The 72,089-nt window shown below is 37.7% G+C and overlaps 4 long non-coding RNA genes across 6 annotated transcripts; 3 read left to right on the forward strand and 1 right to left on the reverse strand.

Moving 5' to 3' along the window:
• Positions 1-15,856: 15,856 nt before the first annotated feature.
• Positions 15,857-22,390, reverse strand: LOC126609893 (uncharacterized). 2 transcript variants are annotated; one of them, XR_007618315.1, is made up of 3 exons: positions 22,048-22,390; positions 20,156-20,288; positions 15,857-15,924 (listed from the first exon to the last, which is right to left on the reverse strand). It is a non-coding gene; the product is annotated as an uncharacterized LOC126609893 (long non-coding RNA). The 2 variants fall into 2 exon arrangements; XR_007618316.1 differs by lacking the exon at positions 15,857-15,924 and adding an exon at positions 18,263-19,791.
• A 16,644-nt stretch (positions 22,391-39,034) lies between these two features.
• LOC126609891 (uncharacterized) lies at positions 39,035-40,724 on the forward strand. Its single transcript, XR_007618312.1, has 3 exons — positions 39,035-39,313; positions 40,126-40,199; positions 40,559-40,724. It is a non-coding gene; the product is annotated as an uncharacterized LOC126609891 (long non-coding RNA).
• Positions 40,725-42,088: 1,364 nt separating this feature from the next.
• On the forward strand, positions 42,089-42,596 carry LOC126609894 (uncharacterized). The gene is made up of 2 exons (XR_007618317.1): positions 42,089-42,167; positions 42,330-42,596. It is a non-coding gene; the product is annotated as an uncharacterized LOC126609894 (long non-coding RNA).
• A 1,537-nt stretch (positions 42,597-44,133) lies between these two features.
• LOC126609892 (uncharacterized) lies at positions 44,134-46,380 on the forward strand. Of its 2 annotated transcripts, XR_007618314.1 has the most exons (4): positions 44,134-44,192; positions 44,797-44,968; positions 45,340-45,645; positions 46,111-46,380. It is a non-coding gene; the product is annotated as an uncharacterized LOC126609892 (long non-coding RNA). The 2 variants fall into 2 exon arrangements; XR_007618313.1 differs by lacking the exon at positions 44,134-44,192 and having other exon boundaries at positions 44,673-44,968; positions 45,340-45,405.
• Positions 46,381-72,089: the final 25,709 nt, after the last annotated feature.

Consider the following 72,089-nt stretch of genomic DNA (forward strand, 5'->3'; position numbering starts at 1 on the left):
CCCATCTCATTTCCTTCACTAGATGGCTGCCACATCACCTTTCCTTCCCTAGTTTATACCCTCTCATCCCTCAGCTCTGTTTTCTCTCTCCTTCCCTTTCTTTGCAAGTGTAGAGAAACCAGGCCCTTACCCTCATCATTCCAACGAGCACACAACACCAAGAACATGAACTTGTCATCGCCCTTAACCCATGATCAACATCATCGAGCCAGATCTCGACACGGCACAGGAGCTTTGCCATTGTTCATCATCACTTTCATGGAGCTCTGGCAAGCTCGGTTTTCTAACTTGGGTTGTTTTTCCTTCCATTAGACCTTAGTGATGTTTTGGTTCTACTAAAAATCTTGAGAGTGTGTCTTGGTAGTGTTTAGGTGTAGTTACAAATCGGGGGAATGTTCCCCAGAAATTTTGGAAAGAAGGAACTGTGGTCGTTGAGCCACTTTCAAATCACTTTTTCGGCTGGCTCCGATCGTGTTTTGACCTCATGATGGTATGACCCTGTTCCCCTCATTACGAGCTTCAAATACATAGGTAGAACACTGAAAATGGTTAGGTAGCGAGCTAGAAATTAGCTATGAATGTTAGCATGAAATTTCCCAAATTTATGGGAAACTAGGATCCGTTGTCATTTGGCCACTTTCAGGCATTTTTTTTTCGGCCAACACCGACCTTAACTTGGCCCTAATTTGGGATTTTGTTCCCTACATTTCTAACTTCAAAATGGCTTTTGAATCATTGATTTTGGTAGAGAATCAAGCTCGATAGGAGCTCTGGAAGTTGGACAAAAAACTTGCAAAATTGCAAGACCTCGCAAGGAAGGTGAGTACGTATGTACTTGCAGGCACGTGGACACGTGGAGTGGTCGGCGCATGCGGCGCGTGGCTGGCAGTGTAGCCACCTTGTGGCGGCAACACTGGGAGGAACCCGAGGTCCCTCCTTAGGTTTCTCGATGTGTCGGACCCAAATCCGCCCTCTGTTTTCTGAAATTCGACCGTTTTAAAGTAGTTTCTTTTCTAGGTGAAACGCATCGCAAGGATCTTTGAAGCCCGCAAGGTGGTCTCAACTTGATGACATGATCTGTGAGTGGGTCTTTCTTTATATATATATATATATATGTTGGTTTTCATATATACATTCATTAATGAATTTCCTACGTGATTGCCATAATTAAATTAACGTTTGTAAGAAATGACTGATTGTTGGGAAATGATGAAATAATCTTATGGGATGTATAAGTAAGCTTACTATAAAGGGATGCCTTAATCTTATTTTTGGTCATGATTAATATGTTATTGACTAGAATTGTTGAATGACTGTGGCATGATTATATTTATGTTATCTTCGCTTGCTGTACCGGTGTTAGTACACACTTGGGCCAAGGTCATTATTTCACGTGTATGTGCACATTGCACCGTACGCTTACTTTGGATCCATTATAGGTGCCAGTTCTGTCGTACAGGTTGCAATAGGCAACTCCAACTCATATGTGCTTCGTATAGCGCTAGTCTTCACGTGATTGTAGTACTAGAGTGTATATCATTATTACACCAGTCTTGTTCATGTTAGAATACCTCTGCATCAGCATCTGTCGATGAGCATTCGATGTGATATGTTTATTTAGGCAAAAATATGGGATTACAGATGTCATGTACTTGTTTATGAAAGTTGTGATGTATGGCATCCTTGAAATATTGCTAGTTATGATAAGCATTTTTATACTATACGTAGTATGTATATTTTGGAAACTATACTTGTTTTACGGTGAAGGGGTTATAACGTTTTCAAAAGTTTTTTATTAAAACTTTATTTTCTGGTCCACTCACCTTTCTTTTGCACCCTTCTAGGTTTTAGCAGTTCATCTTTTGTATCGATGAGGATTCTTGTCAAATCTTGGTGTAGACGATTACCCCTGACGGTATAATTCTCACCCTATCTTGCATCCGGGGAGCACCAAATTATATCGCATTATCTGTCCGTTCTATTACTGGTTAGGAATGAAGCGAGATGTGGTAGATTATGTGAGTAGATGCATTATATGTCAATAGCTGAAGGCCGAGAGACAAATACCTGGGGGACTAATGCAAAATCTTTCGATACCAACATGGAAATGGGAAGACATCAGCATGGATTTTGTGTATGGTTTTCTGAGGACACAGTCGAGATTGGATGACATTTGGGTAATTGTGGATTGACTCACTAAGACCGCTCACTTCTTGCCTGTTCGACAAACCTATTCATTGGAAAAGTTGTCGCATTTGTTCATCGATAATATTATTAGACTTCATGGTGTACCAGTATCCATTGTTTCAGATAGAGATCCCAGGTTTTGGAAAGCTTTTAATACTGCCATAGGTACTCAATTGCTATTTAGCACCGCCTACTATCCACAGACCGATGGTCAGTCTGAGTGGACAATTCAGACATTGGAGGACATGTTGAGAATGTCTGTTCTCCAGTGGAAGGGTAGTTGGGATAGCTATCTGTCGTTGGTTGAGTTCGCATACAGTAACAGCTATCATTTGAATATTGGTATGGCACCTTATGAGGCTTTGTATGGGAAGGTGTGTCGGATGCCGTTGTGTTGGGCATAGGTCGGCAAACGAGTATTAGTGGGACTAGAGATTATGGACACTACTAATGCGAACATCCAGCTGATTAAAAGAAACCTAAAGGTAATGCAAGATCGACAGAAAAGCATCGGGGACAAAGATTCCAGGGATCGTGAGTATAAGGTTGGTGACTTTGTATTCTTAAAGTTGTCTCCCTGGAAGGGTGTGGTTCGTTTTGGTAAGCGAGGAAAGCTAAATCCTTGATACATTGGTCCCTATCAGATTACTGAGAGAATTGGTGCAGTTGCCTACAGATTGGAGCTACCACCAGAGTTGTCGCTGATTCACAACGTTTTCCATGTTTCTATGCTTCAGAAATGTGTACCAGATCCCTCTCATATCATTCAGTTAGAGTCGCCGGAAGTGAATCAGGATGCTAGCTATGTCGAAGAACCAGTGGCTATCCTTGATCGACAGGATAAAATGTTGAGAAACAAAGTTATTTTGTTGGTGAAGGTGTTGTGGAGGAACCACTTTGTTGAGGAAGTGACATGGGAAACGGAGGATTTGATGTGGAGTCAGTATCCGTTTTTATTTGGTTAAGGTTGTAAATTTTGGGGAAGAAATTTTTATATAAGGGGTAGATAGTTACACCCATCCCCACTTATAAATGTAATTCTGTAATTCTCCCCAAATATTATTAAATCTATCAATTTGGATCCTATTCCTTTACCCAATCAAGATCTGAAAATGGGATTCTTTTCATCCTCAAACTGCCACGTGGCAGCACCCCAGCACTCCCTCACGTTTCTCTCTCTCTCTCTCCCTTACCCGTGACCCCATTTACTCTCTTCTTCTTTCAGCCCCTTTTCTCTCGAAAATCTCTTATCTCTCTCCCTCTTTTGCACCGTGAGTACACACACACACACACACCCAGCTGCACCACTTACAAGAAAGACATCATCATCATCAAACCTCATTTTTCTCCATTTCTGCCGTCGCTACGAGGAACAGCGGAACCCAGAAAGTTCCGGCAAGATTTTCTTATTTTTTCGGTTAGGTAAGCCTCGAGTTTCTCTCTATTCTCTTTAGATTGATGCATGGATAAGATTTATTGAGTGTTATCTCATTATTTCCAAGGTCTTAGAGAAAAATCGACTTGGGGGAAGACACACCCAGCTTCGTCGAGGCCGTGGGTGTCGAGGAACTTTCCGAACACCTCCGACCGTTTCACGGCAAACAGAAGGTATAAAAACACTCATCTCGTCTTGTGCTTCATTTTGATACCTAGATCGGGGTCTATGATGTTCATTTGCAGTCGGTCGGAGCTGTAGAAGCTCCGACGTTCTTCTCCGATTGCACCAGGCCTTTCAGGCCGTTTCCAAGACTCTCAGGCCTTAGGCCCGTGGTGAACCCAACCTAAAACCATTTTCCTTTTGGTTTTTAATTTATTTTTCTTAAACTCAAAGGCCCTTGGGCCATTTTATTCAGGGCCTTAAGCCCGTGCATTCTAGAACCCAAAAACCCTTATCTGGGCCAGGCATTAAGCCTGGACCCGTGCGTTTAGAACCCAGAGACTTAAAGCCTTAGGGCCAATTAGAACTTGGGCTTTCAACCCCCTTCCCCAAACCCAATTTCCTAAACCTATTAACCCTAAATCTAAACCCAAACCTTTAGAGCCTAATCGGCTCAACCCTAAAGCCCTAAACCCGGTCCAACCCTAAGCCCAGACCCGTTTGACCCAGTCTGACTATTGACTTGGTCAACATTGACCGTTGACCCGGTCAACGTTGATCGTTGACTTTGAATTTCGGGTTGACTTTTCTATTTTTGTCCGGGACCTCTCCTAGGCTAATTTCGACGTCCTGGACCTGTTTTTGAAGTCCGTTTTCCCAAATTCAATTGTTTGACTAAATGGATCCTTTATGTGAATATGTGCAATTATGAGCAGCGATTATGTTATTCCTTTTTCATACAGCTTTGCACCAAATATGTACAGTGAGTGGTCCCCTTCTAAAAATGTATGTTTTGATGGTTGGAATGCATACATGAAAAGTATGATTTAATGATTATGTTCTATGAAACACTTTGAGATAACATGTTTACTGAGGCTAGATTAAATTATTACTATTTTTCCTATAACCCATGTTCTTATATAATATCCGATGGATGACGATATGATATTTAGAACATGTTTCAAACACCTCTCTATAGTATAGATGATGGATGACTTTATACTATGAAATTGTTTTTCAATATATGTATGTTCAATGGTTTTGTACTTACCCAGTGGTCCTTTCCGCTACGGGACGTAGGGATAGATTCTGATCCATCTCGGGCGACGGTTTGGTGTTGGCATAGGGCCTGGAATGTGTTTCTTCTGGCTATTTAGCACAAGGATAGGGAGCCGACATGGTGCCTAAAGTGTATTTTCCTCTGACTGTCTGCTTAGAGATGGGGAGTCGGCATGGGGCCTAGGGGTTATTGGACAATTCACTAGTGATTATTATATATAAAAGTTATGATTTGAGACATTGCACAACATGCTAGGTTTCAGAAAACCTATGTTTATCATTATATATGTGTTTTCATAAAACCTAGGGGATAATATGTGATAATTGTTTATATATATATATCAACTTGGTCCACTCACGTTTGTTTTGCGCCCCATTCAGGACCTTATAACGAGGAATACGATCTAAGCTACGATGAATTTCCCTACCAGTGATTTCATGTTATATCTTCTCTACTTTGGCACCTATTGTAATAGCATTTCTCTATCTTAAATTCCGTTTGTACTTTGTATTAGATGTATGCTCTGAATATTATGTGTGTTATCATAATTTTATTAATTAGCTGTTGAACTTTAGTATTGTGTTATTAGTCCCTATTGCTTGTTTTAGCATATTTCTTAGCTTTTGCTTAAATTAAATGGCTTTCGTCACTCTTTGGGTGTCGGCCAGCACATGACCATCCCAATGTCCCAAGGACATCGGGATCGGGGCGTGGCATCGGTTGTAACCGACATAATGTTCATGTCAGTTTAAAGAAATATTTTCAAAGCTGGTGTCGGTTGTAGCCAAAATAGGTTTTAATTTTTTAAAATATTTTGAAAACAGTGTTGGTTTTAGGCGACGAGTGGTGGATACCCTCCCCTTGTTTTCTCTTCTCATGAGGCATCTGTTGATTAGACACAATCTTAATGTTATACATATCGAGAAGAATATATGTGATAATGTGGTGGGAACACATGTTGTACTTAATGGAAGTATAAATAAACTTTAAGTGTTAGTGAATCTATCGTTTTGATGGGATACGCATCATACGAAACTAATTTCAACGATACAACCATCAAACTTGTTTGTATATGCTTTGAGATCGCATACGCCAAAAATCGTAAAAAACAAACATTCATAGATCAAGTAACGGGACAAAATTTTTCAACAGTTATAAACAAAAAATCATGATTTAACGGTTATTTTAACTCCGATTTTGATGATTTTTATAGCTGCACTCCTTGACCCTATATGAATACAATGAATGAATTTGATCTTCAATTTAAAATATTTACACTAGTGGATACCACAAAATCTTATGATATACTTAACGAAAGTATAAATAAACTCTAAGTGTTAGTGAATCTATTGTTTTGATGGGATACGCATTCTACGAAACTAATTTCAACAATCCAACCATCAAACTTGTTTGTATATGCTTTGAGATCACATACGTCAAAAATCGCAAAAAACAAACTTTCAGAGATCAAGTAACGGGACCAAACTTTTCGACGATTGATGGGGTGCGCATTCTACGAAACTAGTTTCAATGATCCAACCGTTAAATATTTTTGTATATACTTCGAGATCGCGTACGCCAAAAATTGCAAAAAACAAACATTCAAAGATCAAGTAATGGGACAAAACTTTTCGACGGTTATAAACGAAAAATCACGATTTAACGGTTATTTTAACTCCGATTTTGATGATTTTTTTACAGCTACACTCATTGACCCTATATGAATACAATGAATGAACTTAATCTTCAATGTAAAATATTTACACTGGTGGATACCACAAAATGTTATGTTATACTTAATGAAAGTACGAATAAACTCTTAAGCGTTAGTGAATCTATTGTTTTGATGGGATATGCATTCTACGAAACTAGTTTCAACGATCTAACCGTCAAATATGTTTGTATATACTTCAAGATTGCATATGCCAAAAATTGCAAAAAACAAACATTCAGAGATCAAGTAACGAGACAAAACTTTTCAACGATTATAAAACGAAAACTCACGATTTAACGGTTATTTTAACTTTGATTTTGATTATTTTTTATAGCTACACTCCTTGACCCTATATGAATACAATGAATGAATTCGATCTTCAATTTAAAATATTTACATTAGTGGATACCACAAAATCTTATGTTATACTTAATGAAAGTATGAATAAACTCCGAAGTGTTAGTGAATCTATTGTTTTGATGGGATACACATTCTACGAAACTAGTTTCAACGATTCAACCGTCAAGCATGTTTGTATATACTTCGAGATCGTATTTGCCAAAAATTGCAAAAAACAAACATTCAGAGATTAAGTAACGGGACAAAACTTTTCGACGGTTATAAAACGAAAAATCACGATTTAACTGTTATTTTAACTTTGATTTTGATTATTTTTTATAGCTACACTCCTTGACCCTATATGAATACAATGAATGAATTCGATGTTCAATTTAAAATATTTACACTAGTGGATACCACAAAATCGATATTTTATAATAAAATTATATTTATGAATGAATTCGATCTTCAATTTAAAACTGATATTAATTATTATATATATATATATTAAGTATTAATTAGACTATGTTTCAATTAGTATGTGATGATATTTTATAATAAAATTATATTTATGTTTTTTGTTACGTATTTTATTCAAGTTAAATTTTATTTATTAAAATCTTAAAGTGTTATATGACATAATTTGAAATGGATGGATAAACATTAGACGGGAAATGGATGGATAATTTGTGAAATGGATGAATAAACATTAGGCGGGAAATGGATGGATAATTTGAAATATTAGGTGGGAAATTTCTTGCATGTTTTGCAGAGGAAATGTATTCTCAGACCTAGTGTCGGTTTTAACCGATGTTATCATCTTTTAATTCTACGCAAGTTTCATTAAACCGATGCGACATGAATTTCAAAAAGTGTGTCAGAAGTTGGTGTCGGTTAGGACCGACACCAACATTAATTTAAACCGACACCATATTTTCAATAAAGAGTGTTAGAAAGTTGACTGGTTCATTTAACTCGACGTGAATATCAGTAAAGTGTGTCAGGTTGGCATCGGTTAAAACCGACACCATTTACATTTAATTCGACGTCAGTCAATCAATATCGGTTTAAACTGACGCCAACTAAGTACCCATATTTAAACCCTTTTCTTTCCCATTTCATCTGTACTTTCATTTCTCCCCCAATTTTAGTCCTTCTTCTTCTCCTTCCCCATTTCTTCCGTGCGTCCCTTTCTTCCTCCTTTTATGTTTTTCCTCTTCTCCTTCCCAATTTTTTATGGATCACCATTTTGAAGATCAACATTATGAGGAACTCCAATTCGAAGAGGAAGAGCTCGAAGGTGGTTCATTTTTAAATTATTATGATTATTAATTTTAGTTTCTATTTTGTATTCTAACTAGTTTTATGCTTAAATTGAAAATTTATTTTTGTTTCTTGGTTTTTAATTGTTTTTTTTTGTATTTATAAGGATCAACTCAATGGAGATGCGGACCCTTAATTCCGAATTGGAAAGAACAACCTTGTTCGTTTGATTCGTCTGGAAAATACATTAGTGATAATTCTAGTGCTTTTTGTTAACATTTAGCGGCAGAGGCTAGAGATTACAGAAATATTCCGATGGTGGCATATTGGAATAAAGAAAAAACAAAGGTAAACATTTCATGATTTCTTTTATTATACCTTGAAATTTGTCTAATAAATTCTTTTATTTTTCAGGAGATTGCCGAAAAAAATAAGCATAATCGGCAGTTGAAAACTATGAACCACACGACCGGTTCAAAATCTTTTGCAAGAGTTCGAAAAGAATTTGTATATTTTAAATTTAATATATAGTTGGTAGAAATTTTATTTTTAATATGAAGTTTGCTTAAAATTGTTTGTTTTTTTCATTGACATATGGTGGGATTTTTTTTTTATAATTATTATTAATTAAAAACGGAAAAAGATTTTTTTGTATTATTAATATATTTGGTGTCGCTTATGAACGACAACATAATAAGTATTTTATCTATCCATATGTTATGTAATGTCTTTTAAAACCGACAGTAGTTTGAGTATTTTAATTGTTTAACTGTTACGTGATGTCGGTTAGGACCGACAATAGGTTTGATATTTTAATTCTTTAATTGTTGCTTGACGTCGCTTAGAACCACCATCATGTCAGAACTTAACGTTACTTCTAACTGACGTAATGTTGGACGTCGCTTATAAGTGACGCTATTGTTCTTTTTTATTTTATATTACTTTGCTTCTTGGTTGCGGATTAAGGGGACTAATTGACGTCAATACCCTTTTGGTGATGATAGCAATAGTGTCGCTTCACCTATCCGACATTGTATGACTTTATGTCGAATTTTTACCAAAAATTCGACAGTAATTGAGTTTTATTGTTGGTCTTTACACCGCCAGTGATAGCCTCTTTTGTAGTAGTGTTCACCCAAGTTTTCACAGTGCTCACAAAGAAGAAAGATATTGTAGGCACCCATTCCTTAAATGGACACTTTAATTCTCTCTCATAGCACATCATCAATTTTCTCAAACCACAACTCAACTTCTTCACCAGAACCTTCTCCCTTCAAATCAACTGCTCCCTGATTCCGGCCAATTTTAACCAGAGTTATATTAGTAACCCTTCTATTTGTTGAGTCAAGGAACTTGATTGGACATAGGTTTGATAATGAAAACATGAAAGGATTTAGCAAAATATATAGCATGCAATAAATAGGAATCCCTACCAAACTGACACACCCCGACCCCATGTTATGTAGGCACCATAATCAAGAAACTTGATTTGACATAGCTCTAACAATGAAAACATGAAGGGATTTAGAAAAACATATAGCACCGAAATGTGCAATAAACATGAATCCCCAACCTTAGGCTCTGTTACCAAACTGACAAACCCCAACCCCTATGTCAAGTAGGCACCGAAATTGAGGCGTACTAGCCATCTAATCGTCTTGAAGTTGACATCTAGCCGCCTCTATTTTCCTGTTCATTGTATCTATTAATATTTTCTTTTCTACTAAATTATTTTTGCTCTTTTTATTTGTACATACGAAGAAATAAGACCATTTTTTCAAAGACCTCTGGAAATACAGACTATTAAGGATCACATCCTGCACATATTCTACATTATAGCCTACATATCGAGCCATTGAAGCGGCTCGTCAAGCTACAATCGAACAATTCCATGTGCTGTGAGCCTAAGAAATAGTAAGATATGCATAACTAAGAGACCCATTCCATTTAACGCGAGATAGAATGGGTGGGCAATCTTTGGACCAAAATCAAGCAAGAGATGGTGTTTGGGCAGGAATATCGCTGGTGGGCGTTCCTGGCTCGAGCACACAGCTCCCCGCGGAGTTGGCACTTTGGTTGACTGTCGGGTTCTTGCTTTGTTCGTCAGGCTGCAAGAAGAGGACAAAGTTAATTCTGAAAGGTGCCTTTGTCGGGCCTTAAGCATAGGCTGTGAAGCTCGCAATCAAAAACCAACTTAAGTGCTGAGGCGTGCCACTACCATATCAGTATGGCAGATGTAAAATGAGTAGATTTAAGTCGATTACTTGCACCCCAAGTTACTCTGACTTTTCATTATCAAAGGATTATCGTGGATGGGTTAAGTCCACATTAGATTCTTTTGTTCATCTTGTATGGTGAAAGGGAAGAGGTTCAGATTTAATCAAGGCACTAAGTGGATTCACTCTTAAGATAGTAAAACCATTTAACTAAAACCAGATATAAGAGAAAGCTGAACTTTGGATCATTAAAAGACCAAAAATGATTTGAATACATACTAGGGAATTCATTACAACACCAGATCTATTAACCAAAAGATAAAACAAAGGGAATTGGGCAAGATTGAACCTTATCGGGCAAGGCTGGACCTTTCGCCGTTTATTTTCTTTGCAACTACAGGGATCTGAGGGTTTTAATAGAGTATGGATGACAAATAAATAAGAGAATTGATACTACTGGTGAGCAGCAGAGCTATTAAACTAGACAGAAGATGGCTTTTGTGAGAGGGCTGATCCTGAAAAGGATTGAGGTTGGGGGCTGACTATAGCTTCGTATGCAAATCTGGCTTGAGCAGAGTTTGTGTAATTGTTTGTTTGATTGGTTGAGTGTCCTTGTCTTTGGGCCCTCTTCCTCCTTTTATAAGCGAGTTAGCCCAACTGCTTGCAGCTTGGTTCCTACCCGAAAACAACTGAGGGGTAGTGACTCATTAGCAATTTACGTACTTTGCCATTGAGAAAGTGTTTTTGGGCTAAGAGTAGGTTGATTTCCATCAAGTGTCACTTCTATGTAGGCCACTTACTCCAACTTGCTCTTGCATTAATGTGGAATCATCATTCTGCCTTAGGCTGGGTGAATGGGTTTGATGCTGGGTTTTCGGGCAGAGTCATGCTTTTTGGGCTTCTTTTCGGGCTTCTCTTCCTTCAACCCAAAGTTCAAATATTAACCCAAACAAATGGAATACCAGAAAGAGAAAGTGTACCCAGTAAAAAGCAATTTTTGGCAAGTATAAGTATCACTCGCGATCCTAACATAGATTGCATTTGCTAACACACAACAAATGAAAATTAAGTAAATTGCACACGGAAATTAGTTATGTGATGTATCATTACCTTAAAAAATAGTCCGCATTTCCAAAGGTTGTTTATCTCAATTATGGATAACCACGTATCATTCTCATACCTTAAAAAATAAGTATCCATTTGAAGTGAGGGAAGTTATGAATGAAAATTGATACACTGTTGTTCACGTTTGGGAAGAATAACCTTCCTTGGTGATCTCGTACCTGGTTGCTTAGGTATGAGCTATGATATAACTAATTCCAATGTAGGATTCACTGACTTGTTTATTTCTTATGTGTTAATAAACACAATATACCTGAACAATATGATGATATCCTTGCCAATTACCGAAGACCTCATATTTACAACTAGAATGAAATATCAATATATTGTATTGCTATTTGCAATACATATTTATATTTTTGAATATAAAAACTTTTTTAGGATGACCAACCCCTAAATGAATTCATAATCCCCTGGGTGTTCATTGGCCCCCGCCCTGGAAGTATGACATGTCTTGCTTAAGACAAATTATGTCAGTTTTTTAAGCGATCTATTTCTCAGTGATCTGGATCTTTAAAAATATGAGCTATTTGTATTAAACTGTTCACACCAGCACCAGCAGATTCAAAATCTGGTTGCGCCCATATATATGAAACAAAATAAAACAAAGAGATCACACATTATTTGAACATTGTTTAATTATCTTTCCTATTCACCATTTCTTAATCATGTTCGCATCACCAAATTCAATGGGTGGTACAGCCAGTGAAACCATGTAGAAAAAGTCATCTCCTCCAACATAAAAAAAGCTAACTTAGTTTTCTTGTATCCAACTATACTTCGACGTACCTTTGCCTCTAATGTCAAAAATACACTATCACCTCATGTGGTACCCAGGGAGGAAGGAAGATTAGTCTGTTATCAATATGTAGTGGGATACCTCCTATATTCAACAAAGCTAGAAATTCGATTAAGAAATCTGTACTAAAAGAGGTAGAAATTCTGTGGAATCCAAAGGTCTGCCTGGCAATCTGGTGCCCTAGCTTAAAAGACAGTTTAGCAAGCTCCGTCGTAATCATGGAACCCACAATTTTATCTTCTTGAAGGATCTTAATATCTTATCAAAATCTTGTAGAAATTGAATCATGGAATAAAAAATAGAGAGAAAAATCCTCATCTTGCTAATTGAAATACGTATTGCAAAGTGAATTTTGAATTTTCCAACTGGATCCAGAAACAAGCACTTTCTACAGTGTCCCATAGCTGTACTAACAATTTCCATTAGCCTTGGCTGACACAGCCATCATAACAATGGAGCCTCTCCCCTAACGATGAGTGCAGGCATGTAGTATACTATGCCTTCTTGAGGTTTGCCTTGTAATCCTTCCATCTATCATTCAACTTCATCTCACAAACCCGCTGAATGTTCGACTCCAATTCTAGTGTTATTGCATCTGTCCAATCAAGAGTCCCTTGCCCATGTAGATATATATATATATATATATATATATATATATATATATATATATATGATGTTGTTAATTATGCACCATCATTTAATATATGAAATATGAATCTATACAGTTACTTTTTGATAACCCTCCAGTAGGTTTCAAATATTTTTCTAATAGTAACAATTAAAATGATAGGAGACAAAGTTAAAAGAAACCTCATTGCACATCACCAATCTGCATGGATGCTGCCTTTTAGTGGTGCATAATGTGTTGTGGACCCTATTGTAATTGTCTATGGAGCCTCTTATGACGTAATTGATGCGTCTCATTTCAAATATATCACAATGAACCGCAATTTATTCTAGTGGTACTTTCTGAGTGACCAACTGCAAAATAATTGACATGACCAATGAAGAGTTAAACTTTTGTATGGATAACAGCAGTTAAGGTCAAAGTAGGTTTGGAATGAATTAATCATACTTAAAAACTTATGGCTTCAACCCTGCTTGTTGAGTAAGTAAATAAAAGGCCATGTGATGGCATTTTGTGGGTTTTTTTTTAATTCAAGGGTTAACTAAAAGACAATGAAATAACTAGCTATATATATAGGAAAACCAACCAACCATTAATGCCTCTTCTGTTGATTTACATTAATTGGAAAATATGATGCTTCTTGAGATAGCATTCCTAAGAACCTGGAAAATCTAGCAACAGTATGAGGAGGCTCTACCGGCTGCCCTTTCTCTTTAAATTTCATCAGCTCCTTTGTACCATTGGGTGCCCATCGTGGCCTATTTATTCCCCTAGGAGTCTGCGCTCTACGGGTCATAAGTTGATGTTCATCCACGACACCTTCGACATTATTTGGAACCGGGAAATGCTATATGTGGTCATGTTCCATCAAGTTGAATGCCGGTGGTTGAGTTTCAATGCCTTTGTCAATCGACATTGATGCAACTGAGTTACTGTTGCTGATCCACAGTACCTTCGTAATTACCTTTCATGTAAACACAACACAAGTGTGTTAAATTAACATTTGTAAACAAAAGCATTTCAATTTAACACCTTAATTAATTTTCTAGTAAGAAGAGAAAAACATACCTCCTGAAATGGCTTCAATGTAACCTCTGTGCCCTCAAGATTTCTTCTTGGAGTTGACGGCTTGATGCAATTAAATAAGTAAAGTGAATTAAATGAATCCAAACATGTTTCCTATTTGAGAGTAGCATCTTCAAATTTTTGCAGATACTTAAGGTGAGTGGGAAGTCCTCCCGCCTAGTAATCCCTAGTAAAACCATTATTTAATTCAAATACACTTATGGAGGTCAGCAGGTAGCCACATAAAATGGCTAGGTGTTGGTATTACCAAATAAAATAATTGGCAACCCATTAAATAATTGATCAGTCTGTGAGGTGGCAGATTTGGAATTCATGGTTGATGAGATTGGCATATGCATTGTGTGGTCAAAGTTCAGTGCTTTTGTAAGGAGAATCCTGGGACTATTAATTGTTAACACCCTAATTAAATGTTAATCCACTAAGTGGGTGTGAACTTACAAGTGCCCTGCCCTCCATCTCAATTATAAATATCAACCTTTAAGAGGTTTTTGGACTTACATCAGTTTCAAATACTCTCAAATTCATACCTAATCACCAATGGCCCCTTTATTCCCAAACGCTCGCAGATAGTTATTTTGTAACACAAGTGAACCCCTTGTTCCTGCAGTGGATCATGAAGTGCTTGGTCCCATGATGCTTGCCCCAACAAAAAACACACCCAAGAAAACCTTGTCCTTGTGCTCACTGCCAATCATGAAGATCCTGATTTTTGGCGTTACTTAGAGGCTAACTTTCACGTTGAATTCAAGTACGAGCAAAACCCCACACTGGAGTCAGGTACCAATCAGCAGTTCAAATCCCCTGCAAAGACAACTGCTACTTGGGGTAAATGGAACGAGTTTTCGCATGGCTCTAACATGCCTGTTTACCCTCCTCAATCACCTAATCCCTTGATCAATATTTACTATCCTCATTATGATGAGGCAACAAAAAATGTGATCTTGAAAGATGAGCACTTTCCATCTGATCTTCCAGGTTTCGGTGTGAACGTGATTCCACCCTGGTCCAACGAAATCGGCTACGTGAAGCATGGTAGCAGTGGAAAGCAACCTTGCATCAGTGGTGATACTGACAAATTAATGATCCATCAGTGGTGACACAATGAAAATAATATCATCTTTTTTCCCAGGTGATTCATACCGCTTTGATCCTATTGAGATTTGCAATGATGTACACTTCGATTCTGATTCTGATTGTACCAGTACTGCGAGGACTCGTCATCCTCAAAAAAGTTACAAAGCTGTTAAGGAGTGTGCTGTGTGCCAATATGTGGGTCAAGAACATTGTGATTGGATGAATCATGCTACAGGTCAAGCAAAACAGGAAGTCATCCCCATTCAAATTCAGAATGCAAAATCACCATCCGATGACGCTTATGGTAAGAAGAGTTGAACCTATCTGCGAATGGATGTTATATTATGGTATTAGTATTCACATATGTCCTGTGCAGGCAAGATATCAACCTTTAAAAAACAAATCTCTACTCTTTTGCTTTATGTAAACATTCCTGCTCAGTTTGTACCATCGCAGAAAATATGAATGTTTATATTTTGAACCCAGGTAGTTGGTAACTATATAGACTGCTATGTTATTTTTGTTTCTGTATGGATGGTTTATGGAATCAATATCATGTATGACTACTCTGTGTATTGTGCAATTAAAAAAATGTGTACCAGTTTGATTTGTATGTATTCAGCTACAATTGCGCTAATTAAATATCATGACAATATTACTGGTTAATTCACAATTCATTTCATACCTCAATTATATTCTTACTACTCAATGATCAAGTGCGAGATAAAAACACGAATAAGCATCGATGCTATGTCCAGAAGGCTTGAACATACTATATTGATCTGAATTATGACAAACCCATGCTCCAGTGCAATTCCAGTCATCCTTCCTACCTGAAGCTGCCACATAAAGACACCAGTTTAATATATTGCATATAATACCGAATCAAAAAACTAATAGTCAGGGCAATGCTTGGTTCAGGAATGAATGTCAAAATGTACAAATATTTCCATATCCTACAACACTTTCATCGAATCAATACTTCCTATCACTATTACCTTAATAAAAAATGAGATGCTTTTACAGGCATTCTTCGAAGTCTTGGGCGTCTACATCGATTCTAACTTGAACCTCATCATTATCAACGGTTGCATGTTCTACATCCTCTCTATCGCATGGATCATTATCATATGTTGAGGACATATCAAAGAAATCACGTGGTCTCATTTTGATTGCAACATGCCATTCAATATCTGTTGGGTCTTGTACATAGAACACTTGTAGTGTTTGTGATGTGAGAATGAACGGGTCACTCGCAGACGAAATCTTATTGAAGTTAACCAATCTAAAGCCATATCTATCTGTTTTTACTCCCTCACCAATATTTCTGGAAGTGCCATCAAACCAGTTGCACTTGAATAATACCACTGTGCGTTCCATATGGTACTTGATTTCAAATACATCAGTCAGAACCCCATAGTAGTCTACCAAACCAGTAACAGGGTTCTGGTCAAGTGGGCCAGCATAACTTGGAACATCAGACTATAGGAAAACACCATAGTTTTGGTATTTCCCATTGGATTGTGTGCCTCTTACTTTGAACCTGAACCCATTACATACAAAAATCTTATATCTCCGACACCACTTACTAGATCCATTAGCAAACGCCACCAAGTCGTCAGTTGCCCTTGGATCACCTGATTGTTGCAATTGATTAACCTACACAATTTACACCCAGGTTCATATGCATAGTTAAGAATAGGAAGATAACTAGGAAACCATTATACGCAAAATCAACTTATTCCGTACTAACGTGTTTTTCAAACCAATCTTGGAAGGATTTAATAGTTTCTTTCTCTGCTTGTAGCATGGTTACATGCCTCCCTCGAGTTTTTTGAGCATTCTCCACGTAACTTTTGTATGTGAAAATAATGTCAATGTCACTCTGTATAACCACAAGTAGAGTTTCATAATTTGGTGCCATTCAACTGAAGTCTATAACATTTAAGTTTATTCACCTCCTATATGCCATTGACTTATCCCAATTGGCTAAATTGTACGATCGTGCAATCTCCCAATCGTGGTTGTCAAGATGATAATCTTCCCGCATACCAAGTGAATGACCGGTGGCACAAAATATGTCAAAGTCACCCTCATGGTCAGGACGTATTTTATCTGCATTTAGGCCTGGATGGTTCAAACGTGTCTCAACGCCTTCCAAGTACATAGCACAAAAATACAAGCACTCATCAACCAGATATCCTTGGGTCATACTTCCCTTTGGTCGATTTTCAGCAGGTACCTAATTTAAAAAGTACAAAATCAATTTTACTGTTCTAAATTGTATAATGCACATATGTAATACCCATAGAAACATATTAAAAGTTAAGGAATACCTCTCAATTGGGTATATCCATTTGTAGTGCACCAGACCTGCAGTTGCAACTTCCTCGGCAAGATGTATTGTGAGGTGAAGACTGACGACAAAGAATGCAGGGGGTAATATCCTTTCCAATTGGCATAGGATCATAACTATTTTGGGTGTAAGTTTGCAAAAACCCTCCACTGACCCTTTTTAAGTACACAAATGTCTGAAGAATGCACTTAGTTCCATTAATATTTGTGTAGTCCCAGTTGGGAGGTTTTTGCGTATGGCAATTGGAAGGAATTGCTGCATTAAAACAAGCCAATCATGACTTTTAAGTCCCCTTATGATCTTTTCCTTTACATGCACAAGCCGTGAAATATTGGACAAGTAATTGTCAGGCACTTATATTAAGGCTAAAACCTTGCAAAACTATTCCTTCTCTAATGGTTTCATAGTATATGCACCGGGAGGCATCTTTGGCTTTCCATTGACAAATTTTCTTTGCAACTCCGGTTTTATGCCCATCAATTCCAGGTCCAACCTTGCATTCAAGTTATCCTTGCTTTTCCCAACGATACCCAGCATAGTTGCAACCAAACTTTCAGTGATATTTTTTTCAATGTGCATGACATCAAGGCAGTGTCGAAGGACAAGATGTTCCCAATACGGCAATTTGAAGAAAATACTATGTTTCTTCCATGGCCCAACTGTTGGTCTAGGTGGTGGTCTTTTTTCTCCAACCTCTTTTCGTGGGGTCTTACCATATTTGAATCGTAAAATGGACAACCGCCGAAGGCATTGACATCCGGTCAAGTGGGAAGGTGCTTGCTTTCGTTAGAAAGATTAAAGGCTTTCCTCTGTTGACCAAAAACATGTGACATGGGCAAGAAACGACGGTGACCCATATAATAATATTTCCTACCTTTTTTTCGATATGTCGACTCAGTCTTGTAGTTGCAATGAAGACAGACTAATTTCCCATGTGTGCTCCAGCCGAACAAGTTCCCATAGGCGGGGAAGTCACTAATAGTCCACAAAACAGCTGCTCGTAAGGTGAAGGTCTCTTGCCTAAACGTATCATAAGGGAGAACCCCTGAGGTCGACAATACCTTCAGCTCGTCTATTAATGGTTCAAGGTATATATCAATATCATTTCCCGGAGATTCTTTTCCCGGTATTAACAAAGTCATCAATATGAACGGTGCTTTCATACATAACCAAGGTGGTAAATTGTATATGGTCAACAATACTAGGCAGGTGCTATAGTTGATGCTGCATTTTCCAAAAGGGTTGAATCTGCCACTTGCCAACCCAAGATGTACATTGTGCATTTCGCCACCAAATGTTGTAAATTTCAAATCTAATTGCTTCCATGCAAAGGAATCAGTTGGATGTCTTAAGAAGCCATCCTCGGGGCAAGAAAGCCCATGCCATCACATATCTTCAATGGTATGTTGAGACATGTAAAGCCTTTGCAAGTGAGGTGTAATAGGAAAATATGTTAGCACCTTCTGAGGAATTCTCTTTTTAGTGCTTGGTGCTGTGTCATCAACCTCGGTTGTATATCTAGACACACCATATGTATGACAAACATCTAAACCACTGTTATGTTTCCAATACAACATGCAGTCGTTTTCACATGCATGGATCTTTCGGTGAGGCAACATGAAATTTTTCAGCAATCCCTTTGTACTCATCACCTTCTTCGGTAAAGAATGACCATTTAGGAGTATATGTTTGAAAAGCTGAAGATTAGCTTGCATTGCACTTTCGCTACACCCATATAAGCACTTGTTTTGAAATACTTGTATTAGGAAATCCATTTTCTTCATACCACAACCCAGATATAATTTCGTGTAGGCGCCTTGCACCATGGCTTCAAACTTACGTGCATATGCAGGTATTGGAGCTTCCTGCTTGCTGTGATTATTAATAGGCATGCCACCCATTACACTGGGACCAGAGAAAATATCTTCAAGCAAGGGGCCTAGTTCACAATGAGGATTATTAACAGCAGCACTTTGTTGTGCAGCTTGGCTACTTGGAAGAGGGTCACCAAATGTCTCTCCATGCCATACTCAGGAGCCTTCCAATTATGAACGGTACATACCTTCAACAATTAGATGCACTTCGACTTCATTGTTACTCAACCAGAACCTATTCAAGCATTTAGCACATGGACATTTGATGTTGCCATCATGAGAAGAAACTTGCAATGAGTTTGAGATAAATTTTTCTAGTCCTGTTCTGTAATCCTCTGTAAACGGATTCAAATTGGCCCAACTTTTGTCCATCATGACTGAATATAATTAATAGTTTCCAAAATTGGAACAATAAGGTGCCTAAAAATGACTGCACGCACCCTTTCTCTCTCTCCCTGTAATTGCGCACCCAAACCCTATGGAAAATACAATAGTCAGAAAAGCAATTGAATGGCAAATCCAACAGTGAGATAAGGGATTGTAACCTATATTCATATTAGACATAAGCTTCAATATAGGAAAAGATTTATAAGATCTTCGAAAAGTGTAGAGAAATGAGTACCTAAGCATGTATAGCACATTTTATTGAAATGGTTGAAGAACCATTTTAATCAAAACAGAAAGGAATATGCAATTTTTAACACCCCAACCACCATTATCACTTTTATACCCTGTTGTGGTTTCATAAGCTTCTCATTTTCTTAGTATCAAACTCTCTTTGTGGGCCAAAATTATAATAATAATAATAACAATACTAATTCACAAATTCAAGGAGATTACCAAGGAAATGAGTTTTAGGTTTCCAAATGGTTTACTGATTCCCATCCATTTGGTGTGAAGACTTTCTTTGTTGTTAGGTGACGCACGAACTCTCACAAATGGTGGTTCAACAACCAACCTTGCTCCTAACAAACTGCAAGAACAGAAATTACATCATATGAAAATAGTTAAAAATTATTCTTTCATCGTAAGTCATAAGGCTCGAAACTTTCTATCAAAATAATTCAGAACCTCAAACAGAGAACAAAACTTCTACATTGACAATAACAACCCCGAACAATGAACCAAACATTGAACTGAAATCAAATTATGTGATGTTTTTTCAGGTGATGCCCCTATTAGGAGATCAGTTTATGTACCCAAGAATGGACTAAAAAGTGGCAATCAGAAGAAAACCAAGCAATAAATAGAAGCAAATACTTCATGATAAAAACAGGGTTCCGATATACGCCAAAAAAATTGTAGTGCTTAGACTACTGTCTCAGGTGAGAGCAGCAAAAGGGAGACCCCAACATTCATTGATAAAGAGAATGTGTTTATGCCAATAAAAGCCTCCTTGAAGTTAGAGAGAGATATTGCAGCTCTCTACCGCTCTTTGATTATTACTTCTAGCTGTTATTAGATCATCTATGTCATCTATGGAGGAATATACCATATGGGTCTGCTCACCCCCCGCAACTGGTAAAAAAAAACAATGCAGACTCAAGCTAAGGATGTCTGCATCTGCTAGACGAAAAAGTCATTGCCTACAAACAGTTAGTAGGCAAACCTGGAATATGAAGACTTAGGCTGTCAAATAGAACCATTAAAGATGCTTACTTCGACCTTAAGCTGGTTCTTGACATATAAGATGGAAAAATACCTTTTCCTGGAACACGGACACACTGAAAAAAATCTATCCAAAATTAGAGTGTGTTGTTTTTAACATGTGCTTCTAAAATTTTGAAGTATGCTTGTCGCACTGCCATGTGATATTATGTTTATATTTCATATAAATAATACACATCTAATTAATGTATATCAACTGTCATTCACTCATAATTTAGCTAATGAATATGCGTAACTATGTGACTGAAGAAAGAAGAGTTCTTTAGCAAAGACATGTCGAACAGCCCATGGGATTATTGAATGTTAATCCATCACACTTGGAGAGCGGTGCAAAAGCTCTAATGAGGGGACATCGCATAGTTATATCTATTGACGAGATAAAATGAATGCACGTAGGTAAACAGCAGGGAGTTGTCCAACATAGGTCATGTCGCTTCCTCATCCACTAATAATAACATTGTTTTTAAGGTGTAGACCACATAACGAAGAATGGAATCTAACTTAACTATTAGTTTTCATGCAGTGGTAGTAGGTATCAGCTAAAAAGCATACCAAAACTTAAAAACACACAAAATATCATATGCAAGTTCGTTCATAGGCATGTTTCAATAAGCCAGACTTTCTTTACCAAAGTCCCTTTTTGTGTTTATGGTGTTTACAGAACATACACACAAAATGCGATATCCTTATAGCATAAGCTTAACCAAGAGTGGAACTTTACATAGATATTTCTACTTATATCCCTTTTCTTTCAGTTTCTACTACTGTAAGGATAGTAGTTTGTAAAAAAAAACATAGCTGCGATTTGCCTAACTCGTGCTTTCGTTGAAACAGTAAAGGAATCGGTATATTTATATAACAAGAAACGAACACCTAGCTTATATTTGCAAGAACAATAAAAGCTTAAACCCTGTATGGTTTCCAGTTTGATCCAACTTGAACAGATAGAAGAAGCACTTCAAACCCAACTTCTAAAAACTCCAAAGATTCGAAGACTTAATAAACAAATTGAAAAGTTGGATCTTAAATATGCTGAATATTAAATATAAGAAACACAAAATTACCTGTTTTTACTCCCCAAAATCAATTTAATGTGCTGCAGCCCCAAATTGATTGTACAAAACCCAATTGAAAATAAATAATGAACCGAGGAGCTTAATTTGTTGAGAAATTGAAAGGGCGAGGTATGAGAAGCAGATAACCAGCATCGTGGGAGTGGAGCTTCCGCTGCCCACGCTCGTCGCCAACTAAACGAGGCCGCTCATAGTCTTGGCCGCTACGCCCTGTCCACATCCTGTGAGTGCGACTGGTTTGCGGAACCGCCTGACTTCATCACTGATGCAATAATGGCCGAGAGATGCGATTAGGATCCAAGGCTCTGTCCTTCTATGGGTTTTGGCCTCTCTGTCTCCGTTTTGTATTTGACTTGCATCTGTAGGTCCTGAGAAGCAATATATATATCCTAGCTTTGAAAACAAAAAAATTAACCAGCACCACTTAGGCACCAACAAAATAAATAATGAAATAAAAAAGTAGAAGAAAAGTAATTTTAAGAAATAAAGTTAGTTAACAGACACCAATCATTGGTGGCTGATTTTTTAAGGCCACTGATATCAGTGGCATCCCACTGTAAAGCCACCAAAAAATAGTAAAAGTAGCATCTTTATATCTATGGCCACCAATTGCAAAGGGTGTGCAAAAAATGGAGTGCAATGAGCATAATTCTAGTAGTGGTTGTGTGAATGTTGGGGTCACACAACTCATGACCCGATTACGGGTAATGAGATAGATAAGCGAGAAATGTGGAGTAAAATTACGAAAGCGTTTTGCGATGTACATGGAAAAGACGCCAGAAGTAGTCAAGGTCTTCAAGGTCGTTGGAAAAAACTCAACGCATCCTTTACTTGTTGGAAAAACGCCATCTTTCATGTTTCAGGTAATCTGCGTAGTAGGACAAGTTTAGCGGATCAGGTGACAATATTTTTATTTATTTATATGTATTCCACCCACATCAATTATTGCAAGTAGGAAGTGATACGTGGCGAGTTAGGATTGGTTGAAAATCTTATCGGAAATTAGGATTGGTTGAAAATCTTATCGGAAATCTATCAACAAAATAGTACGTTCAGATAATGACATGTGGCGTAATAAGATTGGTTGAAAATCTTATCGTAATCTTGTCTAAATTATTGTAAACAGATAGTGACACGTGGCACGTCGAGATTGGTTGCAAATCTTAGCGGAAATCTATTCATAAAATAGTACGTTCGGATAATGACACGTGGCGTGCAGAGATTGGTTAAAAATCCCATCCGAAATTAAAACTATTTTATTTATTTATTCTTTTATAAAAAAATTTAAAAAAATTTAAAATGGGTTGGGTGCCAGCTCATTTTGTAATGGTTGAGATTGTTTGTGCCAACGCATTTTTAGACTTTGTGCTAGTGTATTTTTTTAGAGGTGGAGATGCATTTGGCCTATTACTGTTCATTGAGGTTTATCGCTGTCACTAAATGGATAAATGTGCTGGCTGCTGACGCATTTGTGTTAGGGGTGGAACTGCTCTTACAGTGTCCAAAAATTAATGTCACCGAACTGTCGTCTTGCTCTTGCTAACGAAAGCAAATGGATCTCACCCAAAGCCTCAAGCTCGTCTCATCAAAATTCCAAAAGTCCTTCCTATAGAAAAACCCTAGTAAAGAAGATTAATTCATATGACATTGGTATCCTGTCAATATAATAGTAGTGTTTTGTGTTAATAACACAACGTTAGAAGGAGCGGATTTGCACATATCATTCTTTTATTGATACAAAATGTCACAATGTTAATGTACAATGGATATAAGTTATTCTCCTAATAAAAGAACAAAAGTAACCTATTTACTCACAGTGGAAAATTGGTCATTTGATCCCAACCCAAAGTTCAATATGAGAGAGAGAGAGAGAGAGAGAGAGAGAGAGAGATGTTGAAATTGCAGAGACAGATGAAGAGAATAAGAGCACTTCCAATGTTGTAAGGCCACTTGGGCAATAGGCAATTCTCAATCCCCTTAAATGACACAATAACTGTCTGCAGTGAACTGTAACTACTCAAGTGCATCTCCACACCTAAACTGAATAGCTCAGGTAATTCGTATTAAAAAATTAATATTTTTATTTTATAAAAATAATAAAAGATTGGTTTTTTTTTTTTAAAAGAAAATATTGGTTTTTTTTTTTAAAAGAAAATATTGGTTGAATGACACACCTTGACCGGAGTCAAGGCATGATGGCCGACACCGAAGGTGACGTAACCATTTTTGTGTAGTGATGCGAAAAATGTGAATAAATTTTAAGCGAAGTTGGAACTTATTTAATTATTAAAGAGTGTACGCAGTAGTGGGAAGAACCCATAAAGTGTAAGTAGTCAAAGCTTAGACAACAGTATGACATAAATAAAGCAGTCATATCTAGTTAAGGTACTTATTACACAATCGGAAATAAGCTCCTACATTTATTTGGGGGAAATGTCAAAATCCCTCATGCGCCTTGAAGATTCAGCTAACTAAGTCATGGAGGGGCGAAAAAGAAAAGGAATGAGTGGGCGAAAATAAAGGTTTTCAAAACACATTTCTCTTTCGAACATACTAACCCCTCACCGTAAATCAAATATAGTTTCCATAAAATCATACTATGTATAAGTATGAAATCAAAGGTAATGCAACCATAAATCAAGAAACACAATTCATAATATCTCTACTGAGGCATAAGCAAATGAGATACTCATCAATAATATCAAATGCTCGTCCACAATATCAAGTTCTCATCTATAATATCAATGGTTCATCAATATAATCAATTACTTATCAATATAATTAATTAGTCATCAATATAATCAATTGCTAATCAAATTCTCCATCAATCTATGCTTGCACATGAATTCATTCAGCGGAAATTCTGATATGAATAGGATTGGGTGTATTATATACGCTCTAGTACTACAATAACGTGAAGATTGGCACTATGCGCGGTCACATATGAGTCCGAGCTGCCTATTACAACCTAGGACAAGATTGGCACCTACAATGGATCCAAGGTGAGCATACGGTGCAATGTGAACATACACGTGAAAGACAGGCCTTGGTCCTGGCCTTGGCCTTGGGGTGAGTACTAACACCGGGTTCAGCAATGATGAGCAGTTAAAATGTATATGAACATGTCATGACAATATATAAATATCAACAATATAATACCACTTCTAAAATAAATAAAACATGGCATGGCAGGCACAACATTAATTCAAAAGCATTTGTGGAAACTATAAAACCTTTTATATATAATATATAAAAACAAATGCCCACTCATTGATACGTAGTCGGGTTGTAGTCTCCTAGCCCTGCTTGACTTCATACCTCCTTGGGATTGTTGGAAATTATATATTACAAAATAAAATATTGTAATATATAGTTTTAATAATTGAATGAAAAATAGTGTTAACCAATTTCTTAGAAAGGTTATGTTGTTTAGGTGTATTCCCTTGATAAGTGATGTATACTTATGGATGAAAAGTTACATCTCTTTAATAACTATAAATTGGATTCTATATAAACCCATCAAACCATTGGTATTAAACATAGAAAATTAGAGTTAATTTTTACTCTTGAGAAATAGGGTTTCCCCACTTTGTTTCTCTCATGCTTCGTGTGTCAAATTCCGAGCCGTGTGTTGAAAGTACGGAATATATAAAGTTCGCCAGAGTCTGAAGATTGAAGTGCTTTGACTTCGGATTATAGATTGTTGAATCTTGGAAGATGGACGTCTATCGAACTACAAGCACAAGAGTAGGGGCGAAATTATGTTTGAGAGTAGTTGTTTTTTAGTTTTAAGTCATCAAAACATATGTTTGGACTTATTAATAAGTAATTTGCTAGGAAATAGACTTCCCCCACATTTAAGGTATTTGAAAGGTCTCTAAAAGTGGAACAATTATATTAATCAATTTATTAACACATATATGAAAAGCTAGGAAAATCCCATTATAGTTTGCTCAAATCGAGAGTATAAATATACGAAAACATTCTATGCGATATCACAAACTCGTACACTTCGACCACACGCCGTCTTGAGGTCGGACGTGCCATCACGCACTGCCACGCGCAGCCAGGCTAGCGGCCACACATGCTCCTATGCACAGGCCACGTGCCTGCTTGCGTTGGCAGATCTCCAGGGAATATTCCGTTAACTTAACCGTGTCATAGCGGCGTTACTTTTAACATCGTCAGTTAACGGAGTCAGAATATTCCGTTAACTTTTACAGAATATTCCTCCTTCTCCAATGAACCTCCGTCAGGATCTGACAGAATATTCCGTTAATTTTCAAAATTTCATATCTTACTCATTTTTCAACCAGTTTTGACGTACTTTATATATAAATGAAGCTTATGATGAGTAGAACAAATTTATACCTTTTGAAAGTACAAAAAGTGGACGGAAATTGATTGAAATTGGCTTGGAAGGTACGGACAAAACTCTGACTTTTCAAACTCGTGTGTTTTCACGTTAGCTTAACTTCAAACTTGTACTAGGGATCTTGGGGAGTTGTGTAGGAGCTTCTAGACCTTCCAAAACTTTGTAACTCGACCGGAAAATCGTCGAGAAAATTTGATCCGAGTCGGAGCTTTCGAGTTCGACGTTTGAAACTCAGTTGTTTTCGATTATGTTTATACGGATGGACTAGTGAGGGCGAGATGAGTAGGATGGTGGTAATTTGAAGATTTTCTGTGTTTGGATGATTTTCTTGGGTTTGCAAAGAGAAGAGAGGGTACGGGTTGAGGGAGAGAGAATGCAAAGGAGAAGGATGGATAGAGAATGATTGTAAGTGTCTGAATGATTGATAGCATACAATTAGGAGAATGACTGTCTGTTTAGAATAATGGGATGAGTGCTCGGTTAGTGTGGTAGGAATGGTGCATTTCTGATTGTTATACAATCTAAAGGAATGATTGATACGTTAGTGCTCAATAGTGTTTTAGGTATAGGCCGATGATGGAAGTTCCACTTTCAGAGTTTTAAATAACCAAACCTAACCCACTTACACTAACACTACTAATTAATACTACATAATTAGTACACCCGTGTACAATTTTGCCCATTGTTAATGTACTTTAACTAAGCGAAATTTCTTCGTTACAAAACCTGATTCAAGTCCAGTTTGCGCTCACACGTGACACGTCCGTAATATTGATTACTATTTAATTACGATAATTCAAAAAATAAACTAAAAGCCGAATAACATGTCCACGTTAGATTCCTTTTTGGCAATCAAGGACAAATCAGTTTTTTTACATAGGAAATTAGGGACGGGTTGTCACATTGAAAGTATTTGAAAATATTGAAATGTAGTGTAAAGTGGAAGAACATAGTTAGGTATTTATAGAAAAAAATTAAGATTTTTTATATTTTAAATTAGTTTTTATTATCATTTTTTATATTTTTAATAATTTAAATTGTGGCTGGCATTAGCCTTACATCAAATAGGCATGGCACTAGGCTAGATGATTATTGTCTAACTTCTTTATCGAGCTTGCCTTGAGTCCAATTGTCTAAGTGGACTTGAGCATTTTGGGAAGGAAGGAAGTGGATTGGGTTGCCCATTCCCAAGGCAATAACTAACGATGGAGTTGCTTTAAATGGTGCAGGGGATGGGCCAAAGGCCACAATTATGAAGGCTTTTTTTGTTTACACAGAGATGGTTGCATTATGTGATGTGTGCCTATTAAATCGATGCTTTTGTTTCTATTAAGAGATTTTGAAACTCAGCACCTGGCTTGAGGCACGCGATGTGACCATCAGAAAGAAAGGTTGTAACATACCCGCTATGATTCGTGCCTTTTGGACCTCTATGGTGAAATTGTACGTACCTTGTTCCAAACAAGGGTTTTGCTAACCCTAATTTGCACGTATACGTATGTTAACTAACAATATTAATCACTCTGAATAGTTGATCTTGATCAGGATGAAATTTTTCATAATTTTTATTCTAATCAATGCCCGTCAGCCAGTGATCACATGGAATATACTTAAATAAGAATTTGAATCAAGGTAACAAAATTTCGTATAATAATGCCGTTATAGTCTTGCAAAAATAACAAATTTGTTAAACAAAGAAAATATCTTTCATCATTTCTAATAATTTTTTTAGTGGATCATCGATCTTTACTAATTTTTAGTGAAAAGCATTGAATATTGATGCTTCTTCTTTTTTTCCTATCTGTTTACGTAATGAGTAATTTTATCTTTTTGGGTTTTTGACTACTGATTCGTACATCAAAAGCCAGACTCAAGATATAATGAATGGTTCTATGTTCTGGGAATATACATATATCCAAAACCCTATTCACCAAATTATATATATATATATACACACTAAAAGAGAAAAATGCCTAAAACACTATTCATAAGCACAGTGTCATTCCGTTTTTGCCCTTACTTAATTTGTTTTATTTCATTTCTGCCAAAATCTCAGTTGGTGCCTTTATCTGGTGCTACTCCTGATTTACACGTGTTGGTGATGTACACGTTGTTTGGATCAAAACTTGAACTTTGGGCTCAGGAAAGGGGCTGGCCCAAAAGGATGCCTAAAGGAGAGCCCAGCCAAAGCCCAGAAAGCAGAAAATGGGCTTTTCTAACTTGGTGCAGCTCATGAAGACCACTTGCTCACCTACCCAAAAGCCAAGTGGTATAGACTGACCAGCTATACAACCCATAAAGTACTTTATAATGGCAGAACAAGTAATATAGCTGATGAGTCACTGCCTCTCAAGTTGCATTCGGGTAAGGCTGCTGCTACAAGAGGCCAAGCTGAGTTGTCTATAAAAGAAGAAAGAGAAATCAGGATTAAGGACACTCAAACAAACAAACAAATGCAAGCACAAACTCTGCTCAAAGCCAGATTTGCCTTCAGAACGAAGCTGTAGTCAGCTCAAGCCTTCATCCCTCTCGGGACAATGCTACCCTGTTCAACCTTGCTGTAGTATTGATTTCTCTTTAAAACTCCTCTCCTTACCTCTCCCTAAAAAGCTCTCAGACCCTTAATAAGCCACAAAGATAGGAACCTGCAAGACGACCAGGCTTGCCCGACAAGATTAAACCTTGCCCGACCTTCTTTGTGTTTTTGTCTTTTCATTCATTAGCCTAGCAATATGTTGTATACTTCCAGTTATATTCAAGTTATTTCTAGCAAGATGACTATTAAAAGGCTTTCTCAGTACTCGGATCCGATTTGAATATATATTCATTGTTCAAACCAGATCTAAGTTCTAAGCCCTCGGGCATGTAAATTTGATCAGTTAAAAGTCCTTGGCCTCAAGGCATAAAAAAGAACCTTATGTGGACTTAACCCATCCACGACAATCCTTGATAAACGAGAAGTCCGAAGTTACTTGGGGCGCAAGTAATCGACCTACCTCTTAGTCTTATTTCTATTATATTATGATTATCATAGAACGCGTAAGCATGGAATGGATTCTGATGGGAAGCCTCAAGGCCTACACCTAAGGCCCCACGAAGGCACCTATTTGGATTCATTCCGTTCTGCGGTCTAGAACGTTTGAGTATAAGAACAAACTCTAATGGAAAGCCTCAAGGCCTACATCTAAGGCCCTACAAAGGCACCTATTTGGGTTCATTCTACCTCTCGGACTCGGGTAATCAGAAGTATAATAGTTATAAGACTCCTGCACTCACGAGCACAAATATGATGTGTTCGAGCACTGGTTTAGTTATTGATAGGAAGCCTCAAGGCCTACACCTAAGGCCCCACAAAGGCACCTATCATAACTAACACGGTTTCTCGGGTATATACATATATACAACTAAAACTCGACATCCATTTCACATCTGCCATGCTGAAGATGGCAGTGGCACGCCTGAGTACTTAAAAGTTAACCTTGATTATGAGCCTCAAGGCCTACACCTAAGGCCCCACAAAGGCACCTCTCAAAGTTAACTCTGTCCTTCTCTTTCAGCCTTGCCTGAAGAGCCTTGCCCGACGAGACATGCCCGACGAAGCCCGACAGAAAAGCAGAAGCCCGACAGCAGCCCTCAACCGGCGCCAACCTCCTGGGGAGCTGTGCGCTCGTCGGCCAGGAAACATCCCCGACGGAAATTCCTGACGCGAACACATGTGTTCGTAATCTTGAAAGAAGAAGAAGGACGGGAAAGCTGATCTTTTATCCTTTTGCTTCCAGAAACAACGAGCTTTCTCTCGCAGAAACCACAAGCTCTATTCTTCCATGTTTTTCTTTTCAGCATCGTACAAAACTACTTATTTCTTCATATTCTCTTTATGTTTGCCTGAAATTCTGAGTTGCTGACTCCCATTGTCTTCCTTCCCGACTCGAGTCATCGGGTAAAACTCATCTTCTTCCCTGATTTAGACTTCTCTTTAACTCTTGACCTTCACCATGTAGTCACCAGCCTATCTGCCGAGCTGTACCAGAAAGACATACCATTTTCTCATTAAGCTCATACAGGTATTTAAATTTTTGCTGTGTTTTTCCAAAAATTAGTGAAAAAGTTTCATTTTTTTCCTTACCCACGTCAATGAAACTCGAATTAATTTGTGGGTTTCTTTTTTTGTGTAATTTTATTTGCTGGGTTTGTTTCTTCGTTGATTTTTATTCGAAAATCAAAACAATTTCTGGGTCTTTTGTTGTCTCTAAAAAAAGGTGAAAAAGTTTCAATTTTTCGATACTAGCATCAATTGAAGTTGAACACAATTGTGGTTTTGTTCTTTTAGTGGATTTTAATTGTGGGTTTTTGATTTGCAGAATGCAGAAGAAAATGAATACGAAGAAGGGGTTGAACCAACACTGGAATTTGTGATGACAAAGAAGGACATAACTGGGAGTGGAGCTCCGGCTACTCTGCTGGTTTTTAATAATGAGGTTGGATTTTCCAGGAAGAATATGGACTCGATCTGCAGTGTAAGACATTCTAAAAAGAAGGGGAAGAGACATCAGGGCTTTATTGGAGAAAAAGGTAAATTAAAGGGTTATATATAAACTTATTTTCAATTTAAACAACATCCTATATATTTTCATACTGCATGTGTGGGTAACCTAACTCCGCCTGTGTAAGTTTATCTTACATTGCCGGTCCCAAGCCCGGATAAAGGAGGAGGGGGAGAGCGTCAGGTAGTCGACAGCCAGCACTCCACAGTTACGTCGAATCCTTATGACAATGAATCCAGAATGAAATCGCGCTAAAGCTAGGACGTCACCCGTAAGTGGCATGCTGTGTGGCCCGTGCACAGTGATAAGTGAGCAAGGGTCGCTGTATCTCCATCGGCACCCGGATGCAGTGTTAAATGAGCAAGGGGGCCATAGAAAATTCTTTTCGAACGACTCCACTCAAAGTTGTTTGGGAGCATATGCTCCTATCAACTTTACACAGGACACACAAAAGAAGTACTTTGATCCTATTAGACGGGGGATGATGAAGAAGCTAGGACAGAAGGGTAGAGTTCAAGAGAGTAGATTGCGTTTAGAAACGTGGAATATAGGAACCTTAACGGGAAAATCTATGGAAGTAGTGGAAGTTATGGTGAGGCGAAGGATTAATATTATGTGCCTACAAGAAACTAAGTGGGTTGGTCTTAAGGCAAATGATCTAGAAAACTCAGGGTTTAAGCTTTGGTATTCGGGCACAAATAGAACGAGAAACGGTGTTGGCATCATTGTGGACAAGACCTTGACACAAGATGTTGTAGATGTCAAAAGGGTAGGAGATAGAATCATGGCAATCAAGATTGTAATAGGACAAGAACTCATCAATGTGATTAGTGCGTACGCACCTCAAGTAGAGTTGGATACAAGTTCGAAGGAGAAATTTTGGAAAGACCTTGGAGACTTGGTGCAAGGAATTGCTCAGACGGAGAAGTTATTTATAGGAGGAGATTTAAATGGACACGTGGGCAGGGAGACGGGCAACAATAGAGGTTTTCATGGTGGCCATGGTTTTGGGGAGAGAAACGAGGATGGGAAAGCTATCTTGGATTTTGCAATGGCATATGATCTCTTCTTAGCCAACACCTTCTTTAAGAAAAGAGAAGAACATGTGATTACCTACAAGAGTGGGTCATCAAAAACACAAATAGATTTTCTTCTAATGAGGAAAGGGGATCGTATAACTTGTAAGGATTGCAAAGTTATATCGGGGGAGAGCTTGGCTAATCAACATTGCTTGTTGGTGATGGATGTACATATCAAAAGAACGAGAAAAAAGAACAAGACTTGGAAGTGCCCAAGGACTAGATGGTGGAATCTAAAAGGAGAAAAACAAGTCATTTTCAAAGAGTAAGTAATCACCCAGTGTGTGTGGGATAGAGAGGGGGAAGCTAGCCAAAGGTGGGATTCCATGGCTAGCTGTATCCGAAAAGTAGCAAAAGAGGTATTAGGAGAGTCCAAAGGCTTTGCTCCACACCAAAAGGAATCTTGGTGGTGGAATGAGGAGGTACAAACAAAGGTGAAGGCTAAGAAGGAATGTTGTAAAGCCTTATACAAGGATAGGACTGATGAAAATGGTGAAAGGTATAGAAGTGCGAAGCAAGAGGCGAAGAAAGCTATGAGAGAAGCTAAGTTAGCGGCTTATGACGATATGTATAAGCAACTAGATACCAAAGAAGGAGAGTTGGGTATCTATAAACTAGCTAGAGCAAGGGAAAAGAAAACAATGGACCTAAACCAAGTGAGGTGCATTAAGGATGAGGATGGAAAGGTTTTTGCTCCAGAGAACGCGGTCAAAGACAGATGGAGAGGTTATTTTCATAATCTTTTCAATGAAGGACATGAAATGAGTACTTCTTTAGGGGAGTTGAGTAACTCAGAAGAGTGTAGAAACTACTCCTTTTATCGTCGAATCAGGAAGGAAGAAGTGGTTGTAGCTTTGAAGAAGATGAAGCATAGAAAAGCAGTAGGCCCAGACGATATACCGATTGAAGTGTGGAAAGCCTTGGGAGAGACAGGTATAACATGGCTCACTGACCTTTTCAATAGGATTTTGAAAACGAAGAAGATGCCAAACGAGTGGCGAAAGAGCACCTTAGTGCCTATTTACAAGAATAAGGGCGACGTACAAAATTGCATGAACTATAGGGGTATTAAGCTAATGAGTCATACAATGAAGCTCTGGGAGAGAGTCATTGAGCATAGATTGAGGCAAGAGACACGGGTTTCGGACAACCAATTCGGGTTCATGCAAGGGCACTCAACCATGGAGGCAATCTATCTCTTACGAAGATTGATGGAAAGATATAGAGATGAGAAAAAGGATTTACACATGGTCTTTATAGATTTGGAAAAAGCGTATGATAGGGTCCCAAGAGACATTCTTTGGAGGATTTTAGAGAAGAAAGGAGTACGAGTAGCATATATTCAAGCTATAAAGGATATGTATGAAGGAGCAAAGACTGCCGTAAGAACTCATGAAGGACAAACCGAAAGCTTCCCCATAACTGTAGGATTACATCAAGGCTCATCCTTAAGTCCTTACCTTTTTGCGTTGGTAATGGATGAGTTAACAGGGCATATTCAAGATGATATTCCTTGGTGTATGCTTTTCGCAGACGATATAGTGTTGATAGATGAAACTCAGGAAGGGGTAAATGCGAAGCTTAACCTTTGGAGAGAAGTGTTGGAATCCAAAGGTCTTCGCCTAAGCCGATCAAAGACAGAATATATGGAGTGTAAGTTCAGTGCAAATGGAGGCCAAAATGAGTTAGGGGTGAGGATCGGAGATCAGGAAATACCAAAGAGCGACCGTTTTTGCTACCTAGGATCTATCTTGCAAAAGAACGGAGAATTAGATGGAGATCTCAACCATAGAATACAAGCTGGATGGATGAAGTGGAAGAGTGCATCCGGCGTGTTGTGTGATCGTCGTATGCCACTGAAGCTTAAGGGAAAATTTTATAGGACGGCAATAAGGCCGGCGATGCTGTATGGCACATAATGTTGGGCGGTGAAGCATCAACACGTACACAAAATGGGTGTAGCGGAGATGAGGATGCTTCGTTGGATGTGTGGGCACACGAGAAAGGATAAGATTAGGAATGACGATATCCGAGGTAAAGTAGGAGTAGCCAAAATTGAAGGAAAGCTGAGAGAAAATCGGTTACGGTGGTTTGGACATGTGCAAAGAAGGCCTACTAACGCTCCTGTTAGAAGATGCGACTACGGGACAGAGGTTCAGGGCTGAAGGGGTAGAGGAAGACCTAAGAAAACTTTGGAAGAGACTCTAAGAAAAGACTTAGAGTACTTGGATTTAACGGAGGACATGACACAGGATCGAGCACAATGGCGTTCTAAGATTCATATAGCCGACCCCACTCAGTGACTTGGATTTTTTAAGTCTCCAATCGAGAAGTTTTCCCCACTCGGGAAATTAAGGGAACACTACCTCAACCTACATGCTCCACTCACAAAGCTTCAACATACAAGCTTCAACAAAAGAAAAATTCAAAGAACTTAGTGAAGAAGACTTTGGTGTATTTAACACAATACGTTGAAATGAAACAAAGCTTATTTATTGATATCTCCAATAAGTTACAAATATGTACATATGCATGAGTCAAAATAAACAAACAAGAGGGAGCCTTCACAAAGGTTGCTTAGGAGAAGTCTCAGCAGTCGGTAGAGCCCCAGAAAGAGAAGGCACCGGAGGGGGATCATTCGGAGCCTCAGTACTAGACAGCACCCTAGAAGGAGGAGGCATCAGAGGTTGATCATTTGGAGCTTCATTACGTGGTACAGCTCCAGAAGACGAAGGCAATAAATGCCTTTGGAACAAACCCACAAACCTTTGATGATCATGTAAAATCTGACCATCAGATTCCTTCATCTGGTCAAGCTTCCTCTTCATGTTTGTAGCATAGTCATGTGCGAGCCGGTGCAACTATTTATTCTTATGCTTGAGCCCTCTAATCTCCTGTTTGAGACTCATCACTTCAGCCGCCAATGATTCAACTTGGCGGGTTCGAGCAAATAGGCGTTGGGCCATATTAGACACAGAACCTGCACACTGAACACTGAGAGCTAGAGAATCCTTAACAGCCAACTCATCAGACCGTTTGGAAAGTAGTCTATTATCTTTGGGAATGAGAAGGTTCATGACCACCACCGCAGCGGTCATATCATTCTTCATCACGGAATCCCCAACGGTAAGAGGACCAGTAGGGGATAAGAAGGATGGGCGCCATATGTTGTCTGGAGAAGGCGTGGCTGCCTCTTCAACAAGGTTCAAGTCAAAACGACGGTCGGAGGGGCCAGACATTTTCAAAGGTGTTGAAGAGAGAAAAGGTCGGACAAATCAAGATCTTAGAAATGTAAGAAGGGAGCTTCTACTGGTGGAGATTCAAATGTGCTTTGGAACTTAATACCAGCCTCTATAAAAGTCTGCACTCGATGGAGCTTCAGAAATCGAAGAGGCGCCTGCTCAGAAATCGAAAAGGGTTTGCTTTCTCAAAAGCTGGGTTACTCAGAGACCACGAAGGCCGATCTCAGGAATCGAAGAGGCGTTTGCTTTCCCAAAGGTTGGGCTGCTCAAAGACCACGAAGGTCGATCGCAGAAATCGAAGAGGCGCTTGCTTTCTCAAAAGCTGGGCTGCTCAGAGACCACGAGGGCCGATCTCAGAAATCAAAGAGGCACCTGCTTTTTCAACCTTGTCAGCACCTGTCACATGCACACTCAACTTTGCGAAAATTACGGGCATTCTGTCGAAGATTTCTGGTGAAGTAGAAAGCACGTGAATGTTATTGTTCAATCATCCACTTTCCACACGCAACATTAGCTCATGGGTACCACAAATAACTTTGCCAAAAATCTCTGACAAAGTTTAGACACGTGAAGCTTGCAGCTCCCATTACATCGCTATGACCAAGAAGGGTAAAAGAATAGCAAAGAAACATCACTAACAAAGTTTAGACACATAAATTTTGAAGGTCTAGCTACCATATTATTACCCACAAGGGTAAAGGAACAGGACCACTGCTGGATAATTGGAAAGTCCCTGTGTGTCAACCTCTGTGCTCCGTGGCAAGGTAGACTAGCAAACAGGCCTAACCTTTACTCACATTCGAGAATACACTCCCAACAAGATCGCTTGCTTCAAGATCGAAGAGGCACCGTCCTCCGAATCTCGAGAGCCAGACTCCCAACATGATTACTTTCTCAAAAAACAACGAGACACCGCTCTCTGAATCTCGAGAGCCAGACTCCTAGCAGGATTGCTTTCTCAAAAATCGAAGAGGCACCGTTCTCCGAATCTCGAGAGACAGATCCTCGACAAGATTGCTTGTTCGAAAACCGAAGAGGCACCGCTTTCTCAACTTCAAGAGCCCCTTAGATAAAGCTTGTTTGTAATCCTCACACCGTTTTCTCAACTTCGAGAGCCAGATCTCCTTGGATAAAGCTTGTTTGTAATCTTCACACGTAACATCAGCTTTCCAGATACCACAGACCACTTTTTCAAAGTGCTATAACAGAGTTAAAACACGTGAAGCTGGCAGCTCCCACTACCGTGCTATGACCAAGCAGGGTAAAGGAATAACATTACTCCTTGTTGTTAGGGAGACTCCTATATATGTCGACCTCCATCCTCAACGGACAGGCAGACCTGCAAAAATGCTCAACCCTTCCTCATATCTGAGAGGGCACTCCCAACGAAGCCTCTCGAAATACTCAGCTTTCTTTTCCCCCGAGAATACCTCTGCAAACAAGCTACACTAGAGCAAGAATATCTCATATCATCAGGATTAAAAGCAAAAGTATCCCATATCATGTTTTTTCCCTGTCTTTTCCTTTGGCCTTGTTCTTACCTGCAAGACAAGGAGAAAGAAAGCAATCGGTCAGCACTTGGAATCAAGCTTCCAGTTCGGAACTGACTGCCTGGAACCCCTTACCTGATTACTTACCTGGCATTGCTCTCGAGTACTCATCTTCAACATCTTATGCTCCCCGAGAAGATACCACATCTGCCTGAGGAACAAATAGGGCAAGTGAGAAGGATACAAGGAAGCATATGGAGACAAGCGCAACAGAACACGTGCCGTTACATCCACTACTTTGTCAACAGCAAAAGTATCCCATATCAGCAGGGTCGAACGTACTCTAGATTTGATGGACTTGTTTTGACCCTCAAATTCTTCAGTCGGCCTTATACTCTGGCGGAAACCAGAAAACCCTCCAGCCCAGTTCAAGAATAAGCCTGTGGAAAGTTACTTCTTCAAAAGCAAAAGTATCTCATATCACCTTTTCTCCTTTTCTTCTCTTTATCCTTCATGCTGTCTGCAAGATAAGGAGAAGGATAACAATCAACCGGAACTCGAAATCAAACTTCTGATATGGGACTGATTGCTTGGAGCTCTGATTGCTTACCTTGTCTGTCACCTCTTTCAGCAGATCCCCTAGCTCGGCGACTTGGGGGACTCCTACTACATGGTTTGTATCGTGCTTGATCAAGCCTGAAACTACAAGTAAGCGTCAAGTGAAATTGATACATTACCTTGTACATCTCCACCAGTTAAAGATACCACCCCTGGAGGGAGGAATAGTACTTCCAAAGAAGATGCCACATCTACCTATGAGACAGATAAGGCAAGTGAAGACGATACCACACTTCGGTACTTAAAAGTTTCGTGATTACGAGATCATTCTCCCATAATATTTCCTAATGTCATTTGTACTAAATCATTCACTTGTACTCACTAAAGGAGAGCTTGAACCTATGTACTGTGTAAACCCTTCACAATTAATGAGAACTCATTTACTTCGTGGACGTAGCCAATCTGGGTAAACCACGTACATCTTGTGTTTGCTTCCTGTCTCTATCCATTTACATACTTATCCACACTAATGACCGGAGCAATCTAGTGAAGATCACAAACTTAATATTTAAGATGATATTCTTTGGTGTATGCTTTTCGCAAACGATATAGTGTTGATAGATGAAACGCAGGAAGGGGTAAACGCGAAGCTTAACCTTTGGAGAGAAGTGTTGGAATCTAAAGGTCTTCGCCTAAGCCGATCAAAGACAGAATATATGGAGTGCAAGTTCAGTGCAAACGGAGGCCAAAATGAGTTAGGGATGAGGATCGGAGATCAGGAAATACCAAAGAGCGACCGTTTTCGCTACCTAGGATCTATCTTGCAAAAGAACGGAGAATTTGATGAAGATCTCACCCATAGAATACAAGCTGGATGGATGAAGTGGAAGAGTGCATCCGGCGTGTTGTGTGACTGTCGTAGGCCACTGAAGCTCAAGGGAAAATTTTATAGGACGAGAATAAGGCCGGCGATGAGGATGCTTCGTTAGATGTGGATGCTTCGTTAGATGTGTGGGCACACGAGAAAGGATAAGATTAGGAATGAGGATATCCGAGGTAAAGTAGGAGTAGCCAAAATTGAAGGAAAGAGGAGAGAAACTCGGTTACGGTGGTTTGGACATGTGTAAAGAAGGCCTACTGATGCTCCGGTTCGAAGATGTGACTACGGGACAGAGGTTCAGGGCCGAAGGGGTAGAGGAAGACCTAGGAAAACTTTGGAAGAGACTCTAAGAAAAGACTTAGAGTACTTGGATTTGACGGAGGACATGACACCAAACCGAGCGCAATGGCGTTCTAGGATTTATATAGCCGACCCCACTTAGTGGGAAAAGGCTTTGTTGTTGTTGTTGTTGTTGTATGTGTGGGTAACCTCAAACATATTTGTCAAACAAGTTTTTTTATAAATTGTTGTAGTGTTTCCATTTTTTGGTGCAGAGCTCCACGATTAGCTAGCGTGAATCTTGGTATCTTCATATGCATGCAATGTTCAGGGATCCACATGGTTCCCATAGCAGGTTGCATATATCCAATGTAATTACCAATGATGTTTTGGCTTCTTTCCATTTTGGTAGTAAGGTCATATCTCTGTCAAGCAAGGTCGTACTGAGAGTGAGAACATCAAGGGAACTCTCTCTTACCCTCACTGACCCACATTAAAAACGAGGCACATTATGTTTGCACCCTATTTTTGCATATCTCTGTAAATTTAGGTATTTTTTACCCAAATTTTTTTTTCGTTAAGCTTTCATCTTGCTGTAAATTTAGGAGTTTTCTCTCTGTGTTGGTTCATCTGCTTATACTTTTCAAATGTTGGTTCATCTTATGCAAATATTGATATGCTTAACAGCCTGCTGACGGCAACAGTGGCTGCAGAAGTGGAGGAAATGACGATGGTAATTGAGGTGCAGTGGTAACAGGAGAGGTAGCAGGAGGCAGTGACCGTGGTGGCGAAGACATTGTTGGTTGTAGAGTAAGTTTCTATTGAGTTTCTTGAGATGTATTGTAATTTGTATTTGTATAACACCGTAACACTCTGGTGAGAATATTTAGCTACTAATAGATAGAGGGTAAATAATAGTGTCCCGATAACTGACTATAAATTTGATATCAAATCTAATGACGGATATTTTTTTTGGTCATTTAGAAAATTTTCTTTAATAATCGATTATAGTGTTGTCTGAGAGGTGAACAATGTAAATTGACTTCAAGACCAACTCTAATCAATGAGATGGTAAAGATTGATTAAAATTCGGACTACGTAATAGGCTAGACTAGCAAATTCAGTAATTAAGTACTAAGAGAGTGTTACTGAAATATTAGATGGATAAGACATAATTGAGGAGAGCCCGTGAACAAGATTTTAATTATTATTTTCTTCCAACTAATCTTCCAACTAACCTCTCACTTATTTTACTTTTGTATTGAATGGGGAAGCAGCATGTGATGAGTAAGACCAAATAAGGCTCAATTCTTTCAAATTTGTCTTAATTTTGGATTGCTATATTGTAAGACCAAAAACCAATACCAACATGATTCAAAGAACCTCAATCTACTATCTTTAACAATTGAAACTATATTGTAGGGTGTTAAATCTTTAGTCTTAATTTGAAGACTGAAAATAAAATAATTTGAAGCTAAATTGATTAGTATTAAGCTTAGCCTTCTCTCAAACTACATTGGTTATTATTACTAATAGTTACATTTTGTGCAGTTTAGGGAACTTATGCGATCTGTTCTATTGTTTATATCATTAAACTTTCCTCTACTTTCCCTTTCTTACAGGGTTTTATTGAAAACAAACTTATACATCCCAACGCAAAAGGAGAGAGGAGGCAATGGCTAGCATTGTTGATAACGTGAGTAAATTTGTAAACAGGATTTCTAATAGTTTGCTAGCTATAGAGTTATTTCTTCCTCTCCCATAAGGTTCAACTTTTTATATACACTTTCATGATTTCTCCATTTCTCTTTTCAACTACTGAAGCAAAGAGATAGTGTATGTCTACCAAATTCAGAAAATCAATAATGTTTTACGCAACTCTTTTAAATGGTTAATTGTTGTACTATGTCAAATTAGATGTAGGGTTGATGATAGAAAATTTATTCATGTCAGTAATTCATCGTGTTCAATTTTCATGCTTTGCCATTCTTATCCACTTTGTTACTTCTTTTGATGCAACCTGAATTATATATATATATTTTTAATCTTCATCAGGCACTTCTCTTTGGAAAGAAACATGTTTGGTCTTCAATACACCATTTAAATGTGAAGGAGGAAGTTCCCCTCTCACATGGTTAGAGCCGTATAGGTAAATGATTCTTTTTTCTTTGATCAAGTATTTGGTACTTTACCTTATGTCTAATGCCTTTTGTTGCTGTTTGTTTGTGTTAACTGATATTTTTGAATCTTTGGTAGTATTTTTATACTCTTTTGGAAAGAAATAATTTATTTTATCCTGTGGTTTTTTTTTCTCAAATAAATCCATGATTTGTTAATTGTTAGCTTTTCTTTGCTCACTAAAATAAGCCATCTTAATTAATTAAGGTCTCTTGCTACTGTTTTTGTGATAATATTACTATCTATTTTTCATTTTCTTCTTTTCAGTACACATTGACTTCATGTTACTTTTTAAAATTGGTCCTTACTTGGCTGTGCCATAGTAAATTGTCCATAACTCACCTGCATACAATCTCTCGATTTTGAAGATTACTCAAATGAAATTTGTGATTAATTTTATTGAATTGTTTTTATTTAATTTAATCTGTAATTTTTTAAAAATATGCAGGGGAGTTCAAAGTCAAAGAGGAGGGGCGTAAGCACATATTAAGTTTTTGTATGTAAATCTGATTGTTTGATTTTGGGTGTATAGATCATGGGTTAAGTGATGCAGGTGAAGCTTTGTTTTAGGACCATCTTTGAGAAGTATTGGTTGTTGAGCTGCCAGAAAATGGTCACTCAATCTCTCAAGGGGGCAGCTTTGGATTGCCTTTCCAAAATGTTGAGGAGGTCATAGAAATTAAGCTAATTGAAACATTATTTGATAATTTTGGCATATGAATTTGAATTGGTATTGATTTTTTTTCATAACTTTTGGAACGCCGAGATGGGACTACCAAGACCTAGTTTGGGAGTGAGGTGCTTAAAAAAAAAGCACCCATGAAAAAAAGCTGTGAGGGTTTTATGTGTTTGGTAAACTGAAAAAAAGGGCTTATTTTGGAAGCTGCTGTGAGAATAAGCGGAAATCAAAGGAAAAAGCTGAAGCTGCTATTTGCAGCTTTGGAAAACTGGTTTTTTTTCAAAGCACACGGAGCTACAGTGCTTCTTTAATGAAAAGACCCACTATTAGACTGCTTTTTTTCTTTCCAAAAGCACTTTTACAAAAAAGTTTACCAAACACTCTGCTGATTTATTTCACAGCCGCTTATTCTCACAGCACAGCCGCTTATTCTCACAGCAGCTTTTTTTCAAAGCACAGCAATACCAAACCAGCCCCAAGTCCAGAGGTCGGATGGTCATCTAAGGTGCTGTTAGTCTTGCTCTCCAAATGACTCTCATGAATGTGAACCTTGATCAAACGTACAGAATATTTGAGCAGATAGTTTATCCGATAAAGGTTTCCACCTATTTTACTTTATAGATACACTTAACAGTCTTTATAAATCATTGATTTTTATAGAGTCGGTTGAGATGAAACCTGTTCTGAAACAATTTCTTTTGAAGGTTCTTTGAAATTTCTGCATGTATTTTTGGAAAAAAGAGTGATATGTCAGCATAGCCATGATATACGACAATGATAATTTGAAGAACCGTTTAAAGTATTTTGGTAATCAGCTTACTTAAATTTGAATGTGACATATCCGTTTAGTTTTTTATACACAATGACAATACTCAAGTATAATTTACATCATATATCTTTTGAAGTACATGAAACTATGAAGAAAAAACCTTAATTAATCTGATTATGGGGGTTTTGTTTTATATCAAGATATTGCAGCAGAAGGCAGACTTTGAAGAGTTCATGCTGCACAGAAAGATGATGAAATGCTACCCATTGAATCCATCGTTGCTCCACTGGAGGCGAAGCTTAAGCTTGCTGCAGGAGGTATACTTCTGTTCTGCAATATGACCCCTTTAATTTGTTTGTACATGGGAGGTATAGAGTGTTCAATGTGTATTTGGTTTCCATATTGTTTATGGATCTATCGACTCATTTATTACATGAATAAATAATTATAACGAGTTAAATTTTTTTTACATGAGCACAATCAAGTTGTTTACACCTGAACTCATGATAAAATTTATAGACCTGCAATTATGTACACATATGAATATGCTAATAGTGTTCAGTTTTTTACTTGGTCTTTTCTTTTTATTAATTTGTAGATCAGTTTTAGTTGCTAATCATTGTTAGAAAGGTTAATTAGTCCCATTACTTAAAATGGGTGTGCTAAATTGTGGTTACAGTTTTAAACCCACAGCAGAGCGCGGGTTTCTTTGTTTGTATATACTAAAACTAAAAGAGAAAAACAACTGAAACACTGTTCATAAAGCACAGTATTCTTCCGACTTTGCCCTTCTTGATTTTATGTTATTTCATGTATGCCGCTGATATCCATGCGTCCTTTGATTCTATGAGATGTCGACGCGTTGCATGGTTCCAGAAGTTCTCGAGCCTTCCTTTTTTTATTTCGATTTCGATCTCTGCCTCACAAAAGCTCTTCGTGCACTGATGGCTCTCCGATCTCCAGTTCTCTGTTTCTCTATCTCTCTCTCTCTCTCTCTCTCTCTCTATCTCTCTCTCTCTCTCTCTATCTCTCTCTCTCTCTCTCCCCCCTTATCTTGCTAAAAATCATGATTAGCAACCTAAAGTGAAAAACTCAGTTTTCTCTTCCTTCCTGCTCGACTTGATTCGAACAAAAAATCTCTTGCACGAAATCAATTTTCTCCCCATCAACGATTTCGATTGCATGCACACCTATCAAGCCCTAGAATCCAACCGAACTCACTCCCTTCAGGCCCGTTTTTGCTCTTCCACTCGCTGCCCAGAAAATCAAGTTCTCAAGGTTTGATGTTTCATCAATTTCCTCCCCCTCAAAGATTATTTTGGTCTTTCGTGCATACTGATTTTTTATTTCTATTAATTTTGGTTGTGTGATTAGTGATTTTTGTTCTTTATTTTACTAAAAATTTTGAGTTTTTCTTTCTGTCGTTTCTATGGTTTTTCGTTCTGCATATTTCAATTACTCTCTCTTGCAGCGGAACCACCGCGACCACTAGGGGCCACTGCCGCGTTAAATTACGGGCTTCAATCGTTTTCTAAAACCTTCTAGGTTTTATATTCAAATCATCCCCAATTTCAAAAGTTTAGGGGATTGGTTCGTTTCCATGTTGCATGTTTAACATTCTTCTGTGTGATGCTAAGTTGAGGTTATACGAACTGGAATCGTTGAAGGTTGGGTTGAATTTGGGTGAGAACCGTTAAAATCTAATCCTAATTTTCTATAAAATTCCCTGTATGTTTATTATTTGTTTCCAACAACAGGTAATCAGGAGTTTTATTTGATCTTCTCTATGCAGAACCATAAAGACCTTTTCAAGTATTAAATGTTAGGGTTTCAGTCGCCAAAGTCTGGCGACTTGATTCAGGTCGAACGTCGCCGAGTCGGACACCTCTGTTACGATGTAAAGTGAATCATAGGTAAGTTGATGCTTAATTTTTACGGTATTTTCGAGTGTTTTTGGCTAGTTTGTTTTATATTTTAAACCCGTTTAGCACCCTTTTGCCTCATAGCTCGGTTGATGGATGGAGTTGTTCAGTTTGCGCATAACAAGGTCGATTTGGATTCAGGTTGCCTCCAAATTTTCTTGCTTTTTACCATTCTCTGCTTCGAATTACTGAATCACTTCATTTTTTTGGAAATTTTATTGGTGGTGGAGTTAATTACTGAGATAAAGTTGTGGCCTTTGTCTTTGTGTTTATTTTGGATTGGAGAATCCCTTCTTCCCATTCCTCTGTAAGCCACTTTTTACTTTACTGTCACTGTTGTGCTGCTCAATATTAGGTCAATGAAGAATGTAATTAATTTATCTCCCTTGATTTTCTCCTTTAATTTATCTTTTGTTTGTTTTAATTGGATAATCTCACGAAGTGAACAAGAAGGAACTGACAACTGGGATTTTTTAGCATGTAATAATTCTTATTTCCTTACAATGTTTTAGTTTTAGTTTTAGTTTACCTACTTCCCTTCAAATATGACTTTACAGAATTCACAATTCTTTTCTCAATATAACGTTATGTGCTAAAAATAGAATTCCTAAATCTGATATCATTCTCATTCTAATTGCAGAGGTATTCATTAATCAATGTTTCATCTTAATAGTAAACATTTTAAATTTCATTGTATTTAATTGCATGTCTAAAAGAGCTTCTATTCCTTTGGCCAAGGATTTAGATCAGAAGCCTGAGAACAGCTTACCAAAAGATATTCATGCCTGCTGATGAAAATTTCAGGGGTTTTGAAAAATGTTTTTCTAAGGAAAATTTATGGATTAGGTGTGTGCTTGATCCGAAGAGGTCTCAAAACATTGCAATTCTTTCTTATTGCATTTTGTCCAATTTGGAAGGTAAGTTGTGATTCTGTAACGATGTGTTGAAGGGCCATTTGTTGAGTTCATCAATTGAATTTCGTTGTTTATGTATTTCGAAAATACTTTGGTATAATTGATAATTAAGGATTAAATGTCATGAGGTTCCTTTTGTTTAAGATAGACAAATAAGAAGGAATTGAAGAAGTGGGTTGGGGTTAGTATAGAGAACTGAAACAGAATTGTACTTGCTGTTGTTGCAGGAAAATGAAACAGAATTGTACCTTCTGCAAAATTATCGAGTGGTAGCAATTTGCAGATTCCCTAATCAATTGAAGTAATTTGGTTTCCAATTTTATTTATCTTCCTGTAATTTTCTGAAAAAATGGTTGTTTTGTTGCAAAAAGTAGGGCTATGCTCCAATCTATTTAAGACTTGAAGATTTTGAAGTTTCCTGGCTTTGTCTTCGAATTCAGGTATTTTGTTATTAATTTGATTGCATTGTATTTCTTGATTTGAATGAAATGGATGCATCTGGTCCTACAATTAAACATGAACTCCATGGAGTCAAGTAAACTTAACCATAATTGATAATTTTGATTAATTTTTTTTTAAGTTTTGACTGATTAGGACCGTTTCAATAGATCTATTGCAAGTGCTAGAGAGACTTGGTTTGATGTGCTTGAACGCTACTCCAACGACTACGAAACACTCAAGTAACATTTACAAATTTCTTCTAATTTCGCAATTTCCATGAATATTTCACACCTTTTGTTATGTCTTATTAATTTCTATTATCATCGTGTTACTCGCAAACATTGTGAATTCTGTGTTTTTCCGCATCCAATTTCTAAAAATGATTTTCATCTGTTAAAAAATATAGAAAAAAAAAAGATTTGTCTATTGGGTCCAAAAAAGGCCAAGATGACAGTACTAACACTACTTTGCAAGAAAATTTAGTTCGAACTATTTTTTTAGATGTATTTACCATGGTACGCTTCTATCATTAGTCCCCACTGGTTTGCAGAATGAGCTGGAAGAGTATTGCAAATTTTGTTGGGAAACGTGCTACTATAGTTTTCAGAAAGGTTATGTTACAGACTCTGCTATTCTTCATGTCAAAAGGAGGAAGGTTTTCATCTTTTACTCAAATAGATGACTTCTAAATTTTGTCTTTACAGGAGGCTTTATTAATAGTGACTTTAGACCACAAGAGGAAAGGCTTGATACAACGCTGTTCAAGTTGGGTTACTGGTGAACGCCTAAGCTTTTTTACTTTAACGGACATCAATGCTTTTTTGGTCGTTAATGTTTGTTTTCCGTTCATTTTCCTTGCTGCTTTTGTATTTAGGATTTTAAGCTCAATCGTGAAATTGAGTGTAGGCCTTTTTTATTGTACATAAGTTCTTAATGTGGAGTCAATGCAAATCTTCCCTGTACATATTCTACTGTTTAAGTAATGAACAAAACTATTCTCAATGTTTCCAGCTATCATTTATAAATTTTAACGTTTATAAAGCCCGCAGCGAAGCACGGGTATTCTTGCTTGTGCAGAAGCTAAAAGCACACGGCAAGCAATACCTATATATAGCTGGTAAAAAGGGATTAAGCCATGCAAAGCAAACTGAGCCGTATAAGCCAAAAGGCACAGCTAATTCGAACCCTTAAAATGTATGCCTTCAGACTATAGCTAGTACTTCTCACAGTCCGTACTACTTATTCTCCAACACGTGCATCAAAGCCCAGCTGAGTAGAAACAATAATAGTAATTGGAACGTTGGATATTCGAAAGATAAGAATAATGATCTTAGAGCATCTAGGATGCAGACTTGCCCCAAAAAACATTTCTAAACCTAAATTCTTATATTTGGGTCCCAAAATGGTAATAGATTATGTATTTTGGTTTTCTTTTCCAATGCAAAGATTCAAATTTTAAAACTCATTTTGAATTTTAAGGTTTGAATCTTTGCATCGGAGGAGAAATCAATAGACAAGCTCAAATTTTGAATTTTGATAGTTTGGGTATGTACATAAGATGGTTGGAGTCAAAACTCAAATTCTATTTTTTTTGGTTGAATAAAAATTCATTGGCATGGGCTTCACTAAGGACCCAAATCTCATAACGAAACACAAACTAGAGTCCTACTTTGCCTCAAAACCCAAATATGAATTTTAGGTACTCATGTAGATTGAAGATGTTTTGCCTTATATTTGAACTCAAATTATTATATTTGAGTCATTGCATTGAAGATGCTCTTATGTAGTGTTTTAAAAATCGCCTTAGACAGTGGAGACCCAATGCAATTTAGGGAAAATCATTTAGAAAAATCGGTGGAGACCTACACGATCTAAGCGGCAGTTAGGCAGTTTGATTATTATTTTTTAATTAAAAATTAAATAATCCCGTGGGTAACCTAATTTCCAAAATAGAACCTTATCCTTTGCACAGTTTTCTTTCTCGTCATCTCGAACCTTGTTTTCTTCTCTGGCTTTTGTGCAAGTTCTTCTCCCGCCACCGTCTTCTACTTGGCCTAAATTGCATTTGCAACTTGAACTCCAATTATTCCACCCCCAAATTCGTGCCCTAATTCATTCACTTCTTCAATCACAATTCAAAACTTTGGATCCATGGTTCCAATTAAGCTCACAACCATGAATTATCTTACAGGAGTGCTTTATTCGCTTCAATATTTCGCCGGTATAACCTCACCTAAATAATTGATGGATCTATGGTGGCGCCGCATAAGTATCTTATTGATTCTTCAGGAAATCGTACTTTGACTCTGAATCTTCAACTTGTGGCTTGGTTTGAGAACGATTAGAATATTCAGATCTGGATAAACTCTTCACTCTTTGATTCTCTAATTTCCTACACTGTTGGAGTTGCCTGTGCTCAAGAACTCTGTTCTAAACTGGAAACCAGACTCGCAACGCCTTCTCAATCTCACATACATGAACTCCTTTCTTGTTAAGGAATATCACAAAGGGCGATTCTATAGCGGCTTCGGATCTTTAACAAATTGAAGAAATTGCCTATGCTCAGGCCGTTGAAAATTATATATTATAATTTGAAATATTGTAATATATAATTTTAATAATTGAATGAAAAATAGTGTTAATCAATTTCTTAGAAAGGTTATGTTGTTTAAGTGATATTCCCTTTATAAGTGATGTATGCTTATAGATGAAAAGTTACATCTCTTTAATAAGTAGAAGTTGGATTCTATATAAACCCATGAAATCATTGGTATTACATATAGAAAATTAGAGTTAATTTTTAGTCTTGAGAAATAGGGTTTCCCCACTTTGTTTCTCAAATGATTCGTGTGTCAAATTTCGAGTCGTGTCTTGAGAGTACGAAATATATAAAGTTTGCCAGAGTCCGAAGATTGAAGTGCTTTGACTTCGGATTATAGATTGTTGAATCCTGGGAGATGGACGCCTATCGAACTACAAGCACAAGAGTAGGGGCGAAATTCTATCTTTAGGACATTGCATTTATGCAAGCCTTAATCTCCAAGTTTGTCAGTTATTCTAACTTTCTCTCTAGTTGTTTATATTAATCTCATATATAATTGATGTTGTGAATTTCTTTATGATTATTATCATTGGAATTCTTTTATATTTTTCATATTTTCTAATATTGCTTCAACAATCTAAAGATAGAAATTTTATTTGGAATAATTAGAAAATATGATGTGTTTGTAAGATGCATATGCAGTTTACGGGAAAAGCAAAGGGGAAGGTAAGTATTAGCCTTTTCTTGATTCGTGCCTTTTGCATAGTATGATTTTTAAATAGGGAACTTTAACGAAAAGCTCCCGGTACTGTTCACTTTAACAAAAAACCACATTTTTACACTAAAAAGTCAATCCTGGTACTATTCACTTTACCCTTTATTTTGTCCTTATAATTAAAACTCAAAGTTTTCAAGCCCTTTTCATTAGTTTTCATTTTTAAATATTGGCAGTTATTATGGCAATAAGTCAATGCATTCTGGTAAAGAAAGACTGAGAGACATAAATGAATGGTGTCTGTTTAATACTTGTGTTTCATATGCAATCATGTTTGTAACTCTGATTTGGGGTTTTGCGATTATATGTTTTGACATGGTTGTTCATACTCTTTGAATAAATAAAACTAAACATAAATATGCTTTATTTGGTAGTTCATATTGCAGATTAATATCCATCCCTGGGATAAGTTCCTCTTTAAGGAAGGAACTTCATTTGAATTTGATGCATTTGATTGATATATATGCGGCTAAGAACTTGTGCCAAACTGATCAGAAATGACGTATCAGTTTTATATTTGGTGGATTTAGAGACTGCCAAACAGTTCGGCTATTCATGGGCTTTGACTCATCATAGACTCGTGTCTATTGGTGGAAACGTACCAGTATGTATAAATAAAACTATAGAATCTTTATAGTTTGGGTCCATGATGATAAGGCCAAGGGGAGGACTTATATCATGCTATCATTTAATGACATATATATGTTATATCGTATCTGTATATTCGAAGAACAATGTGGAGTTGTGTATTACTTCCGTTGTGGAGCATCATGAGCAGTTTGTAAGTCAATACTCAGTTATGTCTTTGGTTTGAAGGATCTGATGCAATTGGATCCTTGCATGAATGTATTTCTCTGAAATACATGGCTGCTTCAATCGTTGTGTTTAATTCATTTATTACTTGAATTATATATGCCATCCTGTGTAGGGTGGGTTGTGACAAGGATAAGGCAAGTTATTGGTCTTCGACATGCGAAAAGATAACAGGAAGGAACTGATAAGTATGCTTGTGGGCACTGCATGTATTTACAAGTATGCATGCATGTTTCTTTCCTGGGTTTGCCTTAAGGCGCTCATTTGATTGGATTTGCCTACGGATTTGGTGTTTAATTTTTACGGAACACAATTTCATGAAAGGCATTTCGTGTTTTTAACCAACACAATCAGTTATGATTGGTGAGGTTTGGTAGTGAACCGAGGAACATACATGGGTCTCCATTTGAATGGATGTATCCATTGCGAAGCAGTATTATGCTTTCGCTGACAAGATAAACATGAACATTTCATACACATAAATACTTGAATTTGTGCAAGAATATTTGAGAAGCATATAATGCTTGCATTTGTCCAGGCTGTTGGTCATGTGAAAAATACAACACTAGTAAAATCTAATGGGCATGAGAGCCTGGAGGTTTTTAGTGTATTTCCTCTTCAACCAAATTGTGTGTTTGGGGTTAAAAACCAAACGGAATGGAACCGAACCCACTCCTATCATTAAATGATAGGCACTAGAATGTGGTATACAAGTTAGACACATACATGTTTGCAAAATTTGGAAGATTAAGTCTTCAAGCAGGTCCTTATTTGAGATACTGGAAGATTAAGTCTTCAAATTATCTTGCAAAATAAGAGACATTGTCTAAATACATGCAGGTTGCAACTAGTCAGAGTTGCAAGTTCATAGAAAGTGTACACACACTTGCATACCGGCCAAACGAAGTGCGTTCAAATTTGTCAACGAATGAGTTTGTTATATCATGGTTGGACATGGCAAGAAAGATTTTGTGATAAGAAAAAGAATAATCAGACCATTGAGCTTGAACTCATTATGGATGAATTGCTTTCATCTTAGAAAAATGACGGTTGAATTGATAAGCAGAGGAGGCTAAGGTCTAAAGATGTGCTTATCTTAAAAGACTAGTGAGGCTTTAAGGCCTAAGAAGTTAGAATAGCTTCATATGTTTCTACTGATCTCATTCATTTCCGCAATCACAATTGTGAGAAAATTGTGGGGGTGACTTAAAAATATCATTACAATATAATGATATTTACTTAACAAGAAGTATTTGCTACCTAAACGTGATAATATGTAATTTTAAGGTATGGAAAGCTTTAGAGATCTTTCTTTAAATACCTTAAATGTGGGGGAACATGCCCAAGTGTCAGCAAATTACTTATTAGTAAGTCCGAACATATGTTTTGAGGACTTAATATTGGAAAACAACTACTCTCGTATGAAATAATATTTCATAAGATGGATTGTGCACATCATTAAAGATATAGTCAACCTAGTAGTGGATCCAATTATTAAAGGTTTGACTAGAGAGTAAGTTGATCATTGAGGGGAATGAGGCTAAAGCCAACATAACTAATGAATCAGCCGAGGGGAAACCTAACTTAGTTAATTGGAGATCCCATGGTCTAAGTTCAATAAGCAAACTGGTTGGGCATGATTCAAAGAAGTTAACACACTATATACCTCATTCCTATGATGAAAGAAGTGTGTTGTCTGCAGATGTTTTAGGTTGTATATTTATACTTAATGACAGTGATATCTTATAAATAAGAGGAATAGAGCAGACTATTCTTAATCAGCGGTCATCTATGTGAGAGTAGAAGTGGGTCGCTTCTATGAGTATGAGATGGCTAAATTCTCTAAAGCTCTCATGAATCCGGGATTTGTTCAGGACCAAAATGAACACAACCGTATGAACCGTAATATATTAGGATTAGTGATGTGTGTTGCTTATTGTCTCGGTTTACTACTGCGGTGAACAGTTCAAGATTTTATATTCACTGCGTCACCAAGTAAATCCGATAAGTATTCACTAGGGTAGGTTCAAGTCCAAAAAACACCTCTCCCGATGCATCTCTTGTCCGCATGTACTCTCAAATTCTTCTAATTTTTCATTCATGTGGTGGATTGTTTGAAATTATATATTATAATATGAAATATTGTAATATATAATTTTAATAATTGAATGAAAAATAGTGTTAACCAATTTTTTAGAAAAGTTATGTTGTTTAAGTGATATTCCCTTTATAAGTGATGTATACTTATAGATGAAAAGTTACATCTCTTTAATAAGTAGAAGTTGGATTCTATATAAACCCATGAAATCATTGGTATTACATATAGAAAATTAGAGTTAATTTTTACTCTCGAGAAATAGGGTTTCCCCACTTTGTTTCTCAAATGATTTGTGTGTCAAATTCCGAGTCGTGTCTTGAGAGTACGGAATATATAAAGTTTCTCTCGAGAAATAGGGTTTCCCCACTTTGTTTCTCAAATGATTCGTGTGTCAAATTCCGAGTCGTGTCTTGAGAGTACGGAATATATAAAGTTCGCCAGAGTCCAAAGATTGAAGTGTTTTGACTTCGGATTATAGATTGTTGAATCCTGGGAGATGGACGCCTATCGAACTACAAGCACAAGAGTAGGGGCGAAATTCTATCTTTAGGACATTGCATTTATGCAAGTCTCAATCTCCAAGTTTGTCAGTTATTCTAACTTTCTCTCTAGTTGTTTATATTAATCTCATATATAATTGATGTTGCGAATTTCTTTATGATTATTATCATTGGAATTCTTTTATATTTTTCATATTTTCTAATATTGCTCCAACGCTGGCCAACGCTGGTTAAGATTCTTAACTCATTTTTGTTACTCTTCATGGCTTGCCGATTGAGTATGAATCATTCGTTGATGTGATCCAATTCCGGCTTGGTTCTACTATAATTGATGAACTTCATGGCCTGCTTTTAAGTAAGGAGATTCAATTGAACATTCAGAAGAAATCCTCGCCTTCAACACCGTTCCAAGCCTACAATTCTTCAACTGGAATTCTTCCAACACCGCCTTAGTGAATCAAACTCTCATGTCTATGTTTCTAAACATGTATCCAATTTCAACTCATCTCAAGGCTGCGGAATGGATCATAATTTCTCAAACCCTAGAAATTCACAAAATTGCACTAACAACTTTCAATCCTACAATCCTCGTCAAAACTTCTCTTGTCAAGGATATCAAAAGTACAATCGAGGATCAATATCCAATTTCAATAACTCCAACATAAGGATTTCATGTCAAATTTGCCATCAATTTGATCATGAGGATGTGGATTGTCCTCATAGCATGAAACTAGGCTATGGAACCGAGAATTCTCATATTGCTCTTCGTGCCAGTACATCTTCTAATACTCCTATATGGCTTCTTAATATTGGAGAAAGCTCACACATGACTAATTCATATGTAAATCTTCAAAGTCCTGAAACGCTGGTCATGAGCAAGTTTATATTTGAGACGACAAAGGTATACCTATCACTCATTCTGGTTCTTCTAGACTTAATACTTCTACTCATAAGTTTGCACTCAACAATGTGTTACATGTCCCAGATCTGAAACAAGATTTGATTTCTGCAAATAAGTTTATCCTTGATAATTGGTTCCCCATTCATCTATATCTTTTCACTTTATTGTAAAGGATCTTTCTTCGGAGAATGTGCTTTTTAAAGGCCCTGTGAAAGCTGGATTTTATCCATTTCTTGCATCCTCTGTTGCTGGAAATCGACATGCTTATGCAGTACTTGCTAAAACCTCTAGGATATATGGGATCAACGTTTGGGCCATCCCTCATTCAAAATCTTAAATAAGCTAGCATCTAAGTCTAGTATTACTGTTTTTGAAAGTATACTAAGTTTGTGTGTTCAAGCTGTGCTTTAGGCAAGTGTTCTAGGAAATCTTTTACTCCTGTTTCTTGTAATACAAGCAAGGCTCTTGAACTTTTACACACTGATGTATGGGGCCTTGCACTAATTTCTTCTATTAATGGTTTCATATATTATATCTTTATTAATGATTTTACAAAGTATTCTTGGTACTTTCCACTTAAGAACAAGGACTAGAGCAAGATTAATCTGTGATGCAGAATCAAAAGAAGGAGAAAGAGGTGCTGCCATTGTTCGTGGCTTTGGGTTTGCAGAAGTGAAGATCGTCGGTGACAAAGAAGAGTGCAAGCGGAGAGAGGATCGTAGGTGAAGTCATTAGACACCATCGATAGATACATATTATGAAAATTATCAATGTATTTCATAAAATGAATAAGATTACATTTGGGTATTTATACACCATCATTTACATATAGTAGTAACTAACTACTTATCTTACTCACTAAGCTAATGAATCAAAGTGTAACAAACCTTAACAATATCACTTTGTCATTTACAATAATACCCTTAATAGACTCCTCTGATTTTAGAATCCTAAATCCGTCACTGCAAATACACACTTCACCGGCCAACCTCTATCTTTCCACTATCTTTAACTTTCTCCCCTTCTCTGTTATTAATCCAAACCCAAATGAGTTAGCAAGTGGCGCCTGCAATTACACCACCATAAATATGTCAAAATTATGTAGTTTCCGCCACACTCAATGTACAATTTCACAAATTGTTCAATCATTAAACTACCAAGTAGATTTTAGTGTAAATGAAATGCCGTTAACATTAGCAATGACTACAAAAACGAACAAATAAATAACCCACCATTCTTTCGGGGTTCAAGCCCCGCAAGTTTCAAACAATGGGTGCGCAATCAATCTGAAAATCAAAACGCAGCACTTCACAAGCTTCCAAAAATATATTGAACACCCTAACGAATTACAAAAATAATGGGAAGGGAAATAGCGAAATTAAGCCAACAATGGTTTCTAACAATGCAAATGGGAATTCGGAAAGCATGGTTTTGTCAATGGGGTTTCTTTTTTTCTTTCTTTTGTTTTTATCATTAAATAAATTTATTAAATGATTTTTGGTTAAAATTCAAAGTTTTAAAATCTCTTCATTAGTTTTCTTTTTATTTATTTATTTTCTAGTTTGTATTTTAATTGTTTTCTCAAATTAATAAAATAGAATTTAAATTAGTTGGCATGCATCATCAATTAATAGATCAAACAGTTTACAACTATGGTCTAAAAAAATTCTTTAGGTAAAACTTCTAATTAAGCCACTAATTAACACATTTGACAAATAGAAATTAACAACAAATAAGCGATACGAAATATACGTACATAAAGTACACTTAAAGATTATAGAGAATACAAAACACTGCAAAGCCACGGTGTTTATGAAATTGCTATAAAGAAGAAAAAAAACTAAAATCTTAATGCACAAATCCCTATTTAGCTACCAAATAGATCTGCCACAAACTATTATAACATGAATTTAACAAATGAGATTGCTAGGTTAATTGGATGAAGAATTGTTCCACAAGGTGATCCTTTTTCTCCTTGGAAAGGTGAATTTGTTATCTCTTACTAGTCGGGCTACTTTTGTTTAGTCTGTCACCTCAACTATAGTATATGTTATGTAACCAATGAAATCACCGGTTACTATTTGTGATCATCTTGACAGGTTGAATAAGAATGTCATCTGGGGCTCTACTCAATCCAAAAATAAAGTTAATTTAGTTAAATGGAGCCAAGTTTGCCTTCCAAGTCTCATAGTGCGCTTGGCTTGAAAATTATCAGAGTTATGAATTCAGCTCTTCTTCCAAAGAACTCATGAAGATTGATGAGGGGGATAATGGTTTATAAGCAAAAAATTTCAACGGCAAGTATTTTTAACGTTGTTTGAGCCAGGTATTCAATAAAAAACTGCTTTGGGCTTTTCATGCGCTTACAAAGATGTTCTTGAAGAGACTAAACTTTTGCATGAAGGGCTATTATGGCAAATTGGAAAATAGTAAAACGGTAAACTTTGGACTGACAAATGGGCTAAATGTGATATTTTGCTTCATCATACTAGCTTCCCGCCCTCCGATGATACGCTGAAAGCTACTGTAGCTGATCAATGTTACAATTATGGTTTAGATATTGGTAAACTGTTACTTGTTTTACCAAAGGAGATCGTTGAACAAATTATTAGCATTCCAGTTGATTTTTGTGCTTTGGCTGATGAGTGTATCTAGAGTGGAACTGGTGATGGCAATTTTTCTGTTAAATTTGTTATATGTTGGCCATTAATTCTAGTGGTTTTCCTAATTGGCAATAGAATCTCATTTGGAAACTTCACATTCCTCCAAAAAGTTCAGAGTTTCTTATGGGTGCCCTCTCTTGATAAGCTCCTAAATAATGATCAAAGGCTGAAAATAGGTATGACTAATAACCATGAGTGTCAAAGATGTATTGTTCCTTTGAATTGGTGGCTAATGTTTTTAAATATTGTCCTCAGGCAAAATAAGTTTGACAGAGGTTGAAAATGTATAATTAATAGTCAGAGCACATTAATTTCTACAATTGGCTTCATTTTAATCTCACCACTATATCACTCATATTGGGATTTTAAAAGTGGAGGTTAGTGTTTTCTGTTACTTGTTGGTTTATTTGGTATTGGTGAAATAAATTTATTTTTGTGAAGGATTTTACAATGACCGATGAGCCTATAGTTACTATTTGTACTTATTATCATGAATGGTTGAAGGCTAATACTTACAAGATTGATAAACCCATATGATTGAATATATGCTCCATTTGTAAGCTCATCCTTCGAATTGGTTTAAGCTTAATGTTGATGGTTGCAAGAAGGGAAATAATAATTCTATTGGAGCAGGTGGTGTTTTATAAGATTCTGATGGTAAATAGATTTCTGAATTTTGCGGCACAGGTGAGATTCTCACTGCTAAGCTATGAGGAGTTTATTTAGGCTTACAATGGCAGGGGGATTATAGACTGATAAATTACTAGTGCACTCAGACTCTGCGCTCACAGTTCATTTGGTGTTGCAAGCTGCTAGCAATAATCATCCTTTGAGTCCCCTGGTTTTAGCCTATCGAGAGTTGCTTTCAAAATCTTGGCAATGGGATATTCAACATGTCTACAAAGAAAGTGGCGGATAGTTTAGCAAACTATAGTCTTGATTTAGATTTAAGAAATTTCTACTTTGATAATTCTCCTCTTGTTTAGTTAGTTTTGTTTATGATGATCGACTTGGGAATGTTTCGGTCTAGTTTTGTTTGGGCTTTTGATTTAGCCAATTTTTCAATCCAAAAAAAAAAAAAAGAAAAAAAATTACAGTTTCTTCATTGCAATTAAAATTAAGTGATTAGTAGGCACACTTAAATACTTCACTACAAGCTACTTGCATGAGTGTTATTACAATTGGTTAATTAAAATTTTTCTTAGTTTTATTAAGTGATGAATTTTAGTGAGGTAAATCACATTTTACCACCTCAAATTTATTTAGTAATGAATTTTAGTAGGGTAAATTACATCGAGGGTGGTGGAGTGGCAATGGAGACCAAGGTGGGGAGGCCCAAATTGAAAATATTTTCTTTTTAATTGTATCATATTTTTATTAGTTTCAATTTTACAAATAATAACAGTTTTTATTTTTATTTTTTATTTATTAGTTTCTTATCCACATTGCTGAAACTTGATATCTACGTCAACAAAAATATAGGTCTTGCATTTGTCACGTCATCATTTAACAGCTAAGCTAATATAAACTTTAGCAGATGATTGACATTGCAACGAATTCGTAGTTTTTACTGTTAGACTCTCGTTCAAAACAAACCTTTTTGCTTTCTGCACTAGTCATTCCTTGTGGTAATCAACCCATTGGGTTGTTAATGAGTAACCATTAAGTCTTATTTAGTTTGAATTTATCTTACACCATCATCACCACTACCAATGTCACCTTTATAGTATGATGTTATCAAATTAAACAGGTCTTAATAGTTACTCATTAATAACCCAATGGTTTGTTTGGCACATCTACCTGGTGGCGGCTAATTGAACTAAATTTTTTTCTTATTTCAGTTTTTAACTCTTGGATGATATTTTTGTAGTGTAGCAGAGATCAAAATACTTCGTTGAATTTGTAGGCACACGAGAGAGGTCAAGATTAGGAACAAGGATATCCGAGGTAAATTAAGAGTGGTTGAAATTGAAGATAAGATGAGAGAAAATTTGTTAAGGTGGTTTGGACATGTGAACGAAGACCTACAGATGCTCCAGCTAGAAGATGTGATTACTAGACAGAGACTCTTAAAGCCAAAGGGGTAGATGAAGACTTGGAAAACAAAACTCTAAAAAAAGACCTCGACTATTTACATCTAAAAACGGAAGACATGTCACAAATTTTAGGATTCATATAACCAACCACACTTAGTGGGATAAAGCTTTGTTATTGTTGTTGTTGGATGATATTTTTACTTTACCTCTTCACTTAATGAAAATTGACCGTTAGTGCAACATGAGAAATATTTGAGAATGTGATCAATGTTGTGACATATGTTCTTATCAATATGTGATTGTGTAAATCCTAAGTAGAGATAAAGTAGGAATCCTTTGGGATCTAGAAGATCTTTCCTAATATACTTTGTATTACTTGGAGAGCAAGTTTTTCTCCTCCTTATTACTATAAATAAAGGCACAAGGACTAGGGAATAAACACACAAATCCTTAAGTCTATTGTCTAATCTCCGCACCTCTCTACTAAATATAGGCCACAACACGTTACCAGCACGCTCTTCACGTTGTGCTAAAGAGAATTTATTTGTCTTCAATCAGGGGAGTATTACGTTTCAATTATTTTTAATTGATTAAATTTTGATTTTATTGAATTCATATACGCTTATTGATTCAATTTATTTTTTTCTTGAATGTGATACAAGCTTTGGAGATAGAAAGCCGAAATTGAAGGCATAATTTTCTGCATCAAACTGATGTGAAAATTAACTTGACACACAAATTAAACCCTATGGATGACAATTGTAGTATATGAGCAAATAGGGATCGTTCTAACCGGGGATTAACTAGGGATGCTAATCAATGTAAAACTGACTCAAGAACATAAAAATATAATGTAGAACACTAAACTAGACTCAATTAATGCAAAACTAGGGTTTAAAACACCTAAACAAACTAAAAACTCAAAACAGCAACTAAAAGGCTCAAAACTGCCTTAAAACCACTTTCTGGGCAGTTTTGAGTACCTAACACTAGTTTGGACGAATTTGGACTATGACTTGACTCAAAACACTTAAAAACACAACTAAATGGATTTCTAACTAATCTAACACTTTAAAATAAATGGGGGAATGATTTTGACGAAATTAAAACTTTAAAACTCAAACTTTAAAAACAAATGTAAAGCAAAACAGATTGTGATTAAATAGAATGGTGAGAAGCTAGTTAGAGGATTCCTTATCCACACATGAACATATGCATACAACTCAATCTCCAATTACTCTTTCAACAAACCATGAATGACAATGCCCCAAATTAACTAGATTGCACCAATTAATTCTCAGATTTCCCTAGATTCATTGAATTGAATGGAATACGCATTACAACCAAATTATTCTTATCAAGGACCCTAACTATGGAATACGCATGATAGAGACACATATCAAAGATCATTAAGTTCAATGGAAATCATAAGCATTGACGAGGCATTCATAACTATGGGATACGCATGTTACTCTTGCCTAGGATTCACTTAACACAATCGTGACTAGCGACTTTCACTACTTATGAATATAAGTTAATAACGATTAGGTGAAATTCCCTTATACCCTAGCATCAAGTTTAAGCATGCAAATTAAGTGTCGACCCTCAACCCACATACATAAACAAGTTATCAATCAAATAGATAAGTAAATCACATTCACAATTTCTGAAATCATAATTGGAAGAAATCAAATCATATAAAACATATGTCCATGGCTTCAAATTCACCTCTAACTAAAAAGAAATTAGTTCCACATGTCTAACATAATTGAACAACAATTTAAATTAAACATGAAAACAGAAACAAAGAAAGAAAGAACTCCAAACACTCCACTAATGGCAGATTGCATGTGCAAGGTGTCTTCCTCCTTTGGACTGCACGGCACTCTTTCTTTCTCCTCCTTTGGTGGCTGCACAAGGTGGTGATGGTGGTGGGAAGGCACGGCTGTGGTAGATGAATGGTTATGGAAAAGGGTAGAAGGGTTAAAAGGACTAGGGAGGCACGGCAAGGGCTTAGAACTAGGGAGAATGAAGGGGTTGGTTGCGGCAAGGGTTTAGAATGAATTTCTGGAGTGCATGGATGATATGGGAGGTGGTATATTCGGCCAAGAGGTTTAAAAGAGTATATATAGGCACTTAAAAACCCTAGCAATCAGATTAGGGTTTCTAGAAACCCAAATCCACCAGAAAATAGGTTAAAACAATCAGAATTTGCAAGGGAAAAGGCCTAGGGTTCGGCTGGTTTAGTGGGCTAGGGTTTAGGCTTCTAGAATGCCTTGCAAGGCAAGGAAATCAGATATTTAAAGCCCTAGGTGCGGCATAGGGTTAGGGAGATCAGATTTGGAAATGGGCTAGGGTTTAGGTGCGGCATAGGGTGAATATCCACAAAGAATTAGGGCTTAGGTCCACTTAGTTTTAAACAGGGATTTGCATAACCCAAATCCACAACTACAGGCCCTAATAAGTCAGAATTTAAGAGAGAATGGGCTAGGAAGTGCGGCTCAAGTCCAAGAGGTAAGGATAGGTCATCCAAAAGCCCAACGCCAAGAATAGAAACTCTCACAAATGGAAACCTCCAAGAATAGAAACTTTGGTTTCTAATTCTGAATTCTTTGTTCTTCACATTCATTTCTTCATTTCTTAAGCTCCTTTGCCCTTCAAACTCGTCCATTCCTTGTGCTCCAAGCATGTACTTTCCAATCTAAGCTCCATTTTGCTCCAAAAGGCTCCAATTTGCATCCTTTTATGTCATATGCCCTTTAAGCCTGAAAACACATGAAAGTAGCTCAAAATACTACTTTAACGAAGAAAACATAACGAAAATGCATAAGAACTAGCTAACTAAGGCGCATAAATATGCTCCTATCAAATTCCCCCACACTTAGCTTTTGCTAGTCCTCGAGCAAAACAAAGAAACAAAAGAAAAACAAAACGAAACAAAACAAACAAAAACAACCTAAACCTTCCAACGTTTGCCTCAGGGATTTCCAATGCACATGACATATTAAAAATCATCATTCCCACAGATTTTAGCCATCTTTACACTTAAGCACATACTTAATTATAGTTACCACGTACTAGTTCGCATTTAACCAAGTAAAACATGATTTTGAATGTAGTAACATGCCTTAGAGAATTTGCTCAAATCCTCACTAGATATGCACTCAATTTTCACACAGATTTTCTGACTACACACCCTATACTAGTTATATGTGAGAAGATTGATGTAAATATGAAAACGAATGCTCACATATGTTATAACAAGGAAAGCTTTTTTCTGAATTTAATAAGCATGTATATGATCTCATGAAAGGAATGCTACTACTTAGACGCGAGAACCAGTGACACCATATGCTCATACCAATCCCAACCTCCACAAATTGAAATACACAACACTCAAGATAGAAGTTAAGGGTTGTAACGGGGCTTGGGGTATTGGCTAACAAAGAAAGGTGAAGGGTAAACAAACGTTCTTAAAACAATAGTAAGCAAAGCAATGAAATTGACACTTAGAATTCACTTTTGAATGCAAAAATCACTTTTAAACTCAAAGAGGAAATTCATGCAACACTTAGGGTCAAATTCACTGTTTTGGACCCATTCTTCAACAACCAACACCTTAGAGCTCATTTTCATGCTCTTTCAACTCTTTTTCACACTTTTCACAATTTTTTTTTCTTTTCTTTTTCTTTTCTACCCCATGCCTCATTTAAGACTTTGGCACACAATACACAAGGCTCACTTTCCCCCACACTTGTTTTCTGCACACCCTTGATCAAAAGGAATTCATTTTAAGTCATGCTTACTATGCTTTAAGAACAAGGGTATGGATGGTCCTAATCTAGGCTAGGTAAGGATAACGTGGGTTAACAAACAATATAGGCTAAACAAGGCTCAACGGGGCTAAAACCTACAAAAACAAATGTATGGAATGAAGGCTTTTTGGCTATGGTGGTAACTACTAAACAACTTCATCTTGAATACGTGTTATGCAATTCAATGAAATGTTTTGAATGAAATTGGCATGAGTTCTAGCATTTGGAACTAAAGGGATGAAACGCCTTCTAAGTAATAACCAAGCAAAGAATAGTGAGATCATGCAACGACTTTACAAAACAAGAATGCACAGATTTTAACTCTCCAAATAATGTTTAGGCTCAAGTCTCACAAGGTTGTAGCGTTAGTTTGAGTTCCTTCCTTCAAACATGTTACAAAAACTAATTTTTTTTCTTTATGATTACATGTGAATTCATAAGTTATAACCACAACCAAGCATAAACCAAGAGTAAATCAAACTTTCATCCATGTTTATAACTCTCTTTAACAGTCATGCAATTAAAAACCGAATCCTCATCATTGTGTTGGAAGGTACCCTAAGACACAAACAAACACACAAAAACAACTCTTTTTGGGTTTTTTAAAACAATTTTTCAAATTTTTATGGTATTTTCGGATTTTTGAATCAAAACACATTAAAACACACCAAAACAGCTTAAAAACACCTAAAAACAGCAAGAAACAACATTGGGAAGTATGAGTGAGAAAACCCTACGAATTTGCATCAAAACACTTTGGTTACCCCCCCCCACACTTAAATCAAACATTGTCCTCAATGTTTCAAAGCATAAACTAACACAAAAACACATAAACAAACAAACAAACAAACACTAACAAACTAAACATGGCAGAAACTAAATAAGCAACAAAGAGAAGGGTTTAGGAACGCAAATCTGGAATTGGAATGCTCTCTAGGTCTTCCTTTGTCGAATGCATGGGTTGCCTCCCACGAAGCGCTTGCGTTAACGTCTTCCAGCCGGACGGTACCTCCGTTTAAGCTTGACTAGGTGCCACGGCATGGAGGGGTACCTCCTCCACGACATGTTCCTCAAACATCTCGTAATAAGGCTTCAATCGATGCCCATTCACTTTGAATTCTTGTTGCGTCCTTGCACTCTTGATTTGCACTGCACCATGAGGGAAAACATTAGTGACAATAAAAGGACCAACCCATTTGGAACGCAACTTACCCGGAAACAACCGAAGGCGAGAATTGAACAACAACACTTTCTGCCCAATATAGAACGTCTTGGCACGAATCATCTTGTCATGGAATGCCTTCGTCTTCTCCTTGTAAATTCAGGCATTCTCATAAGCTTCATGTCGGATTTCCTCAAGCTCACACAATTGGAGCTTCCTATGTAAACCTGCGGCATCAAGGTCCATATTAAACGTTTTGACGGCCCAATGTGCACGATGCTCTAACTCGACGGGAAGATGGCATGGCTTCCCATAGATGAGCCGAAAAGGTGACATCCCAATGGGGGTTTTGTAGGCAGTGCGATACGCCCACAATGCATCGTTTAAACGCAAACTCCAATCCTTCCTCGTAGGCCCCACGGTCTTCTCAAGAATTTGCTTGATTTCCCTATTCGAAACCTCGGCTTGCCCGCTCGTTTGAGGATGATAAGGTGTGGCCACCTTATGCGTGACATTGTATTTCTTGAGCAACGCCTCGATGGTTCGATTACAAAAATGGGAACCTCCATCACTGATGAGCACGCGTGGCATTCCGAACCTTGCAAAAATGTTAGTTTTCACAAAATCTGCAACCACTCGAGAATCATTAGTTCGGGTGGCTTTTTCTTCCACCCACTTCGACACATAATCCACAGCAAGTAATATATAAAGAAATCCATGTGACGAAGGAAAGGGACCCATAAAATTAATACCCCAAACATCAAATATTTCAACACTAAAAATGGGGGTTTGCGGCATTTGTTGTTTAGGACCTATATTGCCCGTTCTTTGGCATCTATCACAAGACATGCAAAATGTTCTAGCATCCCTAAAGATGGTAGGCCAATAGAAACCACATTCTAATACCTTAAGTGCTGTTCTATTAGTGCCAAAGTGTCCCCCACAAGCATAAGTGTGACAAAATGTTAGAATAGCATTAAACTCAGAATCGTGCACACACCTACGTATAACTTGGTCAGGGCAATATTTCCATAAATACGGGTCATCCCACACATAAAACCGTGCCTCTTTCTTCAATTTATCACCTTGGTGTTTAAGTAATTCACTAGGAACATGTTTAGACACCAAATAATTCACCAAATCAGCATACCACGGTTCACTTACCTTGACGGACATCAGTTGCTCATCTGGGAATGTCTCCATGATAGGTACGGCATCCTCCTCATGTACCATACGGCTCAAGTGGTCAGCCACCACGTTTTCACTTCCCTTCTTGTCCCGGATTTCGATATCGAACTCTTGGAGAAGAAGCATCCAACGAATGAGTCGTGGTTTAGCCTCCTTCTTGGTGAACAAATACTTCAATGCTGCATGGTCAGTATAAATAATAACTTTAGTACCAAGCAAATAAGAACGGAATTTATCTAAAGCAAATACAACAGCTAGAAGTTCTTTTTCAGTGGTGGAATAATTCAATTGTGCATCATTTAAAGTCTGAGAGGCATAATAGATAGCATGCGGCCTCTTGTCCTTCCTTTGCCCCAAAACAGCTCCTAATGCATAATCGGAAGCGTCGCACATAAGCTCAAAAGGAAGGCTCCAATCCAGTGGAACTATGATAGGGGCCGAAGTTAGCATGTCCTTTAGGTGATTGAAGGCCTTCTCACACTCATTGTTGAAGTCAAACGCCACATCTTTCTGGAGGAGACGGCAAAGAGGGTTTGAGATCTTGGAGAAGTCCTTGATAAATCGCCTATAAAATCTTGGATGACCAAGAAACGAACGAACCTCTCGAACCGAAGTAGGAGAGGGTAAGTAGCGTACAAGATCTATTTTCGATTTATCCACTTCAATTCCTCTTTCTGAAACAATATGCCCTAAAACTATGCCTTGTCTAACCATAAAGTGACATTTTTCCCAATTAAGCACAAGGTTAGTTTCTACACATCGTTTCAAAATTAGTGTGAGATTTTCCAAACAACCATCAAATGAATCACCAAACACACTGAAATCATCCATAAATACCTCAATAATTTTTTCCACAAAATCTGAAAAGATACTTACCATACACCTTTGAAATGTGGCCGGAGCATTGCATAAACCAAAAGGCATGCGACGATAAGCAAAAGTACCAAAGGGGCATGTGAAAGTTGTCTTTTCTTGGTCATCCGGCGCTATGACAATCTGATTATATCCAGAATAACCATCAAGGAAACAATAAAAAGAATGACCGGCTAACCTTTCAAGCATTTGATCAATGAACAGCAAAGGGAAGTGGTCCTTCCTTGTGGTGGCGTTGAGCTTCCTATAATCAATGCACACTCGCCAACCTGTTTGGATACGGGTTGGCACAAGCTCATTCTCGGCATTCTTCACCACGGTCACTCCGGACTTCTTTGGAACACATTGAACCGGTGACACCCAACGACTATCAGAGATCGGATAAATCACTCCACAATCAAGAAGTTTGATAATCTCCTTTTTCACAACTTCCATCATTGGAGGGTTGAGACGGCGCTGAGCCTCTCGAGTTGGTTTAGCCCCCTCCTCTAGAAGTATGCGATGCATGCACGTAGTTGGGCTAATTCCCCTAATATCGGCCAAAGTCCACCCAATGGCCGTCTTGTGCTCTTTCAACACTCGGATCAACTTCTCCTCCTCTATGGCCGTGAGTGATGAAGAGACAATGATGGGCAATGTCTCGTTGTCTCCCAGAAAAACGTACTTTAAATGATCGGGTAACGGTTTAAGCTCAAGTACGGGTGCCTGAATCACTGAGGGTAACATCTTATTAGTGGAAACTGGAATTGAAATTGGGTTAGAAGGCTTACCATGGTGTTGAGGGAGTGACTCAAGGGCAGCCACTATCTCGGCCTCATCCTCACTTCTAGGCACGGCAACACCATTTTTGTGCCCAATTCCTTGTGCAATTGTCGTTTCAAGTGTATCCCTCTCCAAACAATCGAGGAAATCCTGCACCAAATCATCAATTATATCAATAGAAAAGCAAGAATGATCGTCCTTAGGAAATTTAATACTTTCAGAAAGATTAAAATCAATGACTTCCCCATCAAATTCCATCGTTAAAGTTCCTTTAAACACATCTATCTTGGTGCGGGCTGTTTTCATGAAGGGCCTCCCTAATAGAATCGGCAATGGGGTGGAATGGGGTGAATCCTCCATGTCAAGCACGTAGAAATCCGTTGGAAAAATCAAGTTACCAACCTGCACCAAAACATCTTCCAAAACACCCTTTGGATATGCATTAGAACGATCGGCTAATTGAATTATCACACCATCATTTTTAAGCTCACTTAAGTTCATAGATGCATAAATCGAGTATGGCATAACATTAATCGAAGCCCCTAAGTCTAACATGCAGTGTTCAAACTTAGTATTACCAATAACGCATGGAATTGTAAAACTACCCGGATCTTTGCATTTAGGGGGTAATTTCCTTTGTAACACAGCAGAGACGTTTTCACTTACCTGGACCACCTCTTTGTTCGAAATCCTTCTCCTTGTTGTACAAAGTTCTTTTAAGAACTTAGCATACCTCGGGACTTGCTTAATCGCATCAAGGAGCGGGATATTGACTTGAACTTTCCGAAAGGTCTCTAGAATGTCCTTCTCGGCTTCTTCTTTCTTTGATTGCCTAAACCTGCCAGGAAAGGGCACATTCAGTGGAATAGAACTAGAAAAAGTCGAATTTGGACTTACCTTGGTGGTTGAGGACGATTTAGGAGGGTTAGAGGGTGGCGGCAAGGATTGGTCATCCTTGGTCGTGGGTTTTGCTCTTTGTGCCTCCTCTTGCATCAACTTGTCCTCCTCGTCTTGACTTGATTTGGATGTATTTGAGTCTGCTCCAACCTGTTTACCACTTCTCAACATGATGGCCTTAGCGGTTTCAAATCCTCCCTTCGGGTTCACAACGGTTGAACTAGGCAATCTGCCTTGTTCTCTAATTTGCCCCATAAACTCTGCAATTTGACCCATCTGCTTCTCCAAGTTGTCCACCCGTTTGTCTTGGATTTGTCTCTCCTTATTTTGAGTTTGTACTTCTTGGTTTTGATTGGGGACGAATGGCTTTGTATAAAAGCCCGGTGGTTGCTGCCTAAATCCTCCTTGTTGTTGGGGTTGTTGAGGATCCCGCCATTTGAAATTCGGATGGTCCCTCCATCCCGGATTGTAGGAATTAGAGTATGGATCATGGCGTGGTTGATTTTGGTTCCCAAAACCCACGGCATTGGCAGCTTCCCAACCCCCATTCTCAATCAATTGAGGGCATTGATCATTGGCATGTCCTTGCATCGAGCACACGCCACACACACTTGGTCCATGAATCTTCATTCCCTCGGCTAACTGAGAAACAATAGAAGTAAGGTTAGCTAATTGGGATTGAATCTCGGGCATAGAACTTACCTCATTCACTTGTGGCCGTGGGGGGTCTCTTTGTCCAACACCTTCGTATTGTTGTGCATTATGTGCTCGGTTGGCAATTAGAACTTTTGCAGCCCCCGGAGTCTTATCCACCAACGCTCCTCCCGCCGAGGCATCAAGCATTTGGCGTTCCATGGGAAGGAGTCCTTCGTAGAAGTATTGAATGAGTAGCTCCTCCTTCATTTGATGCTATGGATAAGAAGCAACAAGTGATTTAAAACGTTCATAATAAGAAGGAAACGATTCACCTGGGTTTTGTTGGATGCCACTAATCCGTTTCCTCAAGAGAATGACTCTTGAAGTTGGGAAAAACTTCTCCAAGAAAGCTCTTTTCATACTATCCCAAGATGTAACCGTTCCGGGTGCTAACTCGTAAAGCCAATCTTTCGCCTTTTCCAAAAGTGAGAATGGAAAGGCCTTCATCATCAGAATACTCCCGTCAACATTGATGGGTGTCATGCTCGAACAAACAACCTCGAACTCCTTGAGATGCTTGTTGGGATCTTCCATGGAAAGCCCATGGTATTTCGGAATGTGGTGCAACAAGCTTGACTTCAGCTCGAATTCGTCGGTCTTGCCTTGGGCAGCCGCGGGGTATTGAATGCATAATGGTGCGGCATTGGTCAACCCCGAGGCCGAAAGCTCTTTAATGGTCCGATTGTCCGCGGCCATAACTTCTTCTTCCACTTCTTCAAACTCAGATTCGGCCTCTGAACTTGAACTAGGTTCACTAGGTTCGGGATGCCTCCTCTTTCTTCTCAAATCACGTTCAAAATCGTCGTTAAAGTCCAAGATATTTGCATGCACAGTTTGAGAACTCCGCGTCATGCACTAGTACCTAAACCAAGAAAACAAAACAAAATCAGAAAACTAGGTAAATTAAATCAAGACACACGGCAAAAACACAAGGGATTAGCAATTTTGCTAATCCCCGGCAACGGCGCCAAAATTTGATGTGAAAATTAACTTGACACACAAATTAAACCCTATGGATGACAATTGTAGTATATGAGCAAATAGGGATCGTTCTAACCGGGGATTAACTAGGGATGCTAATCAATGTAAAACTGACTCAAGAACATAAAAATATAATGTAGAACACTAAACTAGACTCAATTAATGCAAAACTAGGGTTTAAAACACCTAAACAAACTAAAAACTCAAAACAGCAACTAAAAGGCTCAAAACTGCCTTAAAACCACTTTCTGGGCAGTTTTGAGTACCTAACACTAGTTTGGACGAATTTGGACTATGACTTGACTCAAAACACTTAAAAACACAACTAAATGGATTTCTAACTAATCTAACACTTTAAAATAAATGGGGGAATGATTTTGACGAAATTAAAACTTTAAAACTCAAACTTTAAAAACAAATGTAAAGCAAAACAGATTGTGATTAAATAGAATGGTGAGAAGCTAGTTAGAGGATTCCTTATCCACACATGAACATATGCATACAACTCAATCTCCAATTACTCTTTCAACAAACCATGAATGACAATGCCCCAAATTAACTAGATTGCACCAATTAATTCTCAGATTTCCCTAGATTCATTGAATTGAATGGAATACGCATTACAACCAAATTATTCTTATCAAGGACCCTAACTATGGAATACGCATGATAGAGACACATATCAAAGATCATTAAGTTCAATGGAAATCATAAGCATTGACGAGGCATTCATAACTATGGGATACGCATGTTACTCTTGCCTAGGATTCACTTAACACAATCGTGACTAGCGACTTTCACTACTTATGAATATAAGTTAATAACGATTAGGTGAAATTCCCTTATACCCTAGCATCAAGTTTAAGCATGCAAATTAAGTGTCGACCCTCAACCCACATACATAAACAAGTTATCAATCAAATAGATAAGTAAATCACATTCACAATTTCTGAAATCATAATTGGAAGAAATCAAATCATATCAAACATATGTCCATGGCTTCAAATTCACCTCTAACTAAAAAGAAGTTAGTTCCACATGTCTAACATAATTGAACAACAATTTAAATTAAACATGAAAACAGAAACAAAGAAAGAAAGAACTCCAAACACTCCACTAATGGCAGATTGCATGTGCAAGGTGTCTTCCTCCTTTGGACTGCACGGCACTCCTTCTTTCTCCTCCTTTGGTGGCTGCACAAGGTGGTGATGGTGGTGGGAAGGCACGGCTGTGGTAGATGAATGGTTATGGAAAAGGGTAGAAGGGTTAAAAGGACTAGGGAGGCACGGCAAGGGCTTAGAACTAGGGAGAATGAAGGGGTTGGTTGCGGCAAGGGTTTAGAATGAATTTCTGGAGTGCATGGATGATATGGGAGGTGGTATATTCGGCCAAGAGGTTTAAAAGAGTATATATAGGCACTTAAAAACCCTAGCAATCAGATTAGGGTTTCTAGAAACCCAAATCCACCAGAAAATAGGTTAAAACAATCAGAATTTGCAAGGGAAAAGGCCTAGGGTTCGGCTGGTTTAGTGGGCTAGGGTTTAGGCTTCTAGAATGCCTTGCAAGGTAAGGAAATCAGATATTTAAAGCCCTAGGTGCGGCATAGGGTTAGGGAGATCAGATTTGGAAATGGGCTAGGGTTTAGGTGCGGCATAGGGTGAATATCCACAAAGAATTAGGGCTTAGGTCCACTTAGTTTTAAACAGGGATTTGCATAACCCAAATCCACAACTAAAGGCCCTAATAAGTCAGAATTTAAGAGAGAATGGGCTAGGAAGTGCGGCTCAAGTCCAAGAGGTAAGGATAGGTCATCCAAAAGCCCAACGCCAAGAATAGAAACTCTCACAAATGGAAACCTCCAAGAATAGAAACTTCCAACTTTAGAAACTTTGGTTTCTAATTCTGAATTCTTTGTTCTTCACATTCATTTCTTCATTTCTTAAGCTCCTTTGCCCTTCAAACTCGTCCATTCCTTGTGCTCCAAGCATGTACTTTCCAATCTAAGCTCCATTTTGCTCCAAAAGGCTCCAATTTGCATCCTTTTATGTCATATGCCCTTTAAGCCTGAAAACACATGAAAGTAGCTCAAAAGACTACTTTAACGAAGAAAACATAACGAAAATGCATAAGAACTAGCTAACTAAGGCGCATAAATATGCTCCTATCAAACCAGTTCATCAATATCATCACGCAATCAGGTTCTTCAAAAACAACGGTTTTTATCTCGATATTTTTACAGCCCTGATAGCATGAACATTCACTATAATGCATAACCCAACTTTATGTTTTTCGAATTTTAGATTCTACATAAATTGTGTATGCATTATATCCATAATTATAAAAGGGTAAATTACACAAAATTACCTCAATTACTGATCTCACGACACTTTCATACCTCATTTTTTTAAAATGACAATGTCATACCTCATCTTACAAATTTGTGCCAATGTCATACCTCCGTCAAATTTTTTGTTATTTTCTTTGTTAAGTGCTGATGTGGCTACATACGGGGCCCAATCACTAATCCAATTGGATTAAAAAATTATTAAATATATTTTTAATAATTAAAAATTAAAAAAATTAAAAAAAAATTATATTAAATCTCTCTCTCTCTCTCTCTCTTCTCTCGCTCCCCCCTCTCTTTCGCCTCTCTACCCCTTCCCACCCGACCACCCCCTGACCTCTTCCCACCCGTCCCCCCAACCTTCCTCCACCACCCTCTCTCTTTCCTCTTTCTTTCTCTCTCTCTCTCTCTCTTGCCTCTTTTTCTTCTCTGCATCCCCAAAATCCTAAAGCCTAGAAACCCTTCCCACCCGTCCCCTCAACCTTCCTCCACCACCCTCTATCTCTCTCCTTTCTCTCTCTTTCTCGCCTCTCTCTTCTCTCTCTCTCTGGGGAACCCTTGCCCATCTCCATTGCCGCCACCAAACAACCCATTTTCTCCTCGACTCCCAATCTCATTCCCAAACTTTAGTCCACCTCTTCGTCTCACCATGACTCTTCGCACTGCTTTCCGCCGCTGAAATCACACAGAAATCAGAAAAATGGTAAAAGCCCACGTTATGTTTTGAGGCACAGATTGAAACCAAGAAGAGAAAAGGCCGAGAAAATGGAAAGAGAATGTGGGTTTTAGCATACGTGTGCGGCAGGGCCATTGGAGAGGCTAGAGTCTCTCCTCTAAGAAGCCCTCTGGTTAGGAGAGAGTTTTCTGGACCTCTGGCCTCGAAGAAGAGGATGAACTTGGTGAAGGCATCTCTATAGTTGTGGCTGGCGGAGCGATGGTGGCGGTAGATTGGGTTGCGGTGGTAGCCAGGAATGGGGTTGGCATTGCAGAAGATGAGAAGAATGGTGGAGCAAGAGAGGGAGGGTTAGGGGTGGATCCCCCATACTTGCCTAAAGAGAGAGAGAAGAGAGAGAAGCAAGAGAGAGAGAGAGAAGAGAGAGAAGCAAGAGAGAGAGAGAGAGAGAGAGGAAAGAGAGAGGGTGGTGGAAGAAGGTAGGGGTCGGGGGGGGGTCGGGTGAGAAGGGGTTTTGGGGATGCAAAGAAGAGAGAAAGGCGAGAGAAAGGGGAGAGAGAGAGAGAGGAGAGAGAGAGATTTAATATAAAAAAAAATTAATTTTTTAATTTTTAATTATGAAAAATATATTTAATAATTTTTTAATCCAATTGGATTAGTGATTGGGCCCCACATGTAGCCACATCAGCACTTAACAGAGAAATTAACAAAAAAACTAACGAAGGTATGACATTGGCACAAATTCGTAAGATGAGGTATGACATTGTCATTTTAAAAATATGAGGTATGAAAGTGTCATGAGACCAATAGTTGAAATAGTTTTGTGTAATTTACCCATTACAGAATTATGTGAATTGATATTGCATGAAATTATACAAAGATTAGTATTAAATTATATATGCATATAATTGAATTTGGCAAACATATGCTAGGGTTTTGGTGAAAATCCATCGAGTCGCAGCAT

Source organism: Malus sylvestris, chromosome 17, assembly GCF_916048215.2.
Source record: "Malus sylvestris chromosome 17, drMalSylv7.2, whole genome shotgun sequence".
Lineage (NCBI taxonomy): Eukaryota > Viridiplantae > Streptophyta > Magnoliopsida > Rosales > Rosaceae > Malus > Malus sylvestris.